The 71620-nt window shown below is 37.5% G+C and overlaps 4 protein-coding genes and 1 pseudogene across 8 annotated transcripts; 3 read left to right on the forward strand and 2 right to left on the reverse strand.

The window, feature by feature from the left end:
• Nucleotides 1-6166: 6166 nt before the first annotated feature.
• Nucleotides 6167-6964, reverse strand: LOC139194769 (uncharacterized). The gene is made up of 2 exons (XM_070819676.1): nt 6848-6964; nt 6167-6691 (listed from the first exon to the last, which is right to left on the reverse strand). The coding sequence occupies exons 1-2, from the start codon at nt 6962-6964 to the stop codon at nt 6167-6169; spliced, it is 642 nt and encodes a 213-aa protein (XP_070675777.1).
• Nucleotides 6965-8472: 1508 nt separating this feature from the next.
• Nucleotides 8473-24624, forward strand: LOC103407942 (uncharacterized). 2 transcript variants are annotated; one of them, XM_029100132.2, is made up of 23 exons: nt 8473-8727; nt 9371-9592; nt 10189-10219; nt 10344-10528; nt 11159-11318; nt 11727-11823; nt 12274-12443; nt 12771-12931; nt 13387-13575; nt 13783-13869; nt 14031-14111; nt 19859-20002; nt 20171-20253; nt 20671-20806; nt 20913-20996; nt 21226-21384; nt 21464-21551; nt 22584-22661; nt 22802-22946; nt 23057-23153; nt 23430-23546; nt 23632-23688; nt 24178-24624. In XM_029100132.2, the coding sequence occupies exons 1-23, from the start codon at nt 8482-8484 to the stop codon at nt 24310-24312; spliced, it is 2952 nt and encodes a 983-aa protein (XP_028955965.2). In that variant the 5' UTR covers nt 8473-8481; the 3' UTR covers nt 24313-24624. The 2 variants fall into 2 exon arrangements, with proteins under 2 accessions (XP_028955965.2, XP_028955966.2); XM_029100133.2 differs by having other exon boundaries at nt 22880-22946.
• A 1330-nt stretch (nt 24625-25954) lies between these two features.
• Nucleotides 25955-32638, reverse strand: LOC103418985 (tRNAse Z TRZ4, mitochondrial-like). 4 transcript variants are annotated; one of them, XM_070818420.1, is made up of 16 exons: nt 32382-32581; nt 31914-32068; nt 31774-31829; nt 31541-31603; nt 31067-31431; nt 30585-30674; nt 30361-30405; nt 30169-30223; nt 29919-29962; nt 29300-29797; nt 28921-29186; nt 28683-28830; nt 28472-28522; nt 27503-27906; nt 26730-27408; nt 25955-26600 (listed from the first exon to the last, which is right to left on the reverse strand). In XM_070818420.1, exons 5-16 carry the CDS (start codon nt 31214-31216, stop codon nt 26283-26285), a joined length of 2748 nt encoding a protein of 915 aa, XP_070674521.1. In that variant the 5' UTR covers nt 31217-31431; nt 31541-31603; nt 31774-31829; nt 31914-32068; nt 32382-32581; the 3' UTR covers nt 25955-26282. The 4 variants fall into 4 exon arrangements, with proteins under 4 accessions (XP_070674521.1, XP_028955964.2, XP_070674520.1 ...); XM_029100131.2 differs by lacking the exon at nt 31914-32068 and having other exon boundaries at nt 32382-32638; XM_070818419.1 differs by having other exon boundaries at nt 31067-31603.
• A 7788-nt stretch (nt 32639-40426) lies between these two features.
• Nucleotides 40427-42396, forward strand: LOC139194770 (uncharacterized; annotated as a pseudogene).
• A 12657-nt stretch (nt 42397-55053) lies between these two features.
• Nucleotides 55054-58003, forward strand: LOC103428350 (probable WRKY transcription factor 31). Its single transcript, XM_029100134.2, has 6 exons — nt 55054-55540; nt 55681-55785; nt 55949-56119; nt 56249-56656; nt 57082-57195; nt 57317-58003. The coding sequence occupies exons 1-6, from the start codon at nt 55322-55324 to the stop codon at nt 57914-57916; spliced, it is 1617 nt and encodes a 538-aa protein (XP_028955967.2). The 5' UTR covers nt 55054-55321; the 3' UTR covers nt 57917-58003.
• Nucleotides 58004-71620: the final 13617 nt, after the last annotated feature.

The following is a 71620-nucleotide window of genomic DNA, read 5'->3' on the forward strand; positions in this document are numbered from 1 at the left end:
TTTAATAGGAAATTAGGTCCTTCTAGGAAAGGGAAATAAATTTCTCTCAAAGTCTATTTAAGTCCACCTTAAGTGGGTTATTAAATCAACTTTGGAGAGCGATTTACTCTACCCTACAAGAGAGAGAGAGAGAGAGCTTATAGGATATTTGTTCCCCCTCCTCTAGCAATCTTCTACATCTTACCCGTGCAAATGACCGTCTTTCATTGATTTCTTCATCTTCTCCGTGCCGCACCAATGTAAGAAAAATTTATTTTTCTTGGATAGTGCTATAACGGGGCAATCGTCGGGGTGGTGCAGCACGTCAGTTGGCAGGGGCCAGGAGTCGGCTCGGCATGAGCCGAGAAGGTGTTATGGCAGGGACCACTTCTTGGGCAGCTCGGTTTGGCTAGAGCCAAGGGCAGCTTGTGCAGCTGGGGCTGCGGATAGTGGCGTAAGGGTGCAGTTTTAGGCGAGCCGTATGGCTCATGTCCTTTGGGCTCTTGGACCTGACTCGAGCCAGGCCAGCGACTGAGAGAAATGAGGAGGTCGTAGGAGCTCATGGGTTGTTGGAATGCTAGGCATGCAGGCCTCCTGCCTATTAGAATGCTGCGTTGAGCTCCTCTGCTGAGTACCGTGAATGACGTTGGCTGCTTAATTCTTTTTTGCCGAGAGAAAAATGGGTTGCTCCTAAAGAGGAGGTAAAGAGGATTAAGGCGGATGCATTGGATCGTCTAATCACTGTCGTGGAGCCTTCTATGAATGAAGATGGAAATAATAGATCTTCCCCGCCTGCTCAAGAGATACCGATCGAGAAAATTTGAAGACTTCCTCCGCTGCTCATGAGGGTTTGTTTGCTGCCGAAATGCTTGTGATTGACATAACTTCTTCTAATGGGAAGAAAAAATGAAGCTGCTAGATATGAGTCTGTGGTGCCTGCCATGTCGAGAATGGCTAGTACGATTGTTAATATGATTGCTCAGAGTAAAGGTCCTGTCATGCCCCCAGTGCCGAAGTCTGTACCAAGATGTCTATTGGGAGCTAAACCCGGTTCACCTTTGGAGAGGCTTGCTACTATGAATAGCGATAAGGTGGACTCTGCTGCTAAAGTGGCGCCAAGGCCCACTCCCTCTGTTGCTGAGATTGATTCGCCTGCTAGGAAGGAAGAGACTGCTCGCGTGGGCAGCTATGAGAAATCCACTAAGCTTACTTCTGAGGAGGCTACTAAGATCTGTGTGCTTTTGAAACTAGATCTGCTTGAAGACATGAACGTTTGTGCCAAGTTTATTGATGGCGATAGAAATGTTATTTGCCCAAGTTCATTTGCGAAGCATACGACTCAATATAGAATGATTGCTCTGCTTGCTATGATGTATATATAGCAAGGCTGCCAAGGAGGTGGTGAAGACTATGGCAGCTGAAGCTTATTCCTCAGTCGAGGAGATCAAGAGGTTGGATTCTAAGCTTGTTGCTTTGAAGAGGTATAATATTTCTGCCCCCACTTCTCTGCAGCTTGAGACCGCTCACCACGAGATCGTTGACTTGAAGACTAGGCTTGAAGCGATCCAAGTTAAGTATGAAAGTGCAGAGAAGGAGATTTAGATGTTACATACCTCAGACTCAAGATCTTAAGTTTGCAATTTCTGAGCTTCGTTTCGCTGCTTATGCAAAGGATGAAGAGTTGATTGCTGCTTACAATAAAATGATCCACTTCAAGAGAATCGTTGATAGGTTTGAACCTCAAGTGTTGGAACTTCAAGGTGTACTGAAGATCAACGAAAGTTTGAAGAAGGAAGTGGATGAGCTGCAGCGCGTCTGTGTTAGTCTGCTTGAGAAGAATGCGCAGCTAAATGGTGAAAATGATGGGTTTGAGGTTTTAAGACCTTCTCTATTTCTCCGGAAGACTTGCTTGCTTTTACTTTTAGGGCTTCCATTGATGAAGTAGTTGGAGAAGTTAGTGCCCAAGCTGGGGCAGCCGGGGGTGAAGTGCCGGATGATGCCGCTGCTTACGGTTGCTGAATGTGTGGCGATCGAGTAGTTGTGGGATGTCCAAGCTGCTGCAGTGTAGTATTCTAGGTAGCCTTTAGGATTTTCTATGTTTTTCCTTGTAGCTCTTGTTTTGCTTGAACTCCTTCGGCTTTTGCTAGTTATTTATAAACATGTTTTCCTTCGCTTTTCTTCATCTTCGCTTCTTTTATTCATGCCCTAACCTTTAGACTTAATAAACCAGTGGCAGGTATGCTACTTTTTTATAAGCAGACAAGCTCGCGTAGCCTATGCAGCCGTAGGTGTTGGTGTAGAACTTTACAAAGTTATTAGCCATAGGGTTGGCAGCCGGATGCCTTACTTACAGAAGCAGACAAGTCCGCGTAACCACTAGGCTGTTAACCTTGACTTTCTTCAATTCCGTAGGTTGCATAACAAGTATCACAACACTTTAGGACTTGGTGTAGGTTGTTCCGCGCTTGGCAGAGGTGAAGCTTATCAACTACGTAGCATGTCGGCAGTGGATAAAACTTTGTATATGCGCGCTAGCTTGTTTAACCTTTCACAAGAATGTGCGGTTGTATAAGTCTAGCGCGGCTTTACTGCTCGAAGGGCAAGCCGTAGGTAGTCTTCCGAAATCCGTAGGCTACCTTAGTGCACTCGGTAGCAGCTTTAGGGTTCCAGGGCAGTCGTCTATAGGGATTCCTGCGTAATGTGCCCCATCAGTCTCTAGGGCCCGGTTCCCCACGGATTAGGCCAAGAGACCCAAAATTAGCTAAGCCTTGAAAAAGACCATTGTGGCTAATTCTAGGAATCCCGGCGTAAGCCATCGTGCATCTAGTTATACTAGGGCAGCCAGGCTCATCCACGTCTGGATATTCGGAGTGTAAAGTTTATCCTCTCGTCTTGAAGAGCTGACCCATATAGGTGTCGGGGAATTGGTTTACCCTCTCGCACTGGAGAGCAATTAGTTTACCCTCTCGCACTAGAGAGCATGGTTGGTCCATCAGGGGGTGCAATTCCTGCTATGGGTCCTTAAGAAGGGCGCAATCTTCTTTTGAAGTGCCGGAGTGATTAGTTGTTATAAGCATGCAGCCAAGCCAAGTTGTGATTAATTCTGAATTCCTCATTGAAAAATGAGTGAAACGAACGAGAACTTAGCTATAAGGTAGGAACTGTATAACAACTGGATAGTCCTCGACTTGTGAGGTGGTACCCGTCGGGCTTCTTGAGTCTTCGGGCTTTGATGTAGTAGGAAGTCACACATGGTACTTCTTCAGATTGTAGGCGCTCCATTACTTTTCGATCTTTTTATCGTTTCATGGTGGCCAGGGTGTAATTACTCTTGCCGCCTATTCTGCTGATCTTGTATGGACCTTCCCATATGAGATCCATCTTTTTGGAGCCTTCTTTGTGGGCAATGATGAAGGCTTTTCTTAGGACTAGATCTTTGGGCTGGAATTGCCGGATCTTGGTCATTTTGTTGTAGCTGGAAAGGAACTACTGCTAGTAAGCTGTGATCCGGGTGATAGTCTGCTCGTACTTCTCCTCTGCCAGATTTAAGCTTGTGGCCATCTCTTTTCGGTTACTCGTCTTTTGGTGGTGCGATATGCCCATAGACATCCAGGGAGTTCGTCTGGCCATTTTCTTTTCTTACTGGTGGGGGATTTCTTGTGGCAGTCGAAGATCATCTTAGTGGATACTTTGGCCTGCTTATTGTCTTGAGAATATCTTGGCGTGGACATGTGCTGCTTGATGCCATATTTTTGGAAAAACTTTGCCAAATCTTTGCCCACAAATTGCGGGCCGTTGTTGGTGATGATGGATTAAGGGATGCCAAATCGGTAAATGATGTTCCTCCATATGAAGCGCTCTATGTCCGTATGAATCGTGGTCGTCATGGGCTCTGCTTCTACCTATTTGGTGAAGTAGTCGGTTGCCACGATCATCATGCATTTGCCCCTAGTAGTCTGGCTGGGAATCAGAATGAATTGAAAGCTTTTTCACCGCCAAGTCTTTTGTCATTCGAAGGCCTGCTAGTGGGGCTTCGTACTCTACTTCGTTATTAGATGCTTTGAAACCTAGAATGATCGCCTGCTCGGGCATCGAACCGCCTGGGGTGACAAGGACCACGTCTGCTTTGAACCTTTGTAGTTGGATGCACTGTTAACATGCAAATGCCAGAAGTCTCTATCGGGTGGAGCAAGCGCGGCTGAAGTGTGCTCAGCTACCTTCGGGGCGTCATTGGGCCGCTCTGTTACGTTGTCAAGGCTAGGCGTGAAGGCGCGGTAGGGAGCCATGGAACTAGGGCCATGTTACATGTGGCAGGAGATGCTCAACTGCCGGTATTGGGCCACTCTAGAGCTGAATAATGGAGTAAGGGTCGGCTAGGGCGGTATGACGCGCAGCAGGAGGTAGTGTTCAACTGCCGGTACATGTTGCTCTTATGTAGAATCTTCTGGGGCGACGAGGACAAAACTTGCTTATAAGTGTTCCTTCCAGTGTTCGTCTGCCCTTGGCGTGTCTTTTGGGCCTAGTTGTTGCGTTCGTCAAAAAACTTTGCATTCGCCAAGGTCTATGCATTTATTGTCGTGCATCTGGATTCGGCGGAATAGTGCGTCATGATGATGACTGCGTGCGTTTGAAGGTAAAACTTGAACTTTTAGGTTACAACAAATATTGCCAAAGTTAACTTTTGAATTTCTAATATCATCGATGAGAGCTTTTAAACTGTAGAATACAGGTAGTCGGGCCCCTAGCTCTTTTCGTATGATGATAGAACTTATTGCTAGTCTAGATACCGTCAAACACGTGAATAAGTCCTCTACTGCTTCCAGTTTGGATAGTAAGGATGTGACGTCGGGTACTTCTTCAAGTCTTTGAATATGCATTGGCGAGCCTCGTCCCAAAGTGCATGCTTCTCTGCTAGAGCGAATGCTTCTTTGCTAGAGCGAAAGAGTTTGCCAGAGTTAGTTCTTCTTTCATGATCAATTTTTCGAATAGCAAGTGGTCTGCTGGAAGTCCTTTTTGAATGGCTGCTCTAGTTATCGAGTCGTTACATCCTACTATCCTTGCCTTCTCTGCTTTGAACCTCCTCACATAGTCGCGAAGTGACTCCTTTGGGTTCTTCTTGACGTCGAACAAATGGTCAGACTTCTTTTTGATCGAGCGATAGGATGAATATTCTATGGTGAAAACCAAAGAAAGTTCGTCTAAATTCCAGATGGATTATGGCAGCATGGTGTAAAACCAATCTTGCGCCTCGCCTTGTAGAGTGGTGGCGAATATCTTGCACATGAGATCATCGTTGTTTCGATAGAGGATCATTGCACTTCGGTAGTGCTTTAAGTGTCTCTCCGGGTCTTCATCCCCTTTGAAAAGTGTGAAATGTGGCATGCTGAACTCGCGTGGAGGCTCTGTCTGCTCGATCTCGTCCGTGAAGGGTGACTTGCTTATGTTGGTCATGTTCCGTCGTAATGCCTTATCGGTGGCTTCATTGCGTTGGAAATTGCGCAATTGCTTAGTTAAGAGTCTTTCTACTTCTTCCTAAATTTGCCTTTGTTAGGGTAGTGGAGCTCTTGGCTGCCCCTAGTCGTGACTTACTGGTCTAAGTTGTTCTTCCATGTGTTTGGCTCGTCTATGTCACAGATGCGGTACATGTAGCGCGTTCCTAACAGGCAAGCGAATTCTTCGCAGGCTGCCGGTTGAACTTGAGCCGTATTGAGTGACTGCTTCTCTCTGTCCGTCGTGCTGCCTACTCCGATGTGAGGTGGATGCTGCTCCTTGCAGGCTTAGCCGCGAATGAACACTTCGCTTGGAAGGCTGCTCATATTGACTATCGAAGTATGACACCGACCGTGAATGTATGCTCGCCTGTGGGCCTAGTCAAGAGTGCACGCTCCTATGCGTTCTAAGACGGGAGTATACGTTATCTCGGGGGGCCCAATCGATAGTGTACACTGCCTGAACACTCTGTTCGTGGCTGGTCAAGTGGCTGCTTACCGAGATGCTGCTGAAGAGGTTCTTTGTCTGCCCTTGTCCTACTTTGGGACACCTCATCTAGGGCACATTGCATCTCGGTGCACTGCAAGAGTTGGTTCATCAAGGTCGTCTGTTGTGCAAGGGTGCTCGTCAACTCTATGACTTGTCGAGATAAGTGTTGTTCGCCATTTAAATTAGAAGAGCTTGGAAGGAATACGCCTCATTGGGCAGTGGAATGGTGGTAAACTTTGGGCACGAGATTTGAGTTGGGAAATGTCAAATATGCGAAAAAATGTGGTGAGAATGCCCCCGGCTTGATGGTTGGTCCGGATGGTTGAGATAGTCTTGGGCCGACTTGGGCTGCTTGGAAAGCCACGAGAGCAAGTTGGGCCACGAGAGCAGGTTGGGCCACGAGAGCAGGCTGGGCCGTGAGAGTGGGCTGCTCGATTGGAGCAGGCTGGGCCACGGTAGTGAGCTGCTCGTCGGGAGCAGGTTGGACTATAGGAGTAAGCTGCTCGTCGAGAGCAGGCTGCTCGGTAGGAACAGGCTGGGCCGCGAGAGCAGGTTGCTCAGCGGAAACAGGCTGGGCCACGGAAGTGGGCTGCTCGACAGAAGCAGGCTGGACCATAGGAGTGGGCTGCTCGTCGAGAGCAGGCTGGGTCACGAGAGCAGGCTGCTTGGTAGGAGCATGCTGGGCCGTGAGAGCAGGTTGCTCGGTGGGAGCAGGCTGGGCCACGGGAGTAGGCTGCTCGACGAAAGCAGGCTGCTTAGTATGTGATGCATGTGAATGCGAGGCTTGGGCTCGGGCCCTTGCAAACTTGGATGGCACGGCTTGGGCCGTGGCCTTGGTGCCGTGAGCCTTGGATGGCACGGCTCGGGCCGTGGTGAAAACACCATGAACCTCGCCACGGGTGGCTACCGAGGTAGCCACCATGGTGGTTCCCGTGGCGGAAACTCGTGGTGGTGGTGCTGCTCCACTTATTGTCACATTTAGCCTTATGGATCTCCGCAATCCCATTTCTTGAACATTAGAATTTTCACTTGTGGAATTTTCTAAATTTCTAGCCATTATATTTTGCTTATACGTTTTATCAAAGAACATTTGCAAGTAAAAAATTCTAATAATGAGAACATATTAAAAATATTCAAATGGACTAGAAAATAAAGAAAAAACCTTTTTGTGCGAGAGTCTTCTACGAGTATGGATTTCAACTCTCAATGAAAGCACCAATTTGTGGATGCAAATTTCTTCCTCCTTGATCTTGGACAAAATTGCACCTACAAAATAAATAACACCTTCAGTTATGGCCACAAGCCTCACACGCCCACGATGAATGGGGGGGCTTTGGCCGAAGAACCTCTGATGCCAAAGTTAGAATTTAGAGAGAAATAGTGTTTAGAGAATTTTGGGATTTTTGCAAGAGTATTCGCCCTGCTTTTTGATGGAAATGGGAGCCTATATATAGGGTAGGAGGTGGCCGGCCTAGCTAGGGTTTTTAGGTTTAATTTAGGTTTAATTAGCCAATTTATTTGGCTAATTAAACATAAAATGAATGTTTTTAATGGTATAATCAGCTAATCAATAAAATATTGGTTGACAAGATTAGCTGATCAATGTCAAAAAGGGCAAATTATGGTGGGAAAACAAAGGAAATGGCCGGCCCCCATTTTGGAGAGGGATAATCGGCCTTTAGGGTGATTTTTAGGCTTAAATGATAATTTAATTGAAAATTAATGAGTTTATTAGGTAATAATCTCATTAATTTATCAATTAACTTAATTTATGTGGAAGATTTGGTAGGTTATAGAATGACTAGCTAATTGTTTGGCTAAAAGAGGGAAAGTGAGATAAAAAAATATATGAAATGAAATAGGTTTTGAATTGTTAACTATTTTGGGCATTTCTGACTTGGTTGAAAGATAATTTCCCGCTGCTTGCGTGTAGGAACTTCGGTATGCCTCAAGGGTATTTTTGTCCTCTTTTGTTCAAAAGTCCACGTGTCGCCTATTAAATATTTTTGGCTCCACACCCAGGTTTTGGTACAATAATTTTTTTGGTTAATATTAATGAATGTACCCATGTTTATATATATATATATATATATATATATATATATATATATATATATGTACACACACACACAATAGTATATTTATATTTTAATATTTTTAACTCCACAAATTATGGTTTTTTATTTAAAACCTCATTAATATAAACAACTATAAATTTAAAATTTTAATTAAAAAAATATAGTAACATACATGGAAATAAATTATCACATTAATTTAGGGACTTCGATCAAAAATTGAAAACCAACAAGGTTTCAGTCAAAGAATATTTATAGTTAGGGACCGCATCCAAAGTCTCCCTTATAAAAATGTCACCCCTCTCTTTTTGTGTTTAAATTAAAAAAAAAATTGTTAAATATTTTATACTAATAAAAATTATGAGGCCCTTTTCATTACATTTTTTTTAATAAAAAAAAATCTTACAATTTCACTGAGCCAAGTCGTATGATGCAGGAACTAAACGACATGACGTTCTACTGTTGTTATGGCCATTTTTCCCGAGAAAAAGACTTCTGGGAAAAAACGGCAAAACGGCCGTCGCAAGATACCATCTTCCTCCAAAGAAAAGGAAGCGGGCTACTGTGCTGTCGATGCTTGAGCATGGAGTTCAGACAGCGCAACTACATCGCCGAAAAAGAAGCCCACGCGCTTCCTCGCGTACTCGCGGACAGCCACCCTTTCTCCGCTCCATCTTCTCCATCTCAGCTCCAGGTCCAAATCACACCCATCTCACTCTCGATTTTTCGTAATTTATTGCCCTTGACTCTGCGCATCTGTTTGGTTGCAAGGATAGAGTAGGACATTCAAATCACCAATATTTCTTGATCAGGATACTAATCCGGTGTGCTAAATTTGAGCTATCATATGCTATAATTCCATGTCGAATTATAGTTAATCAGAGTACTAATGTGATTAGAAGCCTATAATTACAATAAATGGAGGAAAATTTTAGGTTAAATACAGTAATTGTATTGGAATATTTGACGAATGCCGAATGGAAGGACAAAAATTTGGTGGCTAGGAAAGGAGTGGAATTCTAGTCGTTTGGTTACTGAGAATAATTTTTTTTTTTTGGGGGGGGGGGGAGGTCTGGTGAAGTGTTAGAGATTAATATGCGATTTTTGATGTCACTGTTTTCCTACTTTGTCAATTACCATAGCCATCTCTTCGCTTCGTTGTAGTTCGCGTGTTCGTTTGTGTTCGTTTGGTACCTTGTGACGAAAACATGTGGGATTAAAAAGGAAACAAATAGCATCAGATTAAGAAACTCAAATGCTAATGGTGTATGTATTGACTGTTTGGTGTTTTGATCATGAAAATTTTGGAATTTACAAAGTTCAGCACCTTAATATAGGTTGAGGTCGTGGATGATGGGAATGAGGAGTACTTTGACCCCCTCAGAAGGTCGGATAACAATGCCGAAGCTTCTAGAGAGGATTTGGTGGAAATTGAAACCAGTTCTACTGCAGGACTCTCTGGTGAAGCTTCTATTCAAAATCCGTCTAAAGAATGGGCCTTTTTTAAGAGATCCCTGATGCAGAGGTTTCCAGTCTCCAAAACAGTTTTGACTTATTCAGTAAGCATTTCACGCTTCTTGATTTTATTAGTTCCCCATGCTGTTTTATATTCAAAAGTATGCAATCTTCTGAGGCTTCATGTCGTCTTAAGTAATTTTCAAGCTAGCGAGCATGTTTGGTCGTATCTGAGATGGTGGAGCCCATTTGTGACATCAGTTTCGTTTCTGTGTATTTTTGTAATGACATAGAGTTCAATGTCTGGGTTCCTAGAAGAATTCTTTTTCAATTGTTGCTAGCTATTTTTCAAAAACACAACCGTTAAGCATATTAGCTGGTGGGGCTTGTGTTCTGACCTCACTTTCATATTCTGTATTTTTTCTATATTGAAATAAATTTGAATTTTGCGTTTCCTGGATGAATGTTACTCCAATTATTGTTGGCTAGTTTTCGAAACCATGAAGTATGATATGGGCATTCAGAATGTTCTTATCATATATCAATTTCTATAACCGTTTTCCTTTCTTAGGTTTTCAAAAGGAAATTTTGGTGTTCCTTACCTTCTATTCTCATCTAGCTATTTACTTCCTTAAGTTTCTCACTGAAAGCTGTAACCTATCTTCTAACTTCTTATTTTCCTTTTTCTTTTTACTTACAGATGTCTGACATGATAGTGAAAGGCAGGAAAAGTATGTCAACCTCTTTGTTCCTATAATTTATTGGAACAAGTATTCTTTTCACAAGTATTTTTGTTGCTCAACTAGAGCAGCTATGATAATCACTTTGATTTTTTTTACTGATACGAATTTACAGCACATGAGAAATCTTCGACAAGTATGCATTTGGAGGAACTGGAAGATCCAGAAAAATTTGCAGAAGAGGGGGGCAAGGTCATCACGGGCCAGGAATATGTTTCTCGGTTGCATGAGCTTAAAGCTGAATTAACTCATGCATGGCATGCCAATGATCGTGTTACATCCCTGAAATTATCAATAAAAGTAAATTTTAATTGATAATTCAGTTTACCCAATTAATCTTACCTGGAGAGAATTTGTAATAGAAGAAAACATTAAGCAGCTGAGCTTTTAAATAGTTAGCTATATGTGCTGATAGCCAGAACATTGCCATTTATTTTTGGTAGCTTGATATCCTATCTGCTGATAGCCTGAAGAATTTGTGGTAGAAGAAAAGATTAAGTAGTTGAGATTAAATAGCCTGAAGATTTCCATTTATTTGGCATACAACACTAGGTTTTTGTTGTGCCCTCATATGTAAAAAGTCATTTTTGTTTTATAGTTTTGAAAGGTCATTGGATTACCAGTTTGTGTTAATAATTATTTTCTCTGAGAATTAAGCCATTCAGAGGTTAAATGAACTATGCATGCTTATAACTTAGCTTGAAGATTTCCATTCATTTACACAATATAACTAGTTTTTTCTTTTCCACTTTTTGTAAGATTCTGGGTTGTCTTTTCTCTCCCTATAAAAACAAAATTAGTTTGATTGGTCCTTAGATCATATTACTAGTTGCTGCAACTTCATCTCAGTGGGAGAAATAGGTTTGGGAGTGTATGTAATGCTGGTTTGTGTGGATGCGATTAAATTTTAAAAGCAATTTCTTTTTACAGGTTGCTAGGCTTTTGATGGATACATCTGTTTTACAATGTTATCCTACACTCTTTGCTATTGCTACGGATATTTTGGATATTCTTGGGGATATGGTATGGGAGCGAATCAAGTTGAAAGCTGAATTTACTGAAGATGGTACCAGAATCTTCTCCTTACCAGGTATTGCTGAAATTTCTCCCTTGGCATCATTTGTTTTTTTTTTACTAAGCAATACTCTTTAAGTTATTCGCAGAATATGTCTATGTATCACATACTTGATATATGGTCTGTAAAGATCAGTTTATGCATGTTGACATGGTTGAAAGTGAAACTTAACTTCCTTGGTCATTTTGCAAAAAGCAGAGCTATCTGGTTGTCAGTTGTTAGATACTTGTAACCTTAGGGAAGCCTGAGAAGGAAACAATTTATAACTAATGCCGTTGAGAACTTGCAAATATTTCTGCAATTCTTCATTACGTAGTGTTTTTAATTTAATTAACTTCAATAAGTTTGGAATGGTGGTGTCATTTTTAATGTATCAGTTTTTTTTTTTTTTTTTTTTCTGAAATTTGAATGGATTTATGGCAGAGAACTTTTCAGCAAGTGACATCTGCTTTGATGCCAAAGAAACTTGCAACAACTGGTTCTGCAAAATTGGTGCAGTCCGAGAACTTCTTCCACGCATGTAAGTTCTTGCTCATTATGTTTATGATCCTTTGTTCATTCTTCATCATCATCATCATCTTCTTCTCTTTCTTCCTCCATGTCGCTCCCTCCTAAAAAGTTGATGTAGCACTAAGTAGCCTTACTTTTTGTCTAATGATGATGTAATCTTTCATTATTTTAATAAAATAATTGATGATGTATTAAAGAAATAGAGGAAAGTAAAAGGAGGACCAGACTTTTTTCTGGAGAAGACACAAGATGAGAAAGAAAAGTTTTGACCAATATTTACAGCTTAAAGCATTAGACCTTGAAAATAAAAACAAGAAATGAAGTTCGAACAGTGCATTATAAGTTCTTCATACATGTGCTTTCTACATGCGATAATTTTCTATTGCTTCTTCTCTCTTTCCCATCCCCTTTCTTCAAATATGGCATATTCTCTGGCTGTTAATTCGATATTGAATTTCAGTTATTTGGAGCTGGCATTGTTGCCTTGTTGGCGTTTCTTAGTTGACCAACCTCTCAACAGTCTCCGTCGCTTGGTAATGATGACAAGAGGGTTAGCAGATCCATTGGCTTCTGCCTATTGCCGTCTGTATATGGCTCATTGCATGAGGAAGTTGCCTTCACATGATACAGGTATACATTTTCTGTACTAATAATAAATGATGGATTTGATTCAAATTCGATAATATGTAATTGCCAGAATACGTGCTCATCTCACAAGACATGTGGCCTCTTATATGCTTATTCTCATTTATTCCAATCATCACTATAATGAAATTGCAAGTAGGATGACATGTCTTGAAGTGAAAATCCAATGTATAGTAAAGTGCAGAGATTATGGTGGAATGTAAACTGTGTCAATTTTGAGTTCGACGTACTTCCTTTTAAAACAAAGATATATTTAGGTGTTGGCCGTTTCTCAAATATTTTACAGTCTCATATTTGACGACTATGTTACAGGATGTCTGCTCACCTGTGTGAATGACTTGAAAATTGTGTCGATGAGGGTCATGTCAGCACAGGAAACCTCTCATGGAGCTGAAAACAGAAGATTGGTTGTTAGTCTGATGGAACCAACCATTGAGTATATCATGAAATGCATATTTAGGAATGCGTCTGAGGTATTTATTGTAATTTCTTGTAGCAATCATAATTGTCTTTCGCACTGTGTATCGCTACATTTTAAATTCCATTGCCCTGGATATATCTAGTTGTGAAAATATAGGAAGCAACCTTATGTATTGATAGAACATATTGCTGTTTTATTTAACGAGCATTTGATATGTTGTCATGAATTTTTTTTATTGTAATTATAAAGCAGAACATAGATATTATTCCATTTGAACTATGTTGGATTTTGTTGGCAGTCACCTATTCATTGTGGACACTCCAAATCCTTCATTTCATTTCTAATAGTTGTAGAGAATGCTGTTGAATCTTTCAAAACATGAATAGCTGGATAGAGATGAATAGGTAGTTGAATCTATCACATCATGAATAGCTGGTGTGACATGAATTGGTAGACTTTATACTATGATGATGTAACAATACCTTTAATCTGTTCAAAACTTGAAAGAAACAAGTAGGTGATGTACTCGTTGAGCTTGGAGTTGGGTTGAATCAAAAGGAGTTGCTTGGAAGGTTCCCATGTCTCTCGATTGTTCTTCATCATCTACTCAAGCAACTTCCATCTGAAGTAGTTAGCTCAAGGGCAGTGGAGATCCTTCATCTTATTGAGTGCAGCAGGGATGATTCCCTTGATCAGGTATTGTTCATGAGAAAGTGGTCGAGTCATAAACTTTGTTATGTATAGAACATGAAATTTTGTTATCAGCTTCATTCATTGATGTGACTCCCTCCTTAACATGTGGTGGGTTAACCTCAATGTTAGTTTCAAATTTATAGAAGAGAAAGTCTTCAGTGCACAACTCTTAAATCTCTTCTCTCTTGGTTTGGTTTTTGGTTGGGAAAGTGCTTGAATTACAGGTTACTTGGATTTAGGCTGTGTGAAAAATCTCAAATGGACACTGTCAATTCTGTAGTGGACAAAGTCATTCAGGTATTTAGAGAGATCTGTTTAGCTGCTTAACTTCAACATTTCATTGGTGTTTACTTCTTCTTCTTCCCTTTTCTTTTATTTTTCATTTCGAAGTGCTTCATTTCTAAAGAATAATATTTAGATTTCTCATTTAAACCTGATTTATGCGTTTTATAAATCAGGTTATTATTGAATATGATGGACTTGATGACTACTTGAAGGTTGTGGATGCTTTTGTGGATATTGTTCTACACAATCATATGGTGCGTCTTAGCATATTTGCATATTTATTAAATGAAAAGAAAGTTACTGTTGTTTGTGACATCATTCCAGTTGACTGATTTTCATCCAAAACCTCTAACAAAAAATAATGGAAACTCCCCATAAAACCAATTAGCAACTCTTATAAATAACATTCATTCAACCTTAAGTTTCATAAAGCTGTGTCATTTTAGTGAATCACTTGTTTTGGTGATTACAACTGACAAAACAAGTGACATGCCTGGTAAATGATTTTGTTGATTGTTTCCATTGAAGTTGATATGGACTTTCCTGTGCTGGAGAATCACTTAATGTTTAAACTTTTAGGAAGTAAGCTTATGAACATGTTAGGTTTAAAACCCATTAAGATCCATACCTATGTGTGGGCGTGCCCAACATGTGAGCTTTCCATATTAAACATGAATATACAAGAAGAGACATCAAGATTTGAGTAAAGGCCTTGGACAGTTGAGATTCGATACCTAGCTGGAGAATTGTCCTAAAAGCTTAAATTGCAAGGAAGTGGACGAACAATGTATATCGACTTAAAATGTACTAACGTGCATCACTTTAGGACTTGTGCAGGTGAAGTAAAACTGAAACTAACACTTTGTTATATCATATTGTCCAAGTACCCATGCAATGCCTTGCACAATTTAAACAATAATGCCGAATGTAGTTTGTACCTCACTTGAATAGTAAAGGACTTTCTCCTTGTTGACTATGAAGAGTAAAGTAGGAGAGCATGTGATGAAGAGTTTCTGTTTCATCTGTATGTATTAAAGCGTATTAGATAAGACAAATGCTGCTTGCTACTTAGAGACTTACGGTTAAACAGTATCGAGGATGTTGATGTACAAAATCGGGTCGATCTTGGACCAACGTAAATCCGACCGTGAATCACATAAATGCACAAGAACACAAAGATATAATGTGGTTCACCTCAAGTTGAGGCTACGTCCACACTAGTGTTGATTCCGTTTCACTATGTAAATGAATGTTGAGTATAAATGGAGGCTATGGGGGCAGTGTTTGCTCTCTTTGCTCTCCTTTGCTATCTATCTTCTCTTGCTCTCGTGGAGTCTCCTCTTTTGTTCTCTCAGAGTCTCATGGAGTCTCATGGAGTCTGCTTAAGTGAGTGTGAGGGAGCCCTTTTATAGAATAAGGGTTTCCTCCCCTCTTACATGAATCATAGGCTAAGTAATGAAGCCCAAATACCGAGGCCCAATATATGGTACAACAGAAGTATCCCAAGTCTTCAGTCAAGAGTCTTTTGGCTGGAGACTTCAAATTCAATCCATGTGCGGGCCGAAGTGACGAGATGTCGTCCAGAACTAGTACTTGACATGAGGCAATGCTCAACGTAAAGTAATACTCAGCTAGAGGTATCACATGTTGCGAGGCTGTTTGGCTAGAGGCAATGCTCGCGGCGAGGCGGTTGCTCGGCTAGAGGCAGTGCTCGTTGCAAGGCGGCTTGGCTCATGGCGTTCCTCATTGCGAGTATGCACTCAACGTTAGCGTGCACTCAATATAAGTTAACTCTCGACATGACTCGAGTCCGCTTGTCGGGTTCGCATATTGGATCTATGTGACGGGTCTGCAGATTGGGTCCACAAGTCGGGTCTTTGAGACGGGGCCATCCGTAGGGTCTGTGAGTTGGGTCCACAAGTCAGGTCTTTAAGTCGGGGCCGTCCGTAGGGTCCATGAGTTGGGTCCACAAATTAGGTCCGTGAGTTGGGGTTCGAGCTCAAGGGTGTCCAATCTTGTAACTGCTCGAACGAATGGGTGTCCAAGCTTGCGGGTGTCCAAGCACATAGGTGTCCAAATGAGCGAGTGTCTGAGCAAGTGGGTGTTCGGACAGAAAAGAGATCACCGTTCAGACTAAATCTTTGTCACGCATGTGGTTCGCTAGTCTATAAGTTGGTAGACTTCTTTAATCCGTAACAATGTTGATAAACGGAGTTCGTGCTATGAACCACCAAAGTTATGTCACCCTAACATTCAAATAATAAAAGTGTAATTTGGTCAGACTTGCCACGTATTATGGGAAATAATCATGTGATAAACCATTAATAAGATACAAAGACTAGTGATATTATAACAAAATTAAGCAGCGTGCGAACAGAGCTAGTATGTAGCCTGAAATGCTGCTCCTAGTGTATGTGATGCAGACATCAAATAATAAAATAATATAAGTTGCATGCAAGCGTCTGTTGATAAGTTTTCAACAAGAGCTGCCAAAACAATATTTGCAATATAATCAATTTCAAAGGAAAAGTAAAGGAAAAGTAAAGACATTGTGCAGACTAGCTTGTATACTTTCGACTGCCCCACTCACATCCACTTTTAGCAAATAAAAAAAACAAAAAAAAAAAGTAAAGATATCATCATAATGTTTGTGGGGGAAGTGTTAAGAGCAAAAGTAGGAATATAGTCACTTTCAGTAAAGATATCTGTCAATCCGTGGAGGCAAGCTCCACTTACAATTCTTTTGTGTTTTTATTATTTCCTTTTCTTCTTTTTCCACATCATGATTGATTCCAACCTTTCAATTTTATTATTCCACTAGCAATAGTGAAAGTTTTGTGAAGTGCCACACAAATATCATAATATAATAATAAAATATTAAATAAATAACTTTTATGAGCTGTAATTTGGAGAAGGTAAAGAGTCTTATCTTCCTAGGTGGAATAAGGGCCTGAGATGGAATACCGTTGCCGGTACAGAAGGTTAGAGACGGCATCGTCGATGTTGTCAGCAAGATTTTTATGGGGTTCTGAAATATTTAGTCCCCCGATCCCGCAGATGAAGGCGGTGGGTTTCGTAGGCTGATCCACTCCCCATCATTTGACTCCTCGCAGACTTACAGTGTTTCTGCAATGGTGTCGAATAATATGCAGTACAAGAACCTAGGCCGGTCCGGCCTCAAAGTGAGCCAGCTCTCCTACGGCGCCTGGGTCAGCTTTGGCAACGACCATGGCGTCAACTTCTTCAACAACGCCATGGTCTACGCCTCTGGTCGCGCCGAGGAGATCATGGGCTAGGCCATCTGCGAGCTCGGCTGGAAGCGCTCCGACGTCATCCTCTCCACCCAAGATCTTTTGGGGCGGCCCCAGACCTGGGGTCTCCTGTTATCTTTTGCTCTTTTGCAGCCACAGAGAAACAGAATGTCGCTTTTGCTCTGTTGCCGCCATAGAAAGACAGAAGGTCTGATATCAGAGTTTCGGATCCGCAATCCGACGGATGCGTGCTCGGTTTTAGCCGGACCGTTGAGGAGGATAAACTGGTTGGTGACTTGGTGGCGTCTCCTGTGCATCTGCAGATTCTGGTCTTTCTGAAACCCCTGGTTGCAGATCGAGTAGGGTCTTGCGTTGTGTAGATTCACGGTGGACAGTTGTGAGGGTTTCACGGTGGTGAGATGAAAAAATGAAAGAGAACCGACATAGCTTTTCATGTCGTTTCCCACAGACGGCGGCAAATGTTGATGCACAAAATCGGGTCGATCTTGGACCAACGTAAATCCGACCGTGAATCACACAAACGCACAAGAACATAAAGATATATTGTGGTTCACCTCAAGTTGAGGCTACGTCCACAGTGGTGTTGATTCCGTTTCACTATGTAAATGAATGTTGAGTATACATGGAGGCTATGGGGGCAGTGTTTGCTCTCTTTGCTCTCCTTTGCTATCTATCTTCTCTTGCTCTCGTGGAGTCTTCTCTTTTGTTCTCTCAAACTCTCATGGAGTCTCATGGAGTCTCTGCTTAAGTAAGTGTGAAGGAGCCTTTTTATAGAATAAGGGTTTCCTCCTCTCTTACATGAATCATGGGCTAAGTAATGAAGCCCAAGTACCGAGGCCCAATCATGGTACAACAGAAAAATTGTACCATATTGGAAGGTTGGAATCAATCATGATGTGGAAAAAGAAGAAAAGGAAATAATAAAAACACAAAAGAATTGTAAGTGGAGCTTGCCTTCACGGATTGGCAGATATCTTTACTGAAATTGACTATATTCCCAACTTTTGCTCTTAACCCTTCCCCCACAAACATCATGATGATATCTTTACTTTTCATTTTTTTTTTATTTGCTGAAAGTGGATGTGAGTTGGTAGTCGAAAGTATACAAGCTAGTCCGCACGATGTCTTTACTTTTCCTTTGAAATTGATTATATTGTAAATATTGTTTCGGCAGCTCTTGTTTGAAAACTTATCAACAAACGCTTGCATGCAGCTCATATTATTTTATTATTTGATGTCTGCATCACATACACTAGGAGCAGCATTACAGGCTACATACTAGCTCTGTTCGCACGCTGCTTAATTTTGTTATAATATCACTAGTCTTTGTATCTTGTTAATGGTTTATCACATGACTTTCCCATAATACGTGGCAAGTCTGACCAAATTACACTTTTATTATTTGAATGTTAGGGTGACATAACTTCGGTGGTTCGTAGCACGGACTCCGTTGATCAACATTGTTACGGATTAAAGAAGTCTACCAACTTATAGACTAGCGAACCACATGCTTATGGTGACAAAGATTTAGTCCGAACGGTGATCTCTTTTCTGACCGGACACCCACTGGCTCAAACGCTCGCTCATTTGGACACCTATGTGCTTGGACACCCGCAAGCTTGGACACCCATTCGTTCGGGCAGTTACAAGATTAGACACCCTTGAACTCGAACCTTGACTCATGGACCCAATTTGTGGACCCAACTCACGGACCCTACGGATGGCCCTGACTCAAAGACCCGACTTGTGGACCCAATCCGCAGACCCGCCACATAGATCCAATATGCGAACTCGACAAGCGGACTCGAGTCATGTCGAGAGTTAACTCATATTGAGTGCACGCTGACGTTGAGTGCATACTCGCAACGAGGAACGCCACGAGCTGAGCCGCCTTGCAACGAGCATCACCTCCAGCCGAGCAACCGCCTCGCCGCAAGCATTGCCTCTAGCCAAGCAGCCTCGCAACGTGTGATACCTCTAGCTAAGTATTACTTTACGTTGAGCATTGCCCCATGTCGAGGACTAGTTCTGAACGACATCTAGTCACTTCGGCCCGCACATGGATTTAATTTGAAGTCTCTTGACTGAAGACTTGGAGGACTTCTGTTGTACCATATATTGGGCCTCGGTATTTGGGCTTCGTTACTTAGCCCATGATTCATGTAAGAGGGGAGGAAACCCTTATTCTATAAAAGGGCTCCCTCACACTCACTTAGGAGAGACTCCATGAGACTCTGAGAGGAGACTCGACGAGAGCAAGAGAAAACAGATAGCGAAAGAGAGCAAACACTGCCTCCATAGCCTCCATGTATACTCAACATTTATTTACATAGTGAAACAGAATCAACACCAGTGTGGACATAGCCTCAACTTGAGGTGAATCACGATATATCTTTGTGTTCTTGTGCGTTTGTGTGATTCACGGTCGGATTTACGTTGGTCCAAGATCGACCCGATTTTGTGCATCAACAGAGGAGTCACCCCACATTTAGTTATACTCTGTTGCCATTTAATGGGAAAGATGGCTTACCTTAGCTGAGTTAAATTGAAATGTCTCCACTCTGTTTTTTTGGGACTTCTCTTTAATGTTATTTTATAAGATATTTCTTGTAACTAGAATACCTGCTGTTTATTAACTTCATGTTCAGTGATTCATGCGAACTTGTGTATATACACATTAGTATCTTCATGCCAGTTCAGTTTTCTTCCTCTGACGTTTTTGTTGCCAGGATGACCATCTAAGCTCCATTTTAGAAGGCATTTCAAAACGAGCATGCACTAAAGGGATTGCTGATGATGAACTCGCAACCTTGCAGTCCATTTTGGTGAAGCTTCTTTCATATTGCAAGGACATAGAAGACATATTTTCCATGGTATCTTCTCCTTCTACTTGTGCAACAAGCCCATTTTTTACCTCTTTGTATTGCAGTGTTAGTTTTAACATAATGATCACTTGGTTTTATTTTTATGGTTGCGTTGTTTAAAACCATAACATCTTATTCCACGACTATGGGCAGTTACCTGTGTTTGTTATTTTGTAGAATCATTTTCTCAAGATCTTGGATCTGATGTATGGAAATTCACGAAGCATCGTCAATATCCATATCCTTGATATGGGGATAAGGTGCCATTTTAGTTAATCTATATTCAGTATCTACTTTATCAAGTTAGTACCTCACTTCAGTGTTATTGTTCCTTTTGAAAGACAAATATGCTCTCAATTTCAGAACTGTTTGAAACTAGGCAAATTAGAGTACGGCCCTCCTGATGGTGAACGTTTTCAGCTGCCTTCATGCTATTTCATAATATTTATGTAGAAATGTTTTGATGAATTTGGAAACATGGAGGTTGGATACGTGTCTCAGAATACTGGTTAAGAAACCCAAAGCGTCGTGATCTAAAATATGAATGCTAAGATCCTAGGTTCCTTACAGTGTCTGTCTTGTGATTCCTCTCTTCTTCTTACTAATATATCAATGGTGTGTGAATCGCTCTTTCGATTTCCTTGGAGTAATTTAACATTTGCTTATTCATTTGGCAGGAAGGGTTGTATACGTGATCCAAGAACTATACAGTTTCTTCTTGAAATTTCTCAGGCTCTGCATCATGACGAAAATTTTGTGAATCTAAAAGATGATAACCAACCAGCACGTTTGATTTCTCAGTTTGTATCTCTGGTAAAATTAATATTTACCTACATATTAGAATGTTGGGACTCTTTTATGGTGGCAAACTGGCAATCCTTCTGGCTGTCTGACCTTTATTGCTGCTCTTCATTGTCAGGTTGATTATGGAGCAGAGATTGAGAGTCAGTTGGCATTCTTAGTTGAATGTCGTGGAACTTTTGGTAGCATACGCGGGCATAAGGTTAAACCTCGATGACTCCAATTTCTTTTAATCATACTGATAATTTGTTCTATGCAATTGCATTGAACTTTCTAATGATAAGTTTTGCTTAAAAGATGCAATGAATGGACTCTCTCTTTAAAACAACCTGGATTGTTTTCCAGAAGAGAATTCCCATAGTAGCAAATATATGTACTTCCATTTATAACTATATATTCCTTGCATACTTAACACTTAAATTCACTTTCAGGAAACTCTCATTCACTCCAGTAATTGTTTAGCAATTAAGGCTTTGAAAGATGCAAAACATCTCAGTTTTGTCAAATCCTGCATAGCATTTTCTGAAGTCACTTTACCTTCTATTTCAAGCCAGATTAGGCAGTTAAATCTTTATCTTGAGACTGCAGAGGTAATGTTCTGTTTTAGTGTGATCGTGTTGCACATCAATTAACCATATATTTTTACTCATTCCTGTATAAATAGTTCAGGTCGCTCTACTGGGTGGCTTAGTTTCTCATTCGGATGGATTGATTGATTCCGCGATCAACTGTTTGCAAAGTTTAGACGTAATGGATGGTTAGTTCATGTCTCTCTCTCAGAGTGAAATCATCATATGACTAAGTATTAGCATCATGCCATCATCCTAGAAGTTTTTTATATAATTATGAGTGAAATTTGATTTGATTTTCTTTCATAATAATGAAATTTTCTTTCTTTTCTTTACTTTTCTCTTATAAATGGGACTTGATATAGGAACAAAATTTATGTAATATTCATCAATTGAAAAGAAAGGTTCGCGAGCCTTATATGGAGTTCTAGTAGGGACTTACATGAACCCTAGACATTAAGCGACTCTTGGCTCCTCAATAAGGCACATATAACAGCAGCTAGTATTGATTGGATGCACGCATACCAATTATGCAAGACTCCTAGGATGCCCCAACATCATCCAGCATATTTTAAATTGGGACTTCAGCCTTGTACCTTCTTACCATGCTTTTGATAAACTTTTAAAGGGTTGCTGCCAGTTAGCTCCTCCATCAACCACACATTCAGTCATGATTTCACGTAATCAAGGGTCTAGAGTGATATGCTAGAAAATAAAAAACAATTTACAACTATATTAAACTTTCGTTATTAATTGTCAATACGAACTTTTCGATTTACCCGTTTTCTCCAAAATTGAAATTGAAGTATAGTTTGGTAACAAAGCATCACACCATTTTGGTTCCTACATACCCAACCTTCTCTCATCCAACTATACTAGTTTATCATTCTATTCTACATCCATCATGTGCATAATTATTCTATTGTACCTACATTATACATACATATACTTGTTGTATTATTGGCATGACTTGGATGTGCGATGCCCTCCAATGCCATTGATGGCATTGACTTTCACAATTGACGGCCTAAATGGCATGCGGTATTCCATAATTGAAAGTCTCATTGTGTATGTACTGTAGCTAATTTCGTTATAAAATTTAAGCTGCTCATAGTTGTATCTATGGATTTTTTTTTATGTAACATCTACATAGCAAAGGAAACTTATTCCGTAGCAAATAAAAACACAAATGAACAAAGATTTCTTGTTTTCTTGTGTAGGCTCCAGACTACCAATTGATGCTGACGCAGTACTCTCCTCAGTTCAAAAGTTATTCAGCTTCTTGGTTATGGTTCCAGGTTGTTACTCTTTTCTTTTTCTTCTTGGTTCCTTTCCATCTTCTTGTAGTTTGTAGATCAGTAAACCTATTGCATCTGTATTTTTATTTTTCTTGGCCACTTTCTGAACATTGTCCATTTGTTTTTTTGAGTTTCCCAAGTTATCCCCTCCCCAGCAAATTATATTAAGAAAAACAAAATACCGTATATTTTATTTGACTTGTCTTTTCCAAGAGAAGGTAATCCTGAAGATGGAGTTACGTACTTTCCGAAGAACTTGGTGTCACTACTTAACTCTCAGTCATGGTGAGTCTTCAATGACAACCTTAATATTGAGAACCTTGCATCAATTTATTTTTTGTAATACATAGATTTTTGTGTACTTCTCGTTTTGATGTTGTAAGATATTGTTATAGGATGACACCAAGAATGAGGGTGAAAGTTTTTTGTGCAATTATTTCTCTGTTAGCAGCACTTTCTCAACGAAATCTCCCTTATCATGCAGATAAAAAGGTACACAGTTTGATTCTTTGTAGAAATTTGTCGTTCTCAAAAGTTTTCAATTGTCGAAGTTCTGAAAATTCATTCATAAAATATTCAGAAATGGCCAGATATGTCTTGAATAAATGTGGGTGGGGGGAAGGGAGGGATGAAGGGAATGGTGCGTCTGCGTACACTATCTTGTGCAGCGGTGCTTTTTATATTGTTCTTGTATTTCATGTGAGATCCTGTCATCTTCTGCCTGCTAATATTCCGTTTTTATTTTTCTGGATGAGAAAATATCATCAGCTTCTAGGAAATGACGTGTTGTTCTTTGGTGATTCATCATATTTACATGAGCTTGCGTCATTTTGCGAGTTTGTTCTTCAGAACCTCGTTGATGCTATTCAACAAGAACCTTCCAAGGTAACAATAACTTTCAATGTGGGCTTTCCTTTTCCCCTTCCATTTTGGTGATGCTGATATACGGATGTGATTGATTAAAACTCAGGCTGCTCGCGGGAGCATGGCGCTTGAAGCTTGCAACTGCATTGCATCATCTTTGATTGTAAGTTCCTATGCCAACTGCTGAACTGACTGTATAGAACGCTCTATCATAATATGATATCCTTTATAATACAGCTATTCAGGTGACGAGGTACATTAAACGCCTCATAACTGTATGAATATATGTGCAATGAAATGGCACTCGCGAGTGGAGTTGATGTTGTCATTTCCACTCCGAGTATGATTTGAGTATTACTGCTCACAGCGTCAAACTTGTTTAAGATAACCAGCTGCTAAAAGCTATTGCTCAAAAGCTCCATGTCTTCTTGGAGACAATCTTTGTGGAATGCATACTGCACTTCCCATGATGATGCCGGGAGAGAGCATGGCAAACGCGATGCTGCTTAAGCAATGTTTATAAAATGACCTCCCCGTCCTTGATCACGGAACCAACTTTGGTGTCTGCATATTTTGTTTCTTGGACCTAACATCATATACAATATTTTCTCCACATATTATCTTAATTGCTTTTGTCTGCTCTGTTTGGCAGCTAAGTCAGGAAATATCATCAATTTGCTCGAATCTAATAGAGACCGGGAAGTCGTGTATGAGCACAAACAACAGATATCTGCAATCGACAATTAAATTTATGGATCACTTGCCAGATTCATCTGTTGCTTTATGATAAAATATTAACGTCTTCAGTTCGTTGCATCATCGTTTGGCTTGGGAAAGATTTACTGGAATTCTTTGGGTTATCCACGCGATTTTGCGATTTTGCGTTTTTCCTCTCCTTGTACTTGTACAAACTTACAGCCAAAAGTGAAAAGCCTGTACAATTGTAACATATGCTGACAGACACAAGCCAAAAGCATTTATCTTCGATTACGAATGTGGTTGCTCGTCTGGTCAGTTGTAGTTTGATTTTCGAATTCCCTGTGTGTTGTAAATTTCTTGGCTGTTCATTGATAGAAATGCAGTTCAAACAATTCAAGCAGCTTGGTAAAAGTTACACATGCACTATTTTGGAGTGTTGATAACTTAAGAATCAAGGGTTGAAGCCATTTCATTAGGGCCTAATTGGATTATTAGTTCCCATGTTGATAGGATAGTAGGAAGATAGCTCATGTGGTAAAAAAAAAAAAAAAAAAAAAAAAGATTTTAGTCCCTGGGGTGAAATCTTTTAGGATTTATGCTTAAAATTAAAAAATTAAAAATTCGGTCGACTCTTCGTTAATTATTAATACCTAAGCCACATATTAGGCTAATATAGAATTGTTAGCACGTGGGGTTTACATATGAGGCTAACTTTTATCTTTTTAGTCTCACGATGAACCTCATGTTCTAACAATTAGTCTCACGATAAATCCTAACATACTTTACTATAGGGGATTAAATCCTAATCTTTTTTATCACGGGAGTTATCTTCTAACTACCCTATCACTACGGAAACTATTAATGCAATTAAGCCTTTTATTAGACGAAGGTTCGATCAAATTTGTTACTAACACGAGATCGAGGAGGGGCAGCCATTATAGTCTTGTTACGCCTAAAATAATTAGAAAATTAATGAAAAAGGTCTCACAAACTTTGGTTTTTTTTAATCTAAGAACGCCTAATGAACTTTCTTAACATTTTGTTTTCGGATCTATATTCTACCTTAATCTAAATTATAAAAATGGAGATTCAAACTTGAGGTACAAGGAGACATGCTACCTCACAACCCGTTAACTTTACATCTTATAAAAACAATTATAACGAAGGGTATCTTGCCTCGCAAGTCAACTTTAACTTGATCACTGTAGATTTTACTTCATTTTTTTCTGCACTTACATTAGAAATACAGTAGGTTATGAGATTAGTGTGAAAACCATTGAAATTAAATTAGTCATGCCATATGATTAAACATTAACCAAAGTTGATTAATTGTGTCATATTGAAGTTAAAGCACGTACGTATGTTGTGAACTGTAAATGCAAAGCTAAGTTCCACTTTCTAAACCAAATCCATCACCTCATGAAATAAAAGCTCAGTTGCTCATAATACTACAAAAACTTTATAAAAAATAGCCATATAATTTTTCAAAAATCCGTGCAATATAGTCTAATTATCGAAGAAAATTTTAGGAACTGTGTTGAGGGAAAAAATTAGGTGCAAATAGGAGCACTGCCGCACGAGATATACCAAAACCTCTTCCATGTTTCTAGTCAGAGAAGGAAAATGAAAATTAATTACTTTTAGACGGATATGAGCACTGCCGTTGAACTTTTTGAACCGCCAAAAAAACATCACTATACTGTAGTACTAGATAGGGGGCAAAGAGAAACTAAACTGCAAGTAAAAGATGATACCGCAATATTCTACTAATCTGATCTACTAATTAACCTGTTAGAGGGAGGCATAATTATAAACTGCTAACTTTAACTACTAATTACTAATGGGAACTATGCTATCAATCAGCGGCCCAGCTGTGTATGTGTGTAGCTGCTGGTGCTGGTTCATTTTTCGCCGGAATCTTGTAGTGTAGGATTTAGGGTTAAGTCCACTACCTAAAGGGTGAAAATCCTAAATATGCCCAACCACCTTTGCTTCTGAATTCATAACGCATTAAGTATTGAAAGAATAAGGAAATTACAATAGAAAACGACGTACTTATCAAGAAGCCACACTTGCAGCCTGTATCAACTCATCTTCCTCGTCAACAATCATCTCGTCTCTAAAAAGCAGTTTCAAGTATGGAAGTACCTTTGGGGCCACAGGCAAATCAGCAATGTTAATACTCATCATGTCAAATCCAATGCATGTCTTATGCATGTGTGTATCATCAAGTACTGGGATTTTAGGATATCGCTGGCTGAAGTGAGTGAGGATGATACGATAAACTCCAGCAGAGTTCCCAACTTCTATGGCTTCCTTTGTTGTGCTATGGTTTCTTGCTACAGCCTCGTCCACCATGCCATCCTCAAAAGTTGCCTGCAAGAGTCAGAAGTGAAATTGATCAACTGCAATCCTCCTCCTTTTCAGTTCCACATTTTTTTGCTAAATTGCCCACTTTTATTACTCGGACAAAAAAAAAAAAAAACACAGTACGTCATAACTTGCCTCATGTATTAGAACTGTTGCACCACGAGATGCGTCTATAAGTTCCGGACAGGGCCTAGTGTCACCTGAGTATACAACCTTCCAACCTGGAATCATTTTTCCAACACTATTCAATCTCTCTGAAGCTTGCAAGACAACACCAAATGCCTGCGGACAGTGGATGACAGGAAAACTAATCAAGGCTTCCAAACCAGTTTCATTGAGCACTTTTTGCAAGCTCTTTACAATTGGAACTACACTGTTGTCAATAGGACTACCCGGCCTCTTCCAATAGCTCTGCATACGGGATCCTTTAGCAAATAGAGTAGAATCAACTCTCTCCGCTAATTGCCTCTCTGTATTTTTAATGCTCATGTCCTCAAAACGGGTTGGACTTGCTGGAGAAGAGTAATCCCTATTGGGTTCAGTAACACCCTCAAAAGCAAGTAAAGACGCTTCTGTGGTGTGCTTACAATCAAGGAACTGCATATCTAAATCTTCGAGTCTCTGGTATGCATCCAAAAAGAACTTAAGCTTTCTCGGTCCAACAACAAGTAATGGCTCGTGAGGCACCCCCTTCAACAAATCACGTCGTAGGGTAAGTATTCTTGCCAACCCAGTATGGTGATCAGCATGAATATGAGAAATCCATATACAGCTAAGACCTCTCACAGCATTATCAGCACCCTCTACACCATATCTGTTGTTGATGTACATAAAACGTAATATCTTAAAGTGGGGAATGGATTTCAGTACTAGTAAATGTATTTCAAAAATTTCAAATGGGGTGTTACCTTCTTTTCAGCTGTCCCAGGGTTCCTTCACCGCAATCTAAAAGTAAACCTCCTTTGGAAAAAAGATTGATATGGATAGAAGTGACATTGCGATATTTAGATGGCTGAGATGATCCAGTCCCTAAAAGAACTATCTCCAAGTCATCTCTCCTTATATTTTCCACACAACTAGGAAGCGTATTCTCATTATACCATGGCTCTTCAACCAAAACTTCATCACCTTTAGTTAAACTTATCTCTCCGTTTGTTTCTGTAGACTGGTGCCAGAACCGACTAACACAATGGGCTGCATCTACAACCTCCGGAATCTCTGAAATTAACTCATCAATGATTTCTGAGGAAGCCACTTGACTTGGAATAACAGACCTATCTAATCCAAGGCGAGCATATGGACGCAACGTGAACTGTTCAACACACATGAAAATTACCATTATTAACATTTGTACATCAGTAAACTGATTGCAGAACTTGCAATGCTACAAAAAAAGCAGTCATGCTAATGAGAACACACATTCAGACATGTAGTAGAAACATAACCCTTCGCTGCTGGAAACCTTTATTAGCTAGCTTGGGAAAAGGAAAGAAAAATAAAAGGAGATATGATGCAATTAAAACAAAAGCACTGTTAAACTATCAGGAGCAAATCACGACCCCCAGGTAGCTAAATTGCTCTCTGGACTGTTGGTTGTACAAGCAGCCAATCATAATCCTTCTAAAACTTCTAAAGTATTTATCAGATTAATCATACAAGCTTCTCCCATTTATATTAGAAACTTTAAAAAATAAAATAAAAAGAATAACACTGAATCAAGGACATAAGAAAAATTCTAATTCTAATGGAAATTTATGCAATAAAGTTGTGTTAAAGAAGAAAAACATTGTATCAATTAGGAAAGAAAGCAGGGACGTAGGACTTAAGCCACAAAAGCCTACTTACTAGACGCATCCAAGTAAATCAACCATTTATACCTTGAGGAGGTTTTCAGCGGAAATGCTTTCACAAGACTTTGAAATGGAACCCTGGTAAAACAAAACCAAATTTATCAACAGCATCAGCCCCAAATTTTAAAAAGCATAACTATTAATGCCTAAAAGTATAAACATAAGATCATGGTCCTGGAAAACTTCCAGACATTCTAATAAACCTAATTTATGCAAAAGAAATGATATTACAACAAACCTCACTTGAAGCAGTGGATTCTGGTGCCAAACAATCAAGGTTCTGAAGAGACCAAAAACCTGGAGCTGGAAAGAACCGTGGACATAGATAGTTAAGTCGAGCTGCAATTCTTGCACTTGCTCTTAGGATTGGAATCTCCACATTCTTCCTGGAAACAGACACAGAAGCAAAAAGGGCTTTTCACTAACAAACAACAAGAAGCTCTTAATTAATCTTCTGCATAGGAAAAGCTACTCACCTTTCATTCCCAGCCATGATATGTTGGGCTAAACCAAATCTCTTCATCCAGCTCTGGTAGTTCGGACTGCTTATTAGAGATGCAGGACCCAGATGAATGACACAAGTCACGCCCTTAGCATTCTCAGGCGGGCCTGAGAAATCCACATAATAGCGACTGAGACATTTTATGGATACCAGCTCCTCCAAATGAGATTCCGTTGGGCAGTCTACAAGTAATACAATTGGACCAGGAATGGAGGGTTCCATTACATCACTTGGATGAACCTAAACAAATAAGGTAAATAAACTAATTTAAATACACATTAAAGTTTTTTATGGAGTACATCATTGCCCAGAGCTACTATATATATCTCTATTTCATAGTTTTCGGAACCAACCGTGATATTTTGAAAATCTGAGTGCACTGAATTTCCAAGTTGCAGTTCCCGATATTTTGACCCTGGTTTAAGACCCAAAGCCTTAGCTTTTTCAGGGTCAAATTTCCCTTTAATCTCAGGTAATTCACAGATGTAAACGACAGACATGTCACCAGGCTTTGCATTAGGTCTACTGTTGCCATTTAGTCTAAAGGGTTGTGAAGCATGACCAATCCTATCATCAAGAACCTTTTCTGTCGGATTCTGTGTACTGATTACTTCATTTGGGAGCCCAGTCCCTTTTGAGAAATTTGGGAGTAGAAGAATGGCTGATATATTGACAACCTCATCATCAACAAGAACAATCGGCTCTTTAAACTTAGTTTGATCATCCATAAAACCCCCCACAGAACCGAGAGTCGGCCCAAAGCTCCGAGTGTGAACCATGGCAGCATTTGGGATGAAACACCTCATGGCATCTACCAGATATTTGAGATCTGACGGACCCCATACATTGACCTTCAAAACAATACAAGATATGATTTAAACTCATATTTGGAAGGTTGGATCTAAATGAAATAAGATTTAAGGTGGAGTACAGAAAAGAAGGAAATGGATAGGAAGTCAATCTGATACTCACAGACATTCCTTCTTCACCCATGCCAGCCAAAGTTAACAGCAAACCTGTGAGGTCAAGTAAAAATTGAGCAATTCAGGATTGCCAAGAACAACCTCTTTTGAACAACCAGTGCAGATACTGAAAGCACAATAATAATGCTTAAAGGCTTCATCACAGACTTACTAAACATGCTCCTGGTGATAACAGAAAACAAACTAAACAATCTTTAATTGCAAGTGCAACATAATAGTTGATCTTTCAAGAGACAAACCTGGAAGTCCACCTGCAGTCTCTGAGCAGACACGAGAGAGAAAAATGTGATCAATCTGAAGAAGCATCAAGAACATCAATAAGGCATCTCAACAATAGGAAGGAACCTCATGAATGAAGATGAAGAGCACTTTATACATTTATTCCAAGTTCCAACAGCAGAAAATGGGTAAAGATTTCAGATATCGTATACCTTTGACAACTTAATCTTATGCTCTGTGCAGAACCTTTGCAAACCCTGCAGTGAGAGTAATATAATAAGAGAAACTAGTTTACTCCACAAAGGGTTTATCATTGATTTGTAATTACTATTTCATATTGATAATGATAGAATCATCACCTTATTTAATATTACAAACTAACCAGATGTAAATGTATATAATTGAGTTCCTAATGCAACTATCACCTGACACTTACCTCTCCAGCATTAAATATAAATCTCTGTTTGTCAAAGAATAGCAACACTGAAGGAGATGTATCATGAGTATCCATTCCAGTCCCTAGTATCTGCAATGAGTTTGCATGGGTAAACTATTTAGACCATAAATAAGAAAAAGACTTACTCGAAAATGACAAGGAAAAGAATTATGGGAGCAAACACTTCTTTCTAGAATCAAGACACATAAAAACATTTTTGTTTTCAGGAACTCTTTATGCAGTACAAAAATTGGTAGAAATCCGACAAGTCTTATTCAACAAGCACAACTATTCCAAAAAGCAACAAATTAAAAGAAATGAACACAACCGAATAACCAATACTATGAATCGCACAGTCTACTCAATCAAACAATTGAAGAAAACCCAGAAATCAAGTCAACAAATTCAAACCAATAATGCTACGAATTTATTCAACAATTAAACAAAACCCATAAATCCAAAACCTGATTAAATCAAATTACCTGAACATAAGATAGGGTATTGATGGGATTAAGTGAGCGCACTTTCCGCTGAAGGTTCTTCTTCGGCCTATCACTCTTGTCGTTGCCCTCAGCTCTTCGCTTATTGAACCCAGCAGTGTCAGCCTTCTTAGCCTCCGTGGCCTCCTCCATTGATTTGTCTTTGCCTCCTCCGCTCTCCCTGAGAGTGCTTTTGTTCCTGGCGCGGAGGTTGGGAGGTTGGTTGTTGGGGAGGGAACGGTGTCGTTTTCGGTAGGAGGAAGCGAGGGCGGTGAAGAGAGAGCGGGGTTTATAGGGTTTAATGGTGAGAGGAGAGAGGGAGGAGAGACAAGGGAAAGGGGAAAAGAAGAGGAGACGGAGGTTTGTGACTTGTGGAATAAGCATTTGCATTGCGATGACTCAGTTGTTATTCATTTGGTCTCCAAAAAATTTAATTGATCCACTTAACTAGAAACAGTTTTCGTACATAGATGATACCTTTTTAAGGTGTTCCTTTTCTTTATCCGTGCGAGAGGTTAACAGCTCTTTTCCTTGAACAATCTAGCAGCAAAATAGAGCAAAATTCAGATATTGAAATTAAAATCCTGTATTAATTAATAACAACAAGAAATAAAATGCTCTCTTAGTAAGGCTTATGTATGTTTAAAATTCCAAATATGTCACATGCTATAAAAAAAGGAGGACAATTAAAGAAATTGTAAAATCATCACCTCCACCAAACATGTCCCTCAGGTTCCTCCTCCAGCACAATTCAGCAGAATCTAATCTGAACATTTACATACAATATAAACCTCATAGTATTTTTCAAATAAAAATATTAAGAATAATAAGAATTAAGTGGGAGGCATACTTATGTATGTGGTGGGCATAGTGCGGTTTGGTGTGGTTCGAATACTATACTAAACCATTTGAATACCAAATCAAAATGGTATTCAATCATCTACTACAAAGATGAACATAAAGTCTTTTTAGGACACTGCAAGTCTGGGAATTCTCTTGGAACCTCTGTTCAATGAATGGAAAAGCAAAAAAAAAAAAATTAAAAAAAAAAATAAAAAATCCCTAATCTGACAATGCCTAAATCATATATGGGGAAGAAACACATTAATCCCACATGAGCAGGGCAGCCAATCAATATTTAACAAACAGCAAGGAAGAAAAATCCCAAAGTTATGAAAATACTTAAATTAGAAAAATAATAATTCCTATCTGGAAATAAAAACCAAAAATTTAAAACCCTAATCCTACATTCAGAGAAATTTTTAAAGGAAAAAAAATATAAAAGGAAGTCAAAACTGAGGAAAGATGGAGAAAATACCGAGGAGAATGAGAGAAGGAGATGCTGTGAGCCTGTGAGGTGTCGCGTAGGAGGGAGGGGGAGGATAAGGGCTTGTCGGCGGCTGAGGGCGGCTGAGGGCGGCTGAGGGAGGCTGCTGATGTGCCGAGGTAGTGAGGGTGAGGGCAGCGTGAATCCTGCTAAGGTGTGAGGGTGAGAGCCGTGAGGCAGGTATCGATAGTTTAGTTATGTTCTGTGAAAGTGAATTGTAATTGAGAAGGGGTTCAGGGTTTTGGAATAGGTGAAACCACATATTTCAACCAGTCATTAAATAACACGTATATACATATTACAATATGTAAATAACTAAATTAATTACGTGAGCATAATGGCTTGATAGGGTTTGAATAAGGGGAATTAATTTTAAAATGTCATATCCAAATCCTAATCATTTATATCAATCTTTTATAGGATTATATATATGTTATAAACTTTTCTAGTTTAAGTTTGATTGTGTAAATTCTAGATTAGATCTGATTCTAGTTATTTTTTCCTATATGGACTTGTATTCCTTGGGGATGAAGGAATTATTCTCCCTCTTATCACTATAAATAAAGGCACTACATAGGAGGGAATAACACATACATTCTCCTACGATTCTACAAACACATCTCTCGTCTCTCTCCCCTTGTTGCCAACCCTTCCCTGTAGTCAGATAAAAGAGGCTACAACACGTTATCAGCACGCTCATACTGCTGCGCTTAGAAATCTGACGTGAAAACTTTTTTTGCATTAAACCAGTTCATCTATATCATCATGTAATCAGGTTCTTCCAAAACAACAGTTTTTATCTATATTTTTGCAGCCCTAATAGCATGAACATTCACAATAATACATGACTCAACTTTACATTTTTCGAATTTTAGATTCTACATAAATTGTGTATGCATTATATTCATAATTGTTGAATTACGTGAATTTGATATTGCCATGAATTGCATCAAAATATATGTACATGAATTAAAATATTTGAATTATATGATATGCATTGAATTGAAAAAATAAAATAAAATAAACAAAAATCAACAGACGCTAGGGTTCTTTGAACCCATGACCTCGAGCCGAGCCACAAGCTGAAGGCTAACAACTCTCTGTCTCCATGAAAACCAAAATGACGCAGTTCATGGCATCATCCCCAAACCTTCACTCACTCACAGATGAGTCACAGGACCAACGTTGACTTCCATTGAGAACCACGACCTGAAGTTTTGATTTTTGGGACAAATTCATTGTCAAAATTCCCGTAGAATTTCATTAAGTTTTTTAGGATTTCCATTCGAAACCCTTATGATTTTCACACCCAACGTCGAGAAATCGAACTTTCTATGTTCAAAATAGGGTTCCATGTCAAACTTGTGCTTCCCTCGACCAATATTCACCAAGAACACGACCACCAACGGTGGCGACGCTGGCCTCAACTCCGGCGATCTTACCCAGCAACGCTGAGTTGTTTTTTGGTTCTTACCCGAGCCCACTTGAGCTTGGCTACACTTGGTCCAAACACCAGCCTTTTGGGCTTTAGTGTTCTTTTTTAAGCCTATTGGAGAGATTTATCAATCTGGGCTCATAGATTGCAGCCCACAAATCGAAACCTGACCCAAGCGTGACACCAGCCAGTAGGGCTATGGTGTCTCATACGCCTGCGTAGCACTGGATCACGCCCTCCCTAAGGTTTACCTGTCTGCGCTGCACACAATCCCAGCTTGTTGTTGGAGACTAGGTGCACTGCTCCGCACCACATCGGATTTGTACCCTTTCATAGGCTCTTCTTTGGATCCAGCCCCTTTTTTTCTCTCTCGCCTTGGGCCTGCAGCCCACCCAAGACCAAAACAAGCCCAATCTAAGCCTGAACCTCAGAGATTTACTCAGCCCACCCGTGGGCTTTGGTCCATGTTTTTTGGCCCCCGTGCTTAATTGCCTAATTATTTTAGGCCCAATGGGTTTTATATTTTTTTCTCCCACACTTTAAATTTGGCCCAAAGTCCAAATAATTAATTCAATTATAATTTTTAGACTTGAAGTCCTATTTACATATCTTGTGTTGCATATTTCTGTGTATATATTTGTGTTTGTCTGCAGGAACATATGAACCTGAAGTTCATAATTATTTTGAAACCTGAAGTTTCTAAAAACATGCCTTGTTTGAAAACCTGAAGTTTTCCTTAAAAACATCACCCACGAAAACCCAAAGTTTTTCATGCAAATTTTAACCAATACATGTCTATTAGAACTCCTATGTGAATGGATTGATATTTTTCTCCATTGCACGAACCACATCTTGTCCATCTATTTTGAGATAGGAACATGTCGAATTTCAACAAACTCGACTTCACCGCCTTGAAGGTCTCTTGAATGAACTACCTCAAGTGGGTCCAAGATGTGAAGCTCCACCTCATTGCAAAGAGTTTGCGTCCTGCCATTGAAGATGAGATGGACAACCCTGTTAGCGAAGCTGAGAAAGCCACCATTATGATCTTTATTCGAAGACATATTCATGACGCATTATAAATTGAGTACCTTGCTAAGGAAGATCCATAAACATTATGGGTCACTTTGGTATATCGTTTTGATCACCAAAAAGACATATTCTTGCCTAAAGCAAGACATGACTGCCAACATTTGCACTTCCAAGACTTTAAGTCTGTGAATGAATATAATTCTGAAGTTTGTCGAATCCAATCACTTCTCAAGTCTTGTAATGAAACTTTGACTGAAGAGGATCTCCTAGAGAACACCTATTTGACCTTCTATGCTACTAATATTGTCCTGCAGCAACAATATAGAGCTCAGAAGTTCACTAAGTTCTCGGATTTGATCTTTGTTTTACTTCTCGCTGAAAAGTAGAATAAACTATTAATGAAGAATCATCAAGCTCGACCTACTACGGCGACTGTTGTGCCTGAAGCATACTATAACACAGACCAACGCCTAAAACACCAAAAGATGCATGGTAAGGGCGGCCAGAAGCCACCCCGTCAAGGTCAACAAAGTCAGGGCCCATCTAAGGGAGGAAACAAAGCCTAGAAGCGCCCTAACCTCACTCCCAAGGCCTCAAACTTCAAGAATAAGGGCAAAGCACTTGAAACCATAGATGCGGATATATGTTATCGCTATGGTTCAAAGGACCATTGGTCCCGTGTTTGCCGAGCTCTCCAAAATGTTGTAGCTGAATATCATTATTGTCGTAAGAAGTTTGAATCAAACTTTATGCAAGAATTGGAAAGTATCAAGATGGAGGTTTCTGACTTTCAAGAGGTCGTTACCCCTATGGAAGATTAGAATCTTAGACATAAACTATCTTTTTTAGTTAAAATAAGACATTGGGGCCAAATTCCACAGTAGTGGGCGAACCCCTTTGTGTTTTTGGTTAATTTTGAACAAATTTCCTTTATGTTTGGATTATTTGTTGGTGATTTTTTTTTTATATTAAGTTTTTTAATTAATTTCTGTCTTTGAATACTTATTTTGAATGGATATTTGTTTTAAGAACTTTTATGCATGTGACTGATTCAAATTAATTTTCATTCTACGTATGACTAGTGGGGAAGTTAGTTGTATGGCAGATAGTGCAACCACACACACCGTTTTGCGTGAACGGATCTATTTCACTAATTTAATACTTAAGAATGCACATTTGACAACCCTTTCAGGCCCATCCAACCTAATCGAAAGATACGGTAAGGCACGTATAATGTTGTCCAATGGTACAATTGTGACATTGATGAGGCACTTTATTATCCACATTTTGGAAGAACGTTGTTGAGTTTTAAGGACATTAGAGATAACAATTACCACGCTGAAACCCACGTAGAAAATGGAGTTGAATTTATGTGCATAACTTCCTAAGAATATGGCTAGAAGCGAATTATAAAGAAGATGAAACATATCCCTAGTGGTCTGTATACTACGACCATACGCCCCATAGAAAGTCACTATGTGGCCGGCCCTACCTCTAGGACCATGCTCGAAATAACACTTTGGCATGATCGTTTGAGACATCCTAGATGAATAGCGATGCGCCATATCTTCAAATCATCACATAGGCATCCAATAACCCAAAGTTTAGGTTCAATCCAAGGAATTGCATGTTAAACATGTTCAATAGGAAAGCTTATTACTAAGCCTTCTTATGACAAGATTCGTTTGAATCCTTCTATTTTTCTACAAAGGATTCAAAGGGACATTTGTGGAGTTATTCACCCTCAATGTGGACCATTTAGATATTTTATGATTTTGGTTTACGTTTCCACACGTTGGTCACACGTGTGCTTGTTGTCCATAAGGAACGCTGCATTCTCCAAATTGTTGGCTTAAGTTATCAAGCTCAGGGCTCACCACTTTGATCATCCGATCAAATCTATTCGATTGGATAATACTAGAGAATTCACATCTAAAACTTTTGATGACTATTGCATGTTGGTTGGGGTTGAAGTTGAACATTATGTACCCCATGTTCACACCCAGAATGACCTGGCAGAGGCATTCATTAAGCACTTACAAATGATTGCTCGATCGTTGGTCATACGTACCAAGCTCCTAATCGTTACTTGGGGCCATGCAATATTGTAGGCAACCTTGTTGGTCCGCCTGAGGCTTGTTGTGACCCAACCATATACTGCCCTTCAGTTGGTTACCAGATACGAACCTGATATATCGCATCTGCAAGTTTTTAGTTGTGCAGTCCCCTTACGTACAAAAATGGGGCCTCAGCGAATGATGGGAATCTATGTTTGATATGATTCTTCTTCGATTATTCATTACTAAGAACCTTTGACAGGCGATCTGTTTACCACTCGTTTCGAGGATTGTCACTTCTATGAGACAGTTTTCCCATCATTAAGATAAGAACGTCAACGTTCCTAAAGAACGACACGAATTATCCTGGACGACTCCCACTTTGTCTCATTTAAATCCCCGTATCGCTCAATCTGAAACTGAAGTGCATCGTATATTAGATCTTCAAAGCATATCTCAGAGCATGCTCGATGCTTTCATCTTTCTAGCGCGAGTGATAAGATCACATATTCCAACTGCAAATGCGCATGCAAAGATGGATGTACCAAATATACGACGGACTTCCCTTATAGAGGCCTTGGACGCCAATTTAGGTGATCTACGTACATTAGCAACTAGCCAATCATCTGCCCCTACATAAAAGCGTAGCAGACCTCTTGGTTCAAATGATTCACACCCCCAGAATAGGAAACCCACAACACAGGCTTCTAAAGAGCCTACCGTTAATCCAACTGTCGTTTATTCATTCTATCCAACTTATGGGGAAATTCTAGATTACATAAGTGTCCTTGAAAAGACGAATCATCCCCCCAAGAATTATGAGATTTCGGTCTATTATGCTAGCTTAGAAGATGTGTGGTGTAGAAATGAGATGATTGTCGACGTTGCATTAGCATATGCAGTAGCTACTGAGATCATGTTGAGTGATGACATTGAATCCCGTTCCGTTGATGAATGTCGACACAGAACCGATTGGTCAAACTGGAAACAAGCAATCCAAGTCGAACTCGATTCGCTTGTGAAACGTAAGGTGTTGGTGTGACATATGTTTTGCTTATTGTCTTGGTTTACTATGGAGATGAACAGTTCAAGATTTTATATTCACTACGTCATCTAGTAAATCTAATAAGTATATACTAAGGTAGGTTCAAGTTCAAAAGACACATTTCCTGATGTGTGTCACATCTATTATTTTACTCTCATTTTTCACCTTACCCTTGAACCTAATAGTTGGCTCAAAATGCGGGGTATTGTTGGATTTTTGAGCTTCTTTAAGTCCCACATCGAGGAACTCAAGGGAACTTGAGGTCCTTATATTACTTTAGTCTCCTTTATTAGTGATTAGGTGTTGGCCAATTTGGAATGAGGATTGAGGTTTGGGCCACTAATTGTGTGGATTAGGCTTAATGGCTCTACACTTAGATCAAACAAAAGTTGCCGCTTCATAATTTCCAATTTCAATTCCTTACCATCCTTAGTGGGCATTTCACCAACTTCAATCTCTTCTTGAGTTTCAAATAGGCTCTGATCGGCTACTCCATCATCTAAAATTAGAATAATTAAGTTAACAGAAGGAAAGGATTCTATTGTCCACACTTCAAAAACACCCAAGCACTTTCATACAACTTGAGTTAAAGACTATTACCACATATGATAACGAATTCCAACTGCACCACAAAAGGAACATGATCTTCCTCTCAACTTGTATTTGCAGTTGTTACCATAACATCTGTAGATAGTATACATAAACACTTATTCAATAATTCTCCACACACAAAAAAACACTTATTTGATAATGCACCAAATCCTCCTGATAGGATTTTTTCTACTTATGTGAACAGGCTTAAATCTCCTATTTTACTTGCAAGAATCACAATGTTATTGTAGTATAAACGAATTTCGCAAGGTCATCTCCACAGGGATTATTAAATAATTCGAACTAATTAGATTCCATTTAATTATTGTAAAGTAGAAATTGAAGTGATTGATTTTATAACCTAATTAAAATAAAAACGAATTTAATGAATTAAAATAAACAATCTGCAATATTAGAGCTAGAGAGAAAAGAAAACAGTTTTGAGAGAATAAAATTAAGAAAGCACTAGGGTTCCACCATCACCTAGCAATCCTATGAATTTTTACCCATTACTTATGATCTATACATGCTACTTTGAAGGTTAGATTTTTCTAATTCATATTCTACTTGGAACCTCCAACATAGAACGTATATCTAACATGCAACCCGTCCGGACGTTCGGATCAAATCTGAACATGAAAGACTCATTATGCTTTATGAAAATCCTTTGAAAAACCATGCAATCCTTAAGATGTGATATTCATCCTAAGTGAAATTACAATTATTAATCACAAGAAGCCAGCGTCAATTTCAGGGAACCTTCCGACCAAAATTGCATCAAATTACTTTTCTAAAAATCCTAATGGTGATCAGGCATTAAAACAATTAGATAGTTTTTATCCCGGTGATTAACAATTCAAAGTACGCATGCAATCAATCATAAGAAATTAAATAAAAATCACAAATTCATGCTAAGGCTCAAGGCTTCGTCCTAGCAAAAGAAATTAGTTCCGCATATTCATAATTGAAATCATAGAAAATATTATTAAGAAAATGATTGAAAACACCTTCAAGTAGAAAATCTTCAAAACCCTAGCACTTCTCTCTGTCTCCAATATTGCATAAAATAAAGCGTACCCTAAAACTGTAGACGGCCAAGCAATATATTTGCTAAGCCACCACACAAACCCTAGCAAACTAAAATTAATAAAAACCCTAAATAAAAATAGTAAAATTCGTCTAAAATCTGAACAGCCACGTTTTGGCCCATAAGCTGCTCTAAAACTGGCCCAATATAGCTGGATTTGATGTTTGGAATATTCTGAACACTTTTCCAGAAGGCCACGAACCCATCCCAGGTCATCTTGGGCTCCAAAAACGTCATTTAAGCCCAAAAACGTCATTTTCCAACACTGCACACTGCTTCTTTATTTCATCGCCAGAAAATAACCGCTTGATGGAAAAATCCCAAATTTTGATACAATCAAGCTAAGTGACTCACGAACGTCCTCCAACCGGAATTACTCCAAAATTCGTCCATTTGATCCTATTTTTCTCCAGAGGAAGTCGGAAGTCCTATATTGAAAATACAATTCAAAGTATCAAAATTCTTCTAATATATTAACCAAAATATACTAAGATTAGGGTAAAATATATAATATAAAATCTACTCATCACCTCCCAATGTATATAAATAAATACTATGCACATACACATCAATACAGATTGTTCCAATTGCTAGTGTAAAGGTTTCAAGTCAAATTTTTATTTATATAAAGGTTGAATCTACGTTGTGAAATTTTGAGTCCTTGTAGTCTCTAGTTGAATAATACTCTAGTATTTCGCATTACTGATATTTATGCATGTCCTTCCTCTGTAGTCCAAGTAATCTGGAAATGGCTTGGTTTCTGAGAAGCACGAGTCAGTGGGGCATGTAATGGACAAGAAAACTGCTAAGGAAGCTGATAATGTCTCCTCAAAATCTACTGGTTATGATTTATTTTTTGATAATGGCAAAAAGAAAATTTTAAGATGGTAATCGACACATCAAAGAATGATAGAAATGAGCCACCTATCAAAGATAACCAAGCTCAGTCTAGAGTTAGCCTAGATGCAATTACAGCTATTCTTTAAGCAGCCATAATAAGCATTAAGAATCCAGGTTTAGAGATGTTTCCAAAATCATTGAGCAGTATAGGTCAAGCTCCTAGTAATAAAGGTGGACAAGATTTGAGCTCGGGGATAGTACATACATCTCAACTTCACACTTCTATCCAAAAGGCAAATTGTTCTTGAGAGCTTCACGTTCTTGTCCCTGTTGCGAAGGTTATTGCTGAGAGGGTTGCCCTTGCAGCTGCAAATGAGCCAGACTCCTCAGAAATATCCTTGACTAGATAGCAAAAGTTAAAGGAAGAGAGATTGAAATGAGCACAGATGTTTGCAGCTATGATAAAAAGTAAACATGCTCTTTTGAAAAGTGAATCATTGCGCGGTTTATCGGCTAAACCACCAGAGTCAAGGACTTCCTCATCAGGAAATGAATTTTAAATCATTTAGCTAAAGAAAAAGAAAGCAGTTCAGTTCCCTTACAAGATGATCTTTTAGATAAGGTTGAGGAGTTACAGAAGAAATTTTTTGCTGATGAATGTAATTAGTGGCGTTCAAAGATGAGCTACCGTTCTAAAAGGTATAAAGGAGAAGAAGTTGACAATGATTTGCAACAATAGAAGGAGGAAGAAAATAAAAAGGTTCACAAGCACTCGAGGAAGAAGCATCGGTCTCATCATTCTTCAGAACACAGTAGGGACATACATAAGCATAAAAGATGTTCCTTTTCTAAGGATAAAGACTCTCAACGCCATCATAAGCACGATAGCTCTAATGACGAGAAGCATCGGCACTCACAACGTAGGCATAAGAGCAATAACTTTGATGTTGAACATCAGCCTAAAAAAAGGCACAAGTGTTGGAGTTTTGAGCTCATTTAAGTCCCACATCAGGGAACTTAAAGGAACTTGAGGTCTTTATATTACTTTAGTCTCCTTTATTAGTGATTAGGTGTTGGACCATTTGGAATGGGGATTGAGGCTTGGACCACTAATTGTGTGGATTAGGCTTGATGATTATACCATAATATTAATATTAATTAATCAAGACAAGGGCCTTGGGCCTTGGGGCATAAGAATTAAAATTAATTTGATCAATTAGTTTTAATTTCGAATTAAGTTTTTAATTTCAATTAATTAAAAACGTTTTGATTAATTGACACAACTCTTTGGAAAGAGTTGTATAGCTTCAGATACATCCACAAGGTATTTGAAGAGGTATGAAAGAGCCTATATAACTGGAGTCCTCAGTTTTATCGAAAATTATCTTTTTTTCTTCTTACTATTCCATACAAACATTCAAGAGAGTAAACACATAAAGTAATTCCCTAGAATTCTATAATCCAGTGCGGGTTTTAGAATTAGGTAGTTGTATCCTGGTCGAGCAAACGTTGTAGAACCACAAGCACAAAAGTGGGACGTAAATACTGTTCGAATGACATAGCTTTTGCGCTAGCCTTTACCTGTTGTAATCAAGTTAGTACCATTTTAATTCTTTTATTTGTTTATGTAATTTCATTATGTATAACAAGTATTTTTAGTTAATAAAGTATTAGAATTTCAAATTTTGTTATTTTTGTTATTTTTATTTATTTCTGAATTGTTCTCCAACAACAAGCACGAACACTCTGATAATGCGCATCAAAATTCTCGACGTAGAGATAAGTATAATGACTCTTCTGATGATAAGCACCAGCATTATGGGTGTTGGCACAAGCAAAGCAACTCCTCTGAAAATGAGCGTGGACCCGGCAACAGATTTGTAAAGCATAAGAAACCCGCGTCTCAAAAAGGAGCATAATTAGAAGAAGGGAAGATCTATACAAAGTCAGATCAATTAAGAGCAAGTGAGGGTGATCATTCTAGTAGGGAAGCTTCCATTGATATTTTAAACTCGCATGAAAATGAAAGAGTTTCATCTCAGGCTTCTCAATCAACAATGGTTTCCAATGATCTTAGAGCTAAAATCCGTGGTATGTTGATCGTAACCTTGTAGAAATGGTACCATTGCAGTTTTCCTTTTGTCATAAAAACAACTAATTTAATTCCAAAGTTTCAACTCCAAAGTTTTTTGCCTCATGTTCTCTTTTCATAGTTGTATATTAATAAACTTCCTTGGGCTTAGGAATCTAACTTAACAAGTGGAGAAAAAAATTATATGGTAAATTGGAGCAATGCTCCATATTTTCATTATCCTCAAGAACCAATGCTCTGCATCTTTCAAAATCCAGATACCAAATCTCTGATAGTTTTAACTAAGAGACATGAACTCCAATTTCGTCCAAATTGAGAGGCTCCACTGGTTTAGGGAAATAGCTTCCCAAAGTAATGACACTCTAACATATTGTTTTTGGAGCTATATTATAGAAAGAAAGAAAAAAGATTTAAACTTGGGGGCATAAGAGGGCACATTGCCTCGACAACTCGATTAACTTTACATCTTAAAAATTAGTTATAAGAATGGGTATTTTGCTTCGTGTCATTTTGTCCTTCTATCGAATCTTAGTCAACTATAGATTTTACTTTTTCTCTATACTTATATAGAGATACAGTAATCTGAGGTAGCGAATGAGACAACAAATAGATGGAAATTCTCTACTTAATGGTTGCCGCTTCTAGCTCTTACACGGTTTGATCCACTAGCAGACAAAGAATTATGTAAGAAAGAGAGGCATGATTTATTGTGCAGTCTCCAAGTGATATGTGTGCCCCTTCCCCGGTTGTTGAAGTCTCTTGTCACTATTGTTTGATCTCTGGTTGTGACTCATTAGGTTAAAAGATTAGTGTTAAAATCATTGAAATTCAATTAGTCATGCCATATGATTTTTTTTTTTTTTTGTGAAAGTACAATATTTAATAATAACGAATGAATACGTACATAACAAGAGGGTAATATGCTAACAATGAGCCTCGATAAAAACCTTATTGAGAATTTCAACCCAGACGAAGGAAAAAAGAACGCCTCGCACCAATTAGTAAACTAACATAACTTTTTTTTGGTCAAAGGGTAAAATTCATTACCAACAAAAAGACAATTACAATAGAGGCCTAAAACCAAATAATCACAACAAAAAAAGAAAGACCACAACACACAGAAGACAAAGGCCCAAAACCAACCTTGGAGCCCAGCATATACAAACAAACCACACAGAAAATCCTAGACAACTCGACTTTCTGAAGCTACATACAACACCACCGCCGTAAGAGAACCACATCATGATCGTCACGATCAACCACCCTCCACGATCGCCTGAGATCAAGCTATCAAGAAACCGAAAGTTGGTGAAGACAGAGGTAACATCATCCTCTAAAGACTAGCAATGGGAAAGCTATCATGAGATCAAAGAAGCACGCAAGTAGAAAGAATCCATGAACAACATCGTCGACAAAGGAGAACAACGGGAGTGACCAACGAGGGCCAACAAGGGTGGTGGTGCGGACACCCGAGCTAAAGCTCTACAAATCCTCCCAAAGATCTGTGACAAATTGTGGTAAGTAAAGTTGGTACCCAATTAGAAATGAGGAGAGAGATAATGAAGCCAACTAAGGAAAATGATGGAGAGAAAGGGGTCAAAGAGGATGAAGAAAATGAGGGATTGGGGAACATGGCCTAAGATGGTGAAATCAAAGGCAAAAGGAGAAAAAGGAGTAGATCGTGCAGATTGCATGGATGAGGAAAGAAAATGTGTAGGCACTACGAAAAGGAAGAAAAAAAACTAAAAATAAACAAACCACAAACCACAAGGTTGTCACCAAACTAGCCAAAGCTAAGGTCGGCACCAAAGCAAAGTGGAGTGAACGAAAACCAATCACATGGCGGTGAGAAAGCATCTCACAGAGGAGAGAAAAGCTCTCACATGGGAGAGAAAAAGTTTATTTTGGAATTTAGTTTGCTATTATAGCTATCATTGAATAGTAGATCAAAAATTACATCAGGGGATCCTCACACCAAATGCTTGGGTTAGCTGAAAATATACCCATTCTCGTCAATTGATGAGCCACTTTATTCGATTCTCTTGGACCATATTCAAACTTCCAGTGGGGAAATGGTTGCAGATGAAATCATGCAAAAGGTGCCCAAATGGGACATTGTTGGCAACGACATCCCGCTGCAAAGCCTTAATAACCAACAAAACATCACCTTCAAAAATCAAATGTGTTGCCTCCAATTGTCTGCCTACTTCCACAGCTGCACAAGCTGCAAGAATCTCTGCCAACATAGGTGAGCAAACCCCAGAAAACTGCACTGATTTGGCCGCCACATACTTCCCATTCTCATCACGAACGACCACCCCACTTCCTCCAAGAGCTTCGTTTTCATCCCAAGCACCATCAAAATTGCATTTAAACCAAGTCATGCCATATGATTAAACACTAACCAAAGTTGATTAATTAATTCGCATTGAAGTTGAAGCACGTATGTTGTGGCTGTAAATTCAAAGCTAAGTTTCACTTTCTAAACCAAACCTATCACCTCATAAAATAAACTGAAAATGAGAGTTTCCCCCTTAAAACTTATTTTCTCTCACTTAAAACCCATCCTCTTTATTTTTTTAGACATAAACCCCATTTACTAGAGTCCAACTAAGCAAATTTCCTTAACAAGCTTGGTATGTCAGTTTTTATAATTCTCGTGTTCCTAAAATGCCCTCATAGAGTGTAACGTGGGTTAGGTTTGACTTATAATTAATAATAAATTTTGCATTTTATTATTTTCAATGCAATTAAATGTCAATTAACCTATTATTTGATTAGGCTTTTTTTTCTCAAATTTTTTTACCAAAAATTGTATTATCGTGAAACTAGCTGATCTTATTAGCTTGAAATATATAATATAAATAAAAAAATATTATGGTTTTTTACGTTGAGACATGGACAAAAATAATTTCTATCAAAAAAATTATACAAAATAATGGTTGTATTTTTTTCTTTCCACAGAAAATAATTTACCTATCTATATGTTAGTACCCACTTACAATATAAATCCTGTAAAAATAATTTACCTACCCCATAGGTGTGATATTGTAAAGAAAAAATGTATATGATTACTTTGGATATTATAAGTAATAATATGACAATATTATTTGTATAGGTAAATTAATAAGTAGATTGGTAAATTAGTATGTGCTACAAAAATACAGATAAATTAGCTTGTAATAGAAGAATGTATGTAAATTAGTGATTTTTTTTTAAATATAGGTAAATAGTTTGTATCAAAAGAATATAGGTCAATTAGTTTGTATCAAAAGAATGTAGGTAAATTAGTGAATTTTTAAAATATAGGTAAATAGTTTGTAATACGTGGTTTTAAAACAGGAGCTCAATTGCTCATTGCTAGCATAATTGAAGGTGAGTAATAATAATATTAATTGACATATTTAGGTCATTGTGGCATAAGTTGTAAATATTTTATAAGGATATGTCATTTATTTGCCAACATGCAGACTATTTGAATTTTGGATTTTATTTTGATGTTTAATATGAGGTGGGTTTTTCTCTAGACAATATCAGTTACAAGGGCTTATATCTAAACAACCCTAAAATAAACGCTCACTTGATCATGGGACTACCAAAAAGTAGCCATATAATTTTACAAAAATTCATGCAATATCTTATATATTACCGAAGAAAACTTAAGGAACTGTGTTGAACAAAAAATTGAGTGCAAATAAGAACACTGCTGTTGCACAAAATATACCGAAACCTATTCCATCTTTCTAGTCTGCAGAATAGAACAACATATACAACCGATAAAAATATATTTTTTTAGTAATTTGTCAACAGATTAGGCAATGATCGAGAGCAGGAGGGGATGAGTAGTCTGTAGTAGGGGTGGGTTCAAAAAACCGAAAACCGAAAAAAACCGAAAACCAAACCGAACCGAAACCGAAAAAACCGAACCGAACGAAAAAACCGAACCGAATTGAAAAAAACCGAACCGAACCGAATTCTTTTGGTTCGGTTCGGTTTTAGTGATCTAGAAACCGAACCAAACCGAACCGAACCGAATTAATTAAATTAATTTTTTTATTTAATTATTTGTTTTGGGTATTATTTTCTAAACCCAATTTGTAAGTTAAAATGTGCTAACCCAATGTGTTGCCAAACTTTAAGCTCAAAATATTAAAAAAAGGCCTATAAAAACTCTAAACCCTAACCTATTATTTCTCCCCCATATAAGGTTCCGGAACCAAACCTCTTCCCGAAGTACCTACATTTATTTCGGGTAGATTACTTGGGTAATTTGTGATGGAAAAGAATCCAACACACACTAAATAAATCCACCCACGCATTACCTTTACTAATCAAGTTGTCAACATGCAGTTACAAGCAAACAACACTGATCTTTGAACAACATCATACAATTTAACTTTTCTAAGTCATTTGTACGATTTTTGTGTGATTTTTGTGTTGTGAGGTTGTTAGTTTGGACTTTGAAAGACTTGATTGATGATTTTAGTTCAACTTTAAATGTTTATTTTCATTGTCTTTGATTCTAGTTAGAATGTTTATGTTATGATTGTGTTGGATATGTTAAAATTTAAAATTTCAATGTTTTTCATTTTTTGAAAAAAAATAAAAACAAAAAACCGAAACCGAACCGAAACCGAACCGGAAAAAAACTGAACCGAAAAAAAACCGAAAAAAAATTGAACCGAACCGAACCAATTTAAACCGAACCCACCCCTAGTCTGTAGTCTAGCTACTAGTAAACTTAGTTATGAGTCTCAATCTCTTCGTTTTATTACTTGGCCTAATGGTGAAGAAAACTCAGGGGCAAAGGAAACCTTTTCTTTTTTTGATATAAAAATATATTTACACCAAGGGATGGAAGTATAAATTGTATTGAACTGGTCATCCATAAGAGAGTTATCTTTAACACTTCGAGGACTTGTGCGAAGTTTGATCTTTGGACAATGTATTCATGCTAAATTCAACAAATAATCAAAATTTCAACTTAATCGGAATCAGCACACCTCACTTCAACTAATTGAATAGTATAACTCGTTTGAGATTTTTTTTTCCTTCATTTCCTAGAAATTAAGATTTAGGATTCATTTGTGAAAAAATGAGCCGGGTGAACAAAGAGATGGAGAAGGCATTTTTGTGTGTTGGCAAAAGAATACACGAATTACATTTTTATTATTTTATTGTTAGATAAACGCGAAGGGAATTGCTATTGCCACTTTAAAATTTTCATTTTGCACTCTAAACTTTCAACAGTTAGAAAGAAAAATACACTCGTGAGGAGTGTACAGTGAAATTTTTGAAGTGCAAATAACAGTTCCCAAATTGAAAAGTTAATATAATAATTGTAGGCTCCACTTATCCCATCGTAATATGTATTGATCGAAAAAGAAAAATTATTGTCATATGTAAATTGAAAAGTGTTTGATTTCTATTTTAATTAGGAAATTTAATATGTGCATGAACATATAAGAGGATGATCAATTTGAGGACCCTATGTCATGCCGTTGAACTTTTTGAACACTCCGCCTCTAAAATGAAGTATCAGTATACCATATTACTAAGCAGGGGGCACGGAGAAACTTAATTGCAAGCAAAAGATGATAATGCATTCTACTAATCTGATCTACTAAACTGTTATAAAGGGCCAAACTGCTAGCTTTAACTACTATTTATAGCCTAATGGGGACTAAGCTATCATGGCCTAAAATTTAGTCCCCCTTTATAGGCAAAAATATGATTCAAATCTAAATGTTATTTCCATATTGGGTAACGGGGAGTAGGCAGTGGCCCAGCTTATATGTGTAGCTGCTGGTTCATTTTTCGCCGGAATCTTGAAGTGTAGGGATTAGGGTTAGGGTTAGGGTTTGGAGAATCCTTGAGTTAATGTTAATAGTTTGAAGCTGCGGTGGGCTAGGGCTGACGGCTCACCTAAGTACAGAAAACCAAAACTTGTGTTTTATGGTGATGATGAAGCATCAAATAGTTAATTTTGAAAAGATTTAATGCAAGGTTTTCACGCTAATTCAGGTTTAATGCATTATGTCTTTTTAAGCTTCCATTCTTTTTCGAGTAAATATTGACAGAACCGTTTTCCAAATCATTTGGGAATCTTAGCGCTCTTAAAGATAACGTCCTGATGAGGACTGAGCCTTTGACAATCCTAGTTACTAAATCTGTAGCCACAGTTATATATAGATATGATATTTGACTAATTAGTTGGTCAAGGACAAAAAGTTTGAAGTGCAACAAAATTTATATATACATATACATATATATATATATATATATATATATATATATATATATATATAGGTTTTGGTAGAAATTATAGCCCTCTTATATTTATCAAAGAGTACAGTAGCTGCCTTGAAAATAATGTCGCAACCGCGCGCTAAGAGCCTAACTAAGAATTTAACGGGCGGCTGGAAAGTTGAAATCAGGAAGGACATGACTAATCTTGACGTGGATCCTATTCAGTGATTTTTTACTTTTTCATTCTTCGTGCGTTAGTATAAACGCATCAGCATGCGAGGAAAGAGAATATTGTACTATTTTTTGTACGGAAGCATCAAGCTCGCACGCACGGGTGGTTGAACTAGAAAACGGAAGTATCAAACAAGCTTTAGTGAGGGGAGTTTTTCTCATTGCAATAAGAAAAAAAACATGAAATTAAAGCCAGTGATCGAGTTAGTCGTAGTCTAATCCTTCATTGTGTGTTACCTTTCTTTTGACAGAATTGTACCTCTCCTTAACTAATCTGGTGATCCAATTCAAACCCACACAGCCACGCTAAGCCTTCTAATTTGGCCACCAGAGCTTGGTCCAAATAGCCTTTGCTTTTCCTTGATCTTATTCCCTATCTAACATTTAGTCTTTTGCTTAATTGGTTTTCAGTTCTCTCCATGCCATCTTATTAAATTCCACCGTCCTCCCTCATATTTTTCAAACTCTATGAAGTTTTTCTTTAATATTCGACCAAACATTGAAATCCATTTCCATTTTTTTGTTATTATGCAATGCCATGCTGAATCTTATGTCCACACGGTCTCATGCTATTATATCTATTTTAATTTTTCTTTTCACTTGGGAAGCAAGATTCAAGTAGGTCATCTCAATTAAAACTGCTCAACATAAATAATTCATAGATTCGTCAAGTTTCAACCCTTTTCTGATAATTTATGCCATTGGAGTTTAGTTTTTATTGGAACTAGACGTTTGTGGTAGGGAGTTTGTGTTGTGAAAGTAATAAACACATTTAGTGAATAAACACATTTAGTGACTTTTCAAAGTCGTGATAAGTACTAATCAAGGGCTCGTCCGGAAATGCTTTTAAAATAGCTGAAATCATTTTTTGTGAAATATTTTTTAAACCAATCCTTAGGAAGATACAAGTTAATCTTGGTTTGGAACCCAAAAATATTTTCTATAAAAACATTTTTAGTCATTTTAAAATTACTTCCAAATGAGTTTTTTAAAAGACCTTGATATATAAAAAGTAGGGTTAAATTGATTATTACACATTTAGCATGGATAAATTTTATAATTTTAGTTAGAGCACCGCAAATGCTTAGAAAAATTCAAACAGAGGATCTTGTGTACCAGCTAGGGATTAGAAAACTCCGGTTTCCCAAAGACCATACCTTCGAGTAAAATCCCCCCGCACCAGAAAATTAAGAACGATACATAATCCTTTCTTCTTCTTTTTTTCTTTTTTTTTTCTTTTGTAGTTAAACAACGAAACAGAGAATAGTAACTCTATTGCTAAGAAAACAGACAATTTTTTTAATCAAGTTCCAAGACCATCACACTTACATAAAGCAAATAAAACTACAATATTGGGAAAAATTGTAACTCTTTATAATTAAACACTAAACTATAAATTTTGTAGATTCTTTAGTCATTCTTAACTATGGTTTTAGTAACATATCATTCTTATAATGAACTGCGCGTCTATTTGATACATATAAAGAGACTAAACAATCTCCAATTCAATTGTTTTTTTCTAAATATAATTTATAAAAAAATGCATAAGAAAATGAATTATTTTATTATGACAAACGGTAGAAATACGTGAATCACAGTAAGTGAACAAGAAAATGCACCAATGTGGTAGATGTAAGTATTGTCCAATATAATAGATATATGTCTAACTCAAAGCCACCATTTAAGACTTTTTGAACAAGCTTTGCCAACCAATCCCTTAGACTCTTAATTACGCATGTATAGGTTCATCCCATTGAACTCTAGATTGACTTGAAGTATAGTGCGAGAGTCAAGTACTTCAAGCCTACGTACAAGTAATAAAACGGTGCCTAAAACTAAAGCCATGCAGATACAGAGATCCACGTCGTAAGTTTATATGCATGAAGTGATACCTACAATATGTCATTTTATTGATTATTGTGAAAAAAAATAACGTTGCAATTGGGTTTTTAGCTATGATTCTTTATGTTATTATTAATTTATGTGTTGTAATATAAATAATTAATTATTTAATATTTTAGGGTATAGTACTAGTAAATAATACAGTACTTGTTTGTATAGTTCTTGAGAGTCTGTCCACGTGAAGTAGTGGTGAGGAATGGAAGGGTAATATTATAAGGGAACTTTAACGAAAAATTTTCGGTATTGTTTATTTTAACGAAAAACTATATTTTTATACTAAAAAGTTAATCATGATACTATTCATTTTACCATTTATTTTATCTTTATCATTAAAACTCAAAATTTCAATTTTTTTTCATTATTTTTTCTATATTATAAATGTAGAGTTCATATTTTACAGTTGATATATTTATAATAAAATTCATGTCTAAGTCTGCTGCTTTGTTTGCATGGTCTCAGATTCCTTCCAGATTCAGAGAAAGTCAGAGACAACATGAAAGAAGGTGTGATCTCCAACTCTCGCAGGATGACTTTAATTTTTACTTTTCCGTGATATTTGAACGTTCATAAAAAGTTTGTTATGGGGACGAGGCAAGATGTAGAAAAAATAGACGGCCGTGACTATGTAGAGATAAGATATATATACCAATTTAATTACGTCTTTCAATGGTTTTGACTTCATTTGTATGATGTCATGCACGTTGTTATACTTGACCAATAAGAAGAGGAGGTGACAGAGTTAACTAGGATCGATATTCATCATTTTTCTTCGTCCAACATATTACGTACTGAAGAAACTTTTGGATCATAGAGTCGTATAATGATTCATGACTTTATTCTCTTTTGGAAAATTATTTCATAGAATATATTGTTGCTAAATTGATATACATCCTAAATACTAAAGGGCAATTAAGGAAATTTGGACTAAGCCACAACCAACATGTCACTTTATAGTTTATACTATAATTAAGATAATCTCTTTGATTAAAAAAAAGAAGAAGAGAATATTGTTAGTAATAATACTCCAAAAACTATATAATAAGAGTATCTGTTTATTCACTTTTTGATTTGACCCAAATAAAAATGTCACATATTTCTCGTTTTTTTAAAGCCCAAAAAAATTAATAGTAATGCTAGGTAGACCAAGTTTTTAAACCAAACTTAGAAACCAAACGATGTATCGCCAATAGGATTTAAGCACATTTATCAACATTTATGTAATAATCCAATCTTCAACAACCAGGTCATATGGTTACAAAATTTCGTTTAAAAATTTGGTCTCCCTATCATGTTCATTGTTTTTTTAAACAATAAAACATGTGTTAGTTTGTCATTGGACAAAATCAAAAGGTGAGTACCCAAATATTATCTCCAAAAATTTGATTGTGCACTCTTAATTTATTATATTAGAAAGAAAAATAAAACTCCTTAACCAGACCATAACGGCGTTATACATTTTTAAAATAAAATATTAAAAAAAAGGTAATTCTCAATTTTCTCTTTTTTGTCAAACGATGGATTTTGTTAGATTAACTACCGACAAAGTTTGAACTCACACCATCAAGATCGTGAAATTCAAATTTTGCAACCTTTAGTTTTTTGCATCTCACTTTCATACATAAAGTTACAATTTGCTCACAAAATCATACTTCCATTAGTCCAGTCATTAAGTCCCCCATTAAACGGAGACATGTTAGGCCTTTAGCCCCACCACAAAAAATTAAAATTAATAAAAAATTGAAATTTTTTTATTACTAAAATTAAAATACAAAAGAAAAGAAAAACACTCGCTGCCACTCTCATCCTCATCCTTGCAACCTCATGCACATGATACCACTGAACTCTCCCCACACCAATGCAGCCCCCTCTATCTTTATCCTAGCGAGTACTCTTCACATCTGCATCCATCTGCGCGTCGAACATGTTCTTGTAGTACATGTTCATCTCGAACGCTTTTCAAATATAACGAAATGACGCAGTCGATGGTTAGGAGGAGTTAGTCTGTGTGGGGGACAGACGAGTTTAATCGCTTGGAAACAGCACACTTGATGTCGGAGACCGATCGAGTCGACGATCTGGAAGATTGGCACGCTGTTCTAGTTGGGCGATGGAGTTGATCACATGCCTGCTATATCAGCAGTTAACAGACAAATTGACAGACAAGAAGACGAAGGTTTGACATTGTAATGAATTCGAAAATTGATATATGACATTGCAATGTTCAAAAGATAAGGTGTGAGTTTGTTATCTGACCTAAAGTTGAGGTAGTAAAAAGTAACTTACCCTAAAAATAATATTAGAAAAATGCAAGTTTTCAAGTATTAATTTTGTAGTTCAAATTGTTAAGAACGTTTATATTACATTGAGGACTTATATTAATTTGAGTCCCCTCTCGTCCACTATCACTAGTGTCTTCGTGTATATATAAACCCTAGTTTCCAAAGGGTCTTATAAAAAACCCCATTATCTCACTTTGAGTTAGTTGGTAACTTGGTATGAACAAGTGTGTGGCGGTAAACTACATGGGTTGCCTTATAAGTTAACACACATTAACACGTGTATTATGTTTATGATTTACTAAGCAAGACTTAAGGATTGTTAAGCGTGTTTAAGGTTTATTATTTTAGACTTAAGGCCTAATGTTATGATTTGAGTAAATTCATACCATGTCAAGTATCAGTAACACATCGAAAAATCTCATTCGTTTTACACATTTTTTTCTTTTGACCAGTCCGTTACCTATTTATATACATACTTCACTGTCTCAACACCCATTTGTATCCTATTTTAGGTTCTATCACATTGTCGGGTGACTATACATATCCAATATTTGAATATTGGAACACCAAAACTACTAAGACACCTCTTCTCTTCTATCTTTGGAGAATGGAAAACTATTCAATATACTACATTTCATAATACAAGTGGTTGAATAATTGAAAAAAAATTACACTTATATTCACTTAATGCACTGAACCATGTGTACTAAAAAATTTATTCTTGATCCAAAACGTGGGCAGTCTAACAAAACATTTGTGGGACCCAATATAGTTCGCAAGGGAAGCTTGACCGTCTATATCATTGACTACCTCCCCCTCCCCCTCCCCTTCTCTTCACATGAATTACGCCGGACCAATAGGAACAATGCATTGCATACATGGGAATCAATCAAACCCACTTCTTTGACAAACAACACTTATATTTTAATTTAATAGACTAAATTTGTGGATTAATTCTAAACTAAATGACATGAAAATTTGAATTATAATTTAAGTGTTAATTAATATGCTTATTTTTTTTATTGGTGATACATTATTTAGTATGTAAATTTAGTCTCCCTCCTTCATGAAAATTATAAAATTTCAACAACCTTTTTTAATTCTTTTCTTGGAAATTTTTCTATGAGTTTTACCATTACTTGTAGTAATTTCAGTAGGTATTAGTGCTACTAATTATCATTAATTTTGTGCTAGCAAAGTTTTGTTGAGTAATCGCTGGATAAAATATGATATTGTTTCTTGGTATTTTGATGAACGACATTTGAAAATTAAAAATGATATATTAATATGAAAACTAAATTTTTTATTTTTCATACATTCAATTGAGCATATATACTTGTTTTACAACAGAAAAGGCATATATAAACTCCTCTGTTGTCAGCTGGTACATGCATGCTGCTTTTAATCCTCTCAATTTCTTTATTTTTTTTTTGGTTTACGTATATATAATATTTTGATGAGATGATTCTAACAGACGAAAGGAAAATTTGCATTAATTAATCCTTTCTTTAACCCTCTAAACCCAGGGAAGTTTTTAGTTGTGACGGGAACACAGATGGTACATCATGTATTTTATGTAAATTGTGAGAAATTTTATTTTTTAAGTTATTAACTTTTTAACACATATATCCCACAATTTATATAGCGACACATGGTTTATCATCCCGTGTAACGGTCAAATTGAAAAATCTCCCATAAACCCCCTCTCTCTCTCTCTCATGTAAAGCCACGTGGTCCCTTGACGCACCACCTGACCTCACTCCTCTATTCTCTACAGTACTATTTCTTGATGTTCTTGTATAAGATCTCACTCATTTTCTCATGGTCTTAGTCCAAACTCTTTTAAAGCCGAGTCTGTTGCATCTCCCATGACTTCAAGCTTCACTACTCCCTCTCTCTCTTGTGCTTAATTATTCCTCTTTCCAAACCCTTCAAATATTGATATGGACAAAGGAGGACGGCTACATGCCCGTCCAGAGCTCGCTCTTGTTGTTCTTCCTACCACAGTCATCGTCTTCATCACCAACATCATCACTCCCAGCAGACCAAACCTATAATTAATCGAAACGTTAAACGCATACGATATCCATCATGGAATCTTCAGCTAGTGATCATTCTATTCACAACTGCAGATTCGTACTTTCTTCTGAGACGACGAATGATCACGATCATGGGAAACGAGTGGTCGGTGAATTGGACTTCTTTGCTGATAAGGGCCGTTTGAAAGAAGATAGAGATCACACGGCTGAAGTTAAAGAAGAATGCGATCGTCACGGGGTTGGTCAAGAAAAGCAACTACCCGACGTAAATGTATGAAAACTACTCTATAGCTGGTTACCTTTTATTGACTGCTTCTATATTTTGATTTTTTTTTTCGTTTTTTTTCTTACACTATCTGAATTTTAGTGCTATTGGGTTTGTTGTTTTTTCGCTAATTTTTATAATATTAGATTGGATTGAATCTTCTTACAACAAACACCAGTAGCGAAAAATCATCCATGGATGATGGAACTTCGTCTTCCCATACTATGGAAAACAAGCATAGAACAAATCAGGTACATGTACATGGAATATGTAGTCAGTGTTTTTGCTTCTTAGCTTTGAAAAATCGGTAGGATATTCTCTGATATTCTTTTTCCGCAAGTGTTTAGAAATAATAAACTAAAATCTTAATTTGAATTGATATTTAAGTGAAAGTATATAATATTTTGGCTGCAGCTGGCAGTTCTTCGAGCTGAATTAGGCCGTATGAACGTAGAAAACCAACGGTTGAGAGGTGCGATTCATCAGTTAAACACTCATTACCAGGCGTTACAGGTGCACCTTGTGACACTGATGCAACGCCAGAAAAATCAAAAGACTGATTATCAAACTGCAGAACAACACAAGGTACATATATATATATATATATATATATATATATATATATATATAATATTGAACCACACATGATATATATTGATTAATTATGTCTTTAATTAGTTTTATTAATATCATCACGTTCATGGGTTTGGTTAGATGAACATAAATGGATCAGTGGTACTAGAAGAGAAGCAGATGATGAACGGGATTAATAATCTTGCTCCAATACAATTTATGGATATGGGAAGGGCTGAGAAAGATGAGCTTTCACAGTGTTCTCATGAAGGCTGCAGATCCCAAGATTGTTCCGGGTCGCCCCCTCGAAACGACATCGTCGAGTCAATGGAGTGCTGCAAGAGTACTAGTCATGTTCACAGGGATGTTAGTGGAAGAAGTCGTACTGCTGGGGGGGAAGATAGCCCTGACCAAGAACTTCAAGGGTGGATTCCTAAGAAGGTTCCCAAGTTGATAAGCCCTAGGGAAGTGGATCAACCCTCATCTGAAGCCATGTCCATGATTAAAAAAGCTCGTGTTTCAGTTCGAGCACGATCTGAAGCTTCCATGGTATGAAACTAGCTACCTTGACATCTGCTTGACTAATATGATCTGAAATTTACAATCTAAAACGTAAGTATCTATATGACAACATTAATCTTAAAAGAATATTAATTACCTTCCCACCATGATCCACTCTCATTGAAATGTTTTTTCCTAATGAGATGCGTGGACAAATTATATACCTATATAGGAACATGTTCATTTTTTATCATTTCAAAAGGACCTTGATTCCTTAAAACGTGCAGAAAATAGGAACTGTTGGAATATAATTCAAAGATAGAGAAACTAAAAAGACCAACAGAAGTGTATGGCAAGTTTAAAAACTTCATAATCTTTTCTGTATAGCTCTACCTCATTCTTGATTGTCTTAGCTATTTGAAGAAAGTCAAATACACAGCCTAGCAGTCATAATATTAAATTTGATCCTGCAGATATCTGATGGATGCCAATGGAGAAAGTATGGCCAGAAAATGGCTAAAGGAAACCCATGCCCTCGAGCTTATTATCGTTGCACCATGAGAAATGGTTGCCCGGTTCGCAAACAGGTATACATTTTTTTCTCTTTATAGATTAACAATCTGATAGCATAACAAGTCAAATTGTTAATTTGACACGAGAAGTGAGCTCTTCTAACAAAGTGGACTGGATTGGGTTCCTAACTGACAGGTACAGAGATGTGCGGAAGATCGAACAATACTTATAACAACATACGAAGGCCACCACAACCATCCACTCCCTCCTGCTGCAATGGCCATGGCATCTACTACATCAGCATCAGCATCAATGCTTCTATCAGGTTCAATGCGTAGTGCTGATGACCTAATAAGCTCAAACAGCTTCCTAGCAAGAACTGGATTGCCTAACTACCCACCAAGCTTGGCAACACTTTCGGCCTCAGCCCCATTTCCTACTGTCACCTTGGACCTCACTAACACTCCCACTTCCTCAGAGATGCCACTTGGCCAACCAAACCAGCTCCCTCCAAATTTTCCTCACAACAATCTTATGTCTGTGCCACAAATTCTAGGTCAAGCCCTTTGCAACCAATCCAAATTCTCGGTTCTCGATAGCCTTCAGGGGTTGGATAGTACTACACACTCACTGGCTGACAAAGTCAGTGCAGCAACGGCGGCCATCACAGCGGACCCTAATTTCACAGCGGCTCTGGTAGCAGCCATCACCTCTATTGTTGTCAATGGTCATTCAAACAATAACACCTACAACAATGTTGCTACAAGAAACAATAGTGACGACAATACAGAATAAGTCATTTTCGTTGTTAATAATAAATATAGATATGTAGTCAATTCTTCAATATTTAACTTGAGTGAAAAAAAAATCTCATTGATTCAATCTCTTTTTATTTATTTTTAATTTAGTGCGATTTAGAAACGTGTGGGATTATATAGACTTTCTAATATCAGGATGAATTTATTTGGAAAATTTGGAAAAATAGCCAAAATTTAGACCATGAATTGAAATTTAGCCAACCTTTATAACTTTTCGTAATTCTAACCAAAACTTGAAATGAAAATGCTACAATACCCTTTTTAACTAAAATAATTACAAAACTATATCTTCTCCATCCATTCTTTGTGTAGTCTTTTCGGCTCTGTCCCATAAAACAGTTGGTATTGCTCCCGTATTAATTTTGTTTTTTCAAAATAACTACACCGAACCCTAAAACACCACAACATCAATCCCCGTTGCCAGCGATCAAAACCCTAACCAATTTCCCACAGAGATCTGCTCCAAATTCTGCATATTTTCTCAAGAAAGTCTGTACACTTTATGTTTGGTGGATGACTATTGAAGGTTTAATTCTAGAGCTTTATGAAATCTTGTTAAATATATCGTCCTTCAATTTTAGCTTCAGACATATTTTTTAAATTCTATTTTTTACAATGATATTGATTCAAATTGTGAACATTTTTTACATTTGAGGTCAAGCAATGGGCGATCCCGATTACCCGGCGGATGAGGCAGTGGTTACCAGAAATTAACAACTGACGATGCTCTTTTGTCTCTCAAAAAGGTGGAGGACACGTTTCGTGACAATAATGGAAAACATGATATATTTTGGGATTTAATCACTTCGTACTTAATTTTGGGATATCAACACTTCTGTGCTGGAGGATTATCGAATAACCTCGGATGACGAAGACGTGACTCCTCTGGAACAGACGATTGATGAAGACGAGGAAGTTGCTGGTACTGTAAACTTGACAAACATGAACATATTTTGTAATTATTTTAATTAAAAAGGGTATTGAAGTATTTTCATGTTAAATTTTGATTAGAATTATAACATATTATAACAGTTGGCTAAAGTTCTATTCATGGTCCGAATTTTAGCTATTTTTCCAAATTTCCCAATTTATTTATCATTTTTTCTGGAACCATCCCACTCTCTCTCATTTTCTCCCTCGATTCCTCTGTCCGTCCGTCCGTCCATTATTTTCAGGAACCATCATCCCCTCCCATCAACGAATTCTCACCTCCCCCTCCCCCCTTGACTTCACCATCGCTGACAATAGGTCCTAGTACACTAGATCGTGAAGCAAATTCCAGTACACCGTAGCTCTCGGCCATCCAATTCCATCACTTCGTCTCTCTTTGTCCATTCCTCCATTTCACCTCTCTCCGTCTCCTGCACTCTCGCCTACATTTTTTTTGTCATGTGACATCAGCATGACGTCATATTGCCTCAAGCGCAGAGGCGGGCAAGAATCGCCTTATTGTTGAGTTTGGGGGAGTCGGCCCAATCGAATAGCAAGGAGGATTTGGGTTGGATGGAGCAATTTTTATTGGGACGACTAGCATTTGCCTACACACTTTGTGTGTATGAACACATTTTTTTAGAGAATGAGAAGGAGAGAGGGAGAGAGGGAGATAGAAAGTGGGGGAGTGGGAGGTTTTTTTTTGTCTTTTATTTTTATTTTTATAAATATTGGAGGTATTTTAACATCACATGTGGTGAGGTTTCAATAAAAAACAGTAACATTTAGATCTATGAAATTAAATTATTGCCCATCATTTTTTTATGTGATAGAAGACTAATTTGTCTTTTCACCCTCTTTTGGTTGACAAATAGGGTTTTATTAATTAGTAGATATACTTGGGTCCTCATCGGTCAAGACCTAATATACTGAATTTCTGAGGTGGACCAATAATATTAAAATAGCTGGCACTTTCAGCAATTCTTCATTATTAACCAAACACTCGCTAGTTCCCTAACAAAACACTCCAAATTTCCTCTTCATCACTATCCAAGCACTCATCTTCTTTCTCAACAAGAAGACAAGCAGACACCCCATCCAATACTGTTAACCGACCACTGTGGCCTCGTCGGATCACCCATCATGAGAGGATTTGCTCTCTTTTTCGTTCTTTCTCTTCGAATCAACATCAAAAGGAAGTCGTCGGATGCAATCGACGCCGATGATGACATGGTTTCCGGCGAAGGGCAGAGAAATGGTTATGGGTACCTTCAGGGGAGGGAAGTGGTGCTGCCATGGCTATGATAAAGAATAGCGTTTGGGGGCGGGACGATAGAGAGATTGGAGGAGAAGATACAGGTGGGTTCGACGGAGGAGACAAGGTTACCGGCACTGAAACTGGCAGAAGCAAGAAGGAGATGGAGGTTGGGAAGGGGAGGGCGTTGGGGAAGAAATGGGTTGTTTGGATATGTGGTTAATATTGTGTTTGGTTACATGTTTATAGAACTTACATTGAAATAGGTGTTTTGTTCTCATTGGGCCATTTCATTTAGTCGGTCTCAAGGAAGAAAATATCGGTAATATCGGAAATATCGGTAGTCCGAAAACACGGAAATATCAATGGAAATATCGGGATAATATCGATATCGATAAAAATTACATGGAAACCACGGAAATTGTAAGAAAAACTTGGAAATTTTTATTGAAACTTTGCAGGATGTTTATTTAGTCAATTATCTATTAGTTTATCACAAAAAATTGGAAGGAAATACATTGCATGATGGATTTAACATTATCAAGTTGATTATATAGCGAGTTGACAAACATTGTGAGTGTAGAAAATATGTAGTAATTAATGAAAGAAGTCTAAACACACCATAATCATTTATATATAATGAATTAGTACAATATTTTACACTTTATACATTGCATGGTAAGATACATGAGTGACTTAGTACCACATAGAGTTCCTATGAGGTTCAAAATTTTGACTATCTTCATCATCTCTATGTGTAGAGTGAGTGTATTGTGAAGAGTAGTTATCAAATGATAAAGCCCCAAAATAATTTTGCATGTAATTGTTAACATGCCACCCATATGGATATGAGATTGGTTGACCTTGTCCATAAGCAAAATCATTTGAAGATTGAGTCTCGGATTGTTTCCATGAGTCGCTCGATTCCATCCCAAAAGGAATGGGATATGAAGGGTAGGGAAATGGTTGGTTATGAGTATTACCATAGTTACTACTTCCCACTCCAACAGAGTCCGAAGTTCTAGATAACGAGTCATCTTCTTGACTTGACAAAATCCCCTTGCCTCTTTCTCTGCGAGTATAGTCATTCCCTATGGCACCAATTCCTGGTCCTGCCCGCCTACTGCCATGGTCATCATCCTGTGTTGCATGCGTGAAGTTTGCCTCACCAGTGAATGGGCTTATAAATCCGGGAGGTGGTCCATAATAGTTTCCATATCCACCACCACTACCTCCAGCTCCACTACCTCCAGCTCCACTATGTCCTTCATTATTCCTACCTCTGGTGGTAGGTGAGTCTCTTGATCTTGTACTAGAGCTATCATTAGTATCAGCACGATGTTGTGGTTGTGTAGGATTGGAATAAGGTGGAATTCCAGTGTTTCTTGGTCTTGGGCACAAAAGTTCTTCCAAAGAGTCAGCGCTGCTAGATCCCACCTCCTCCTCTAATACTCTTTCTACATTTATCCCTTCATTACGTGCTTCTTCAGCAACTCTGGGAGCTGGGTTGCCTTCATCATCATCTAAATGAAGAGGTCTAATCCATTAAAAAAATTGGTTACCCTCTGTATCATCATCTTCACCAACAATATCAAACACATCTAGTGGGTCACCACGGTCGACATGATCTATTTCTGCTTCCTTATCTCGAATTTGAAGCTTCATGTTGTAGTAGCAATAAACTAATTTTTCTAAGCTACTATGAGCCAACTTATTTCTTTGCTTTGTGTGTATGAGTGCAAATGTGCTCCAATTTCTTTCACAAGCAGATGAGGAAGCTGTTTGTGATAATACTTTGATTGCTAACTTTCTCACAGTTGGTGCATCGGTCCCATACATGATCCACCATTCAGCTACAATGAAAAACAATGTTGATAAGCCTAATAACTCCAACAAATTCTATTATAAACTTATAGTGAAATATGTTTATACTCACTAGGAGACATATTTGTTCGAGCAACAACTGATGTTGGTTCTCCAAAAGTTCTTCTTGCATCTTTAAACCATGTTAGCTGAATTCAATAAATTGTGTTGGTTTAATCCAACAAAGTAATTATTATAATTTAAGTAATTGTGTACCTCATTTCCAAATTGGCCAACTGCTGGTGATCCAGGGTCTAATTTAGAGTATACATTATGTACAGCACGTATAAGGTTACCATCATCTCCAACACCGGGTCTGTATTGGTATCGGGGATTCAAATAATATGTTGTTCAAAGAAACACATACTCTAATAAGAGAAATAATACTTATGCAACTAAAGAAATGAATTGCAAATTATGACATAATTTATACCTGCTGCATGCAAATCATGGTATAATGTTTTATACCATCGGTCTTCAATTATCTTTATGACCCACCTTGCACCATGTTTTCTTTCCAATTCATCCTTCACTACACGCATCAACTCATATACTGCCCCCATAGTAGGATACACTTCTGTGTCAACGATCCGTAAAACTTTATAAAGAGGTTCAAACAGTTGACACACATGTTCTGATTGAGTCCAAAAAGCATGATCAAGCACTATACTTTCCACCATACGACCTGTATTTGAGCGGCTCAAATTGTGGTTGGCCCAATCGTCACTAGTGAATAGTTGCTTCAACCCTGCTTTCTTCTTGAGTAGGCTGTCTAATGCAATATAGTTGGTGGGGAATCGAGTGGTAGCTGGACAAATAATTTCTCATTTGCAAAATTCACACATCTTTGCCAACAACCAACCGTGATTGTAAATATAATTTGTGATCGTTCTAGCTCTTTTGACCACAGTAGCAACATTCTCTCTCTTCCCCATTGCCTCAAACATGAGATCAATACAATGTGCTGCACATGATGTCCAAAACACATTATGATGCTTCATTAACTTTTTTCCAGCTTTGACAAATGCAGAACCGTTGTCGGTCACGACTTGGACAACATTATGCTCTCCCACCTCCATGATTACATCCCTCAATAATTTGTAAATATACTTGTAATTCTTTATATGGTCTGAAGCATCAACAGACTTCAAAAAAATTGTCTTTCCCTTGGAGTATACCATGAAGTTTATGATAGACAATCTGGTCGGGCCGGTCCATCCGTCACACATGATTGTGCAACCATTAGTTTCCCACTTTGACCTCAACTTGTTAACATACTCGCCAATGTCTTTATACTCCATATCCAAATATTTGTTTCTTATCTCATAGGGAGTGGGAGGTTGTACTCCAACACCGGCCTGTTGACATCCCACTACCATATTTTTGAAATGATGTGATGATGCCTTCGCAGCAGGGACATTTTCATAGATAAAGAACTTGCTAATTAGACGCCCCATTCCCTCCTTCACATTACCTCCAGTGAAATAACTCCAAACACTCTTTTGACGTGCTTTGGATGACTTATATAAACTTGGGGCTGTTGGTGGTGTTGGTTGTGATTCTCTAAGACTGCCTCCCCGTCTCATTTTAGGCACCACCACTTGTCCCGGAACCTTGTGCTCTATTAGAAATTTTATGAAGGTGTTCTCTTTCCCATGCTGACTATTTGGAGGCACGTAATGCTTGTTTCAAACAGCGTCGTTCTTCAGGTCCTATGTCATCATCACATTCGTCCTCATCGTCATCATCATCACTGTCAATCGCTTGGCCATAGACTTCTCCCCGTAGCCCAGCTCGAATATTTTCCATTCCCTGTGTTATCTTTTCCTTCTGCTGTTTTTTATTTTTTAATAATGTGCTGATGAATGCCTTCACTTCTGGGGGGACATTATCGCATCGTTGGACATTTTTTGCTGGATCTAATCCACTAAGATGGTACTTAAGTCGTGTCACTCCGCCACTCTTCATTACCCGACCACAATATTTGCAAATTGTGCCATGTTTGTTTCCATCTATTGGGTATCCATGTTCCCAAGCTGGATCACGTTTAGTAGCTCCACTGGACATCGTAAATGTACCTACATTTATTTTTCATGAAAATTAGACAAATATTTTTTGGCCAAAAAATATAGTAGTGATGACGGTTATATAAGAGAACCTAAAAAATAAAGTTATTCTACAGAAGAATTAAATATGAAGTAAAGAAAATGATTGTAAAAATTTAAGTAATTAAAAAAATAATATGGAATAATAAAACCTAATATTAATGAATAATAATCCAATTTGATAAAAAAAATAATCCTAATATAAATGATGAATAATATTCCTTTTTGATAATAATCCTAATATAAATGATGATAATTATTTTTCATGAAAGTAATCCTAATATAAAACATAGTGATGAATAATATTCCTTTTTGATAATAATCCAATTTAATAATAATCCACTTTAATAATAATCCAATTTAATGAATAATCCAATTTGATAATAAAAAAAACCTAATATTAATGAATAATAATCCTATTTGATAAAAAAATAATCCTAATATAAAACATAGTGATGAATAATAATCCAATTTGATAATAATCCAATTTAGTAATAATCCAATTTAATGAATAGTCCAATTTGATAATAAGCCAATTTAATGAATAATAATCCAATTATCTTAAAAATAATCCTAATATAAAACATAGTGATGAATAATAATCCAATTTGATAATAATCCAATTTAATAATAATCCAATTTAATGAATAGTCCAATTTGATAATAAGCCAATTTAATGAATAATCCAATTTAATGAATAATAATCCAATTTGATAATAATCTAATTTAATGAATAATAATCCAATTTGATAATAAAAAAAACTAATATTAATGAATAATAATCCTATTTGATAATAAAACCTAATATTAATAAAATAATAAATAACATTAAACATATTAAAATTATCCTAGGGAATAATTATACAACATTACTTAATTACTTAAAAAAATTAACATGTAATTGTTAACATTACTTAACTACTTACAAAAATTAACATGCAAGTATTAATTACTTAAAAAAATTAACATACGAGTCCACACAAATTTATTTGTTGTTGTATAAATTACAATAATATAAATATAAGTTTGTAAACTTACCTTAAATATGGAACCCTTTGTGTTCAAGCTTTGGAATGGATCTGGAATGGCTTTGAAAATGGTAAGGGAAATAAAATAATAAATAACATTAAACATATTAAAATTATCCTAGGGAATAATTATACAACATTATTTAATTACTTAAAAAAATTAACATGTAATTGTTAACATTACTTAATTACTTACAAAAATTAACATGCAAGTATTAATTACTTAAAAAAATTAACATACGAGTCCACACAAATTTATTTGTTGTTGTATAAATTACAATAATATAAATATAAGTTTGTAAACTTACCTTAAATATGGAACCCTTTGTGTTCAAGCTTTGGAATGGATCTGGAATGGCTTTGAAAATGGTAAGGGAAATAAAATAATAAATAACATTAAACATATTAAAAGTATCCTAGGGAATAATTATACAACATTACTTAATTACTTAAAAAAATTAACATGTAATTGTTAACATTACTTAATTACTTACAAAAACTAACATGCAAGTATTAATTACTTAAGAAAATTAACATGTAATTGTTAACATTACTTAATTACTTACAAAAACTAACATGCAAGTATTAATTACTTAAAAAAATTAACATACGAGTCCACACAAATTTTTTTGTTGTTGTATAAATTATAAGAATATAAATATAAGTTTGTAAACTTACTTTAAATATGGAACCCTTTGTGTTCAAGCTCTGGAATGGATCTGGAATGACTTTGAAAGGGGTAAGGGAAATAAAATAATCGAAAAGGCTCTGAATGGCTCTGATACTCCACCTCTTGAAAGAATATCACAATGGCAGCTTTGAAAGAATATCACAATGGCAGCTTTGAAAGAATATCACAATGGCTCTGATACTCCACCTTTTAAAACAATATCGGCACACGATTTTGAATGAAACCACCATCCATGGTCTGAAAAGAATACAAATTATAATTGTAAAAGTAGTATGAAATTGTCAAAATAATTGTAAAACTTGTCGGGAATACTGAGTGAGTCATGTGTCCTCCTGACAGGAGGAACCCACACACACACACAAATGCACGCAACCACACACGCACATAACGCACGCACACAAACATCACACACGCAGACACGACCTCAGTCTCTCTCTCTCTCGATCCTTCTCGATCCTTCTCGATCTCTCTTCTCCCTTCTCCCACACACACACACACACAGAGATCTTCGATCTCTCTTCTCCCTTTTCCGATCTCTCTTCTCCCTTCTCGCGCGCACACACACACACAGAGATCTCTCGATCTCTCTTCTCCCTTCTCCCACGCACACACACACACACACAGATCTCTCGATCTCTCTTCTCCCTTCCCCTACACACACACCATGGCCTTCTGCTCCTCAGTCCGACAATCTCGAATCCCTCTTCCTTTTCAGAAACCAGCTTTCTGGGTGTCGCCGCTGTTGATCGTGGCTCTGGCGAAGTCGGAGTTGGCTCAGTCGTCTATGGCGGTGCGCCGCTGAGCAAGGAGTTGGCTCAGTCATCTGGTTCGTCTTCGACTCGAAGAAAACAAGTTTTCAGGTGAGATTCCATTGAAACCCTCAACCCTAAACTGACATCACATATGTTGAATCGTTTATTACCTCTTGCATGCGTGAAATTTGAAGTTTATATGTGAAATTGAAGTTAAAAATCGTGTTTTTGCAAGGTTTTTGGGACGAAATCGGCTCGGGAATAGGCACACCATCTCCGGCGTTCTTCTTCGACGTTCGGCTCGGAGTCCGATTGCACCGTTCAAAAAAATATCGCGATATTTTGACGAAAACCATTCGGATACCTATTTAAATATCCATTGCGCGAAAAACCGATAATATCGGCGATATTTCGCCGATATTATCGGCATTTTCTTCCATGGTCGGTCTTTTAGGTACTCCCCATCAAGTACCCAAGTATTTTCCTTTTTATTGGGGTAGGGGGATTAATCACCCAATTGCAAGAGGACTTGCTATTAGATCCTCATTTAAAGGTCATACTTGCATAATATATCCAAATTTAAAATTATTGATCATCTAAAATGTGCAAAATATACATGATTAGTTAGAAAATGAAATGAAATATGAATAATCAAATGGCTTAACAATTATTGATTAAGAAAGAGGGCTATTAAGAAGGGTTTGGGTTTGATAATTAATTATTGGATTGATCTGGTCATTGAGTGTATATCTTATGTTCTTTTCCCCTCCTTATTAATTAGAAGCCTAGCTAATATATAGTAATTGATATATTGGTAAAGGTATTAGACATAGAGATCCCTTATCTCCTTACATTTTCATTTTATGCGTGGAGTCACTAATCAAAAATATTATTTTTATCATCTATTTTTACCATGTCTATAATAAAGATGAAACTCGCATGTGTTGGTGGACCCTTCCTCTATTAGAAATATGGTATAAATGATAGTACAAATAGACAGTTAAATGAGATAGCAAACACCATTAAGAATCAAGTAGGAATTCTTTCATCACCTTTCGGTTATAGAATTACCAACCTTATGTATACAAATAATTGTTTGATTTTTGCTAAAGCCACTGCCGAAGCTGCAAGAAATGTTCTAAATATTATCAGCTTTTTTGCTAAAGTTTCTAGGCAAAAAATAAACTTCAATAAGTCTTCTATGTATTTTTCTAATAATGTTGGTAATGCGTGTTGAAATAATACAAGGATTTTTTTTTTTTGAAATGTCATATGAACTTGTACGCTTTCAATTTGTTATATAAACTAAAATTTTAAGCAATTTGTCATATCAACTTTTTGAAATCATTAATTTGTCATCTTTCTCTAATTCCGTTCAGTTTTCTATTCAATATAAGTCATGTGCCTCGCACATGACTTGTGTTTAGGATTATTTTGGTTGTTCTAATATCTTACTTCCCTTCAACAAAAAAACTGTAGGTTTCTCAGGCAATTGAACAATATTTTTGATATGATAGAAATGAAATGATCATGCAATGTACTGCTTTCTGGTTATTTCAAATATGTAATAATACACAAGTGGGAGTTTGCATTTAGCATAACATGAAGACATAATTTCATATGGGTTTTGCAAATGAGAAAGGTTGACGTTTCGTGCCATAAATGGAGTTGTAAATGCATATGCTCTAAAGAAATGTAAAGAATTTAAGTGTTTATACTAAAGAAAAGTAAAAAGCTTGTGAAAATATGTTAAAATGACCTAATTAACCCTAAACACAAGCCATGTGCGAGCACATGACTTATATTGGATGGAAAACTTAACGGAGTTAGGGTGAGATGATAAATTAATGATTTTGTAAAGTTGGTATGACACATTGCTTAAAATTTTAGTTTATATGACACATTGAAAAATGTGAACAAGTTCATATGACTTTTCAAAAAATTTCCCATAATACAAATACAACACAAAGCTATAGTGAATGGGAAAGTATATACGGACACACGATATAATCTTTTGGAAAGACCCTACAAATTCTACATAGTTAATTTTAAGAGTTCAAAAGAAACTAGATAGTGGAAAGTCAATCTCCTTGAAGAGCTAGTAATCTAAGCTTAATTAAACCTAATTTACAAGTATTCGTTTAAGATGTTCGAGTCGCTCTGTATTGTAGCAGGTCAATTTCAACCTTCTTGTATTGTACATTGACTTTAATGTTTCAATCGTCTGATTTTTTATGTTTTTGAACAAATGATATTATTTATACTAAGAGGGAGAGGGGTAGGCTAAGTCTCACAATGAGCTAGTAATAATGTGGTTCAAATTCGCCTTTAACGAGAATTGAACCTAAGATTTCTCACTTACAACACCTATAACCCTAAAAAAACCCTCTAATTGTAGAAACTCTCTCCATGATAAGCTCAGTACTTAGGAGTGGGCCAATGTGCTGGGCTTGAGACTTAGCATTCAATTGTGGGCCAACAGAAACATTGAAGTTAAGATGGGTTTGTGCCATTTGGACCCAAAGAGAGAGAGATAGAGAGAAAAAGGCAATTAGCCATTTTAGACATATTTTGACTTGGGTTGGCACGGGCCGGGCCGGGCCGAAATTTGAAGGAACTGGACCCACTCGTTTTAAAATGTTACGGGGCGGGCCGGGCCGGGTAAAGGAATTTTGAGTTTAGGAATCAGACCTAACCCGGCCCGTTTCAAACGGGCCGGTTCAGGACGGGTCCATGGGTCCTTTTTTTTTGTTTGGTTTTGGGCATATTGAGATTGAAGTAGAAGGAGGAAGTGGCGATGGCGGTGGCTACGAATTCATAAAAGACTAAGGTTATGTTCAATGAAAACTCAAATTCTCTAACAACTCACAACAAATTCACAAAAAAAAATAAAATAAAATAAACAAAGGGATGACCTCGTTGAGGTCGTCTTCCTCATCACAGAAGAGAATCAGTGAATTTGTAGGCTTCTTCTCTTCTTCTTTATGCCTTGCCTTCAATATTTTATTCCTCTCAACAGCAATCCACAGATTAGCAATGTTGATGCACAAAATCAGTGAGGACTTTGGTACAACAGAAAGTGTTAAGTTTGTGACCTTCGCTAGATTGCTCTGGTCACTAGTGTGGATAAGTATGTAAATGGATAGGGACAGGGAAGCAAATACAAGATGTACGTGGTTCACCCAGATTGGCTACGTCCACGGAGTTAAGGAGTTCTCATTAATTATGAAGGGTTTACACAAGTACATAGGTTTAAGCTCTCATTTAGTGAGTACTGGTGAATGATTTAGTATAAATGACATTAGAAAATATTGTGGGAGAATGATCTCCTTTAATATAATAGAGTTTCTAGCTTTGTTCTGACATTGAGCATGTGTCGTATTGTGATTGGCTTCCGATGTTGACACGTGTTGCGCTATGATTGGCTTCTGATGTCGACACGTGTCGCGCTGTGATTGGTCTCCTGGTTGGAGGGAAACTCTTCTAGATCCTTGATGGTATAACATTGACCGGTGCTTGGTAGTTTCGGGATTGGTCAAGTATGATACAAACAGTGCTCCCCTAAGTTCCCGAGTGAGGGAAACTCCTCGGTTGGGGACTTGCAAGATTCAAGCTATTGAGTAATCACGAAACTTCTAAGTACCAAAGTGTGGTATCGTCTTCACTTGTCTTATTTGTCTCATAGGTAGATATGGCATCTTCTCTGGAAATACTTTTCCTCCATCCAGGGGTGGTATCTTTAACTGGTGGAGATGCACAAGGTAATGTATCAATTTGACTTGAAGATTACTTGTAGTTTTAGGCTTGGTTAAACGCGATACAAACCATGTAGTAGGAGTCCCCCAAGTCGTCGAGCTAGGAGATTTGCCGAAAGAGGTGACAAACAAGGTAAGCAATCAGAGCTCCCAGCAATCAATCCCAGATCAGAAGTTTGATTTCGAGTTCCGGATGATTGTTCTCATTCTCCCTATCTTGCAGGCAACATGAAGGATAAAGAGAAGAAAAAGGAGATGAGATGATATGAGATATTTTTGCTTTTGAAGAAGTAACTTTCCACAGGCTTATTCTTGAACTAGGCTGGAAGGTTTTCTGGTTTCCTCCAGAGTATAAGGCCGACTCAAGCATTTGAAGGTCAAAACAAGTCCATCAAATCAAGAGTGCGTTCGACCTTGATGATGTGTGATACTTTTGTTGTTGACAAGGTAATAGATGAATCGGCACGTGTTCTGTTGCGCTTGTCTCCACATGCTTCCTTATATCCTTCTCACTTGCCCTACCTGTTCCTCAAGCAGATGTGGTATCTTTTCTGGAAGCATAAGATGTTGAAGATGAGTACTCGAGAGCAATGCCGGTTAAGTAATCAGGCAAGGAGTTCCAGGTAGTCAGTTCTTGACTGGAAGCATGATTCCAAGTGCTGACTGATTGCTCATTTTCTCCTTGTCTTGCAGGTAAGAATAAGGCCAAAGGAAAAGACAGGGAAAAAGCATGATATGGTATACTCTTACTTTTAACCTTGATGATATGAGATACTCTTGCTCTGGTGTGGCTTGTTTGCAGAGGTATTATCGGGGGGGGGGGGGAGAAGCTGAGTATTTCGAGAGACTCTGCTGAGAGTGCCCTCTTGGATGTGAAGAAAAGTTGAGCAATTTTTTTTGTAGGTCTGCCTGGCTGTAGAGGATAAAGGTTGACATATATAAGAATTATCCCAACAACGAGTGGTAACGATGTTCCTTTACCTTTCTCGGTCATAGCAATGTAGTGGGAGCTGCAACATTCACTTGTTTTAACTTTGTCAGAGCACTTTGAAAAAGTGGTCTGTGGTATCTGGAAAGCTGATGTTACGTGTGAAGATTGTATACATGCTTTATCCAAGGAAATCTAGTTCTCAAAGTTTGGAAAGCGATGCCTCTTCAGTTTTCGAACAAGTAATCCTGTTGAGGACCTGGTTTTCAAGATTCAGAGAACGGTGCCTCTTCGATTTTTGAGAAAGCAATCATGTTAAGAGTCTGGCTTTCGAGATTCGGATAGCGATGCCTCTTTGATTTTTGAGAAAGCAA

Source organism: Malus domestica, chromosome 03 (assembly GCF_042453785.1).
Source record: "Malus domestica chromosome 03, GDT2T_hap1".
Classification (NCBI taxonomy): Eukaryota; Viridiplantae; Streptophyta; class Magnoliopsida; order Rosales; family Rosaceae; genus Malus; species Malus domestica.

Excerpts from the sequence above, each read along its gene's own strand:
- LOC139194769 (XM_070819676.1), bottom strand. The coding sequence starts at position 6,964 with ATGGGATTGCGGAGATCCATAAGGCTAAATGTGACAATAAGTGGAGCA. Across the intron at positions 6,692-6,847 it reads CGGTAGCCACCCGTGGCGAG|CCTACTCCCGTGGCCCAGCC; the intron begins GTTCATGGTGTT and ends TTCGTCGAGCAG.
- LOC103407942 (XM_029100132.2), top strand. The coding sequence starts at position 8,482 with ATGACGTTCTACTGTTGTTATGGCCATTTTTCCCGAGAAAAAGACTTC. Across the intron at positions 20,003-20,170 it reads TAGAAGACATATTTTCCATG|AATCATTTTCTCAAGATCTT; the intron begins GTATCTTCTCCT and ends GTTATTTTGTAG. Across the intron at positions 20,807-20,912 it reads TTTCTCAGTTTGTATCTCTG|GTTGATTATGGAGCAGAGAT; the intron begins GTAAAATTAATA and ends CTTCATTGTCAG.
- LOC103418985 (XM_008357104.4), bottom strand. The coding sequence starts at position 31,453 with ATGCAAATGCTTATTCCACAAGTCACAAACCTCCGTCTCCTCTTCTTT. Across the intron at positions 29,963-30,168 it reads GACTGCAGGTGGACTTCCAG|GTTTGCTGTTAACTTTGGCT; the intron begins GTTTGTCTCTTG and ends TTGACCTCACAG. Across the intron at positions 27,907-28,471 it reads CCGCTGAAAACCTCCTCAAG|TTCACGTTGCGTCCATATGC; the intron begins GTATAAATGGTT and ends TGTGTTGAACAG.
- LOC103428350 (XM_029100134.2), top strand. The coding sequence starts at position 55,322 with ATGGAATCTTCAGCTAGTGATCATTCTATTCACAACTGCAGATTCGTA. Across the intron at positions 56,657-57,081 it reads CACGATCTGAAGCTTCCATG|ATATCTGATGGATGCCAATG; the intron begins GTATGAAACTAG and ends TTGATCCTGCAG. Across the intron at positions 57,196-57,316 it reads GTTGCCCGGTTCGCAAACAG|GTACAGAGATGTGCGGAAGA; the intron begins GTATACATTTTT and ends CCTAACTGACAG.